We start from the raw sequence: 72,089 nt of genomic DNA, 5'->3' as shown, positions 1-72,089 counted from the left end.
AGGGACCAGGAGGGCCTGTGGCACCAGGCTACTATACCCAGCAAAACTCTCAATCAACATAGATGGAGAAAACAAAATATTCCAGAACAAAACCAAATTCAAACAGTATCTATTTTCCAACCCAGCTTACATAAGACCCTGGAAGGAAAAAAATCCAACACAAGGAAATCTACATACACAAAAGAAAGGACAAGATATTAAGCATCTCACTACAAAGTCAGAAACAGGGAGCCACAAGTACATAAAACCACCTACAAAACCAAACATGTCATGAACAACACTTATCTCTCTTTAATATCTCTCAATATTAGTTGACACAACTCACCTATAAAAAGACATATGCTAATAGACTGTATATGCAAACAAGATCCAGCATTTTAGTGCAGTCAAGAAACACACTTCAACAACAAAAACAAGCACTATCTCAGAGTAAAAGGATGGAAAAAGTCTTCCAAGCAAATGGCCCAAGGAAACAAGCAGGAGTCACCATCCTAATATCCAATAAAATAGTCTTTCAATCAAAAGTTATCAAGAATGATGAAGGACATTTTATATTCATCAAGGGGAAAATCCACCAAAAAAAAAAAAACAACAAAAAACAAAAAACATTAGATTCAACTATAAAAGCCAATACCAATTGGTATCCCCTTGTCCTCTTTTTGTTGTCTTATTGTTCTAGCTAACAATTTGAGTACTATATTGAATAGATATGGGAAGAATAGGCATCCTTGTCTTGACCCTGATTTCAGTAAGATTGCTTCCAGTATGTCTCCATTTAATTTGATATTATGTTTAGGTACGGGCCTTCAATTCCTGATCTCTCCAATACTATTAACAAGAGTGGGTGTTATATTTTGTCAAATGCTTTTTCAGCATCTAATTAGATGACCATGTGGTTTTTTTTCCCTCTGAGTTTGTTTATATAGAGGATTCTGTTGATGAATTTCCATATATTAAACCATCCCTGCTTCACTGGGATGAAGCCTACTTGATCATGATGGATAATCATTTTGATGTGTTCTTGGATAAAGTTTGCGAGAATTTCATTGAGTATTTTTGCATCGATATTCATAAGCAAGATTGGTCTGAAGTTCTCTTTTTTGGTTGGGTTCTTGTATGGTTTAGGTATCAGAGTAATTGTGGCTTCATAGAATGAGTTGGGTGGCATTCCTTCTGTTTCTATCTTTTGAAATCTTCATTAAAATCCCAACACAATTCTTCAAATACATGGAAAGAGCAGTTCCCAAATTCATCTGGAAAGGCAAAAAAAAAAAAAAAAAAAAAACCAGAATAGCTAAAACAATTTTTAACAATAAGAGAAGAGCTGGGGAAATCACCATCCCTGCCCTCAAGCTTTACTACAGAGCAATAGTGATAAAAACTGCATGGAATTGGTACAGAGACAGACATGTTGATCAATGGAATAGAACTGAAGACCCAGAAATAAAACAACACACTTACTGTCACTTGATTTTTTACAAAGGTGCCAAAAATATACAATGGAAAAAAGAAAGCATCTTCAATAAATGGTGCTGGTCTACCTATCTGTCTGTATGTAGAAGAAGGAAAATAGACCCATATTTGGCACCTTGTACAAAGCTCAAGTCCAACTGGATCAAGGACCTCAACATAAAACCAGATACACTGAATCTAATATAAGAGAAAGTGGGAAAAAGCCTTGAACTCATTGGCACAGGGGGAAATTTCCAAAACAGAACTCCAATGGCTCATGCTCTAAGATCAAGAATTGATAAATGGGACCTCATAAAACTGGAAAACTTTTGTAAGGCAAAGAACATAGTCAATAAGACAAACTGGCAACCTACAGATTGGGAAAAAGTTTCACTAACCCCACAATCAATAGAGGGCTAATATCCAAAATATATAAAGAACTCAAGAAGTTAATCACCAAAAAAATCAAACAACCCAATCAAAAAATGGGGTATAGAACTAAACAGAGAATTCACAATGGAGGAATTTCGAATGGTTGAGAAGCACCTAAAGAAATGTTCAAAGTCCTTAGTGATCAGAAAAATGCAAATCAAATTGATCCTGATAGTCCACCTTACACCAGTCAGAATGGCTAAGATCAAAACCACCCCTGACAACACATGTTGAATAGGATGTGGAAAAAAAGGAACACTGCTCCATTGCTAGTGGGATTGCAAACTGGAAATTTTGAATTCTAAAAATCAATCTGGAGTTTCTTCAGAAAATTGGAAATAGAAACCTGAAGACCCAGCCATACCACTCTTGTGAATATACCCAAAAGATGGCCCACCACACCACAGGGGTATGTGTTTCACTATTTTCATAGCAGCCTTATTTATGATAGCCTGAATTTGGAAACAACCTAAATCTGCCACGACAGAAGAATGGATACAGAAAATATGGTTCTTCACACAATGGTATACTACTCAGCTACTAAGAATGAGGATGTCCTGACTTATGCAGGCAAATGGATGGAACTAGAAAATATCATCCTAAGTGAGGTAACTCAGACACTAAAGGACATGCATGGTATGTACTCACTAAGAAGTGGATATTCACCAAAAAAACAAAAACAAAAAATAATAAAACAAAAAACATGTAGAATACACAAGATACACTCCACAAAATTCAAAAGGCTCAAAAAGCTGAAGTGCCCAAGTGAGCACACCTCAGTCATACTTGGGAGAGAGAAGAAAGCAATCATAAGTGTGGAGGGAGGGAGAGATTTTGTAGGGTAAGTGGTAGTGGGGGGGTGGGGGTAGAGTCTTAATAGCGTTCTCACGCCCGGCCAGGAAAGACGCAACAGACCAGAATCTTCTGCGGCAAAACTTTATTGCTTACATCTTTGGGAGCCAGGAGGGCAAGCGCCCAGCGCCCAGCCCCAAAAACGAAAGCCCCTTCTATCTACATCTTTAGGAGCCAGAGCTCCGGCGCGCCGGGGCGCAGAGCGCGCTCTATTGTTTACATCTTTAGGCAGCGAGCGAGCGCAGGGCGCGCAGAGCCAGAGAGATGCCAGCGAGAGAGAATGGCGGAAACCCCGTCCCCTTTTTTAGGAGAGTTATATTTCGCCTAGGACGCATCACTCCCTGATTGGCTGCAGCCCATGGCCGAGCTGACGTTTACGGGAAAGGTAGAGTACAAGTAGTCATAAAATACCCTTGGCACATGCGCAGATTATTTGTTTACCACTTAGAACACAAGATGTCAGCGCCATCTTGTGACGGCGAATGTGGGGGCGGCTCCCAACATCTCCCCCTTTCCTTTTAATAAGAGCAAATAGGCCACCCATATTAATGAGAGTGGAGATAGAGGTCAAATCCCCAGTGTGTAGGTAAAGGAGCCATGTACAGGATTAGCTCTTAGGCTCACAGGCTTTTACCCAGAGCAACCCTGACCTGCTCCCGTGTCGTTTTGCCTGGAGAGAAGGACACTTGGACACTCAACCTTCTTGAAAGATGACATGTCTCCCTAGAATAGGCTCATATATGCCGCAGAGCCTTTCTACTGCAGTGCTTAGCCGTGCAACTCTCTCGGGCTGCTGAAGCACACTCACTCTATCCCGTGCAATGAGACTAGCCTCATGGGATATAAGAGCTGAGTGGCCAGCGACCTATTGCCTAAGCATAGATATATCAGGGGAAGCTCCATGTTCTAGTCCTGCAAGCGCCTGGGCAATAACCACCTTGTCTCTCCTAGTTTGGGCCTTAAGCTTACAGACCAATCAAAGAAGCAACACTAATCTACAGCAAAGTGTATCTCCAAATAATATTAATCCCACCCATTCTTTAAAGAAAGAAAATGCTGAGGAGATCCAATTGGGTAATCCTTTGGTCAGGGACAGGTCCAAGCGCGTGGAGTTGACCTGAAGTCTCAATTCCCGAAGGATCTGTTCAAATTTAGCCGTCCAATTCTGTAACATATACTGAAAAAGACTTTTTGACAAATTAGCTGCCCTAGTAAATTTAACATACTGAATGGAAATAACACACAATCCCGGAAACTTTTGTTCACATCCCTGCTGAGTTATTTGTCATAATACATCTAGTTGTATCTGGACAAGATCTATGAGTTGATTAACCAGCATGAGACCTCTCTGTATCTTGACATTAGCTGAGGCCTGTTCATCTATGACTGTAGTCACTGAGGCTGACAAAGTGTTAATGGTGTCAGTCGTCTGGACCTGTCCAGACAGAGCCAAGGCTGTCTGAATTAAGGCCAAACCCAGTTCCCAGTTAGTGGTAAAAAAGCAGGAGAATACTTGAGCATTATACATCACCGTCATTGGGAGTGGAAATATCGACATTATCCCCCAACGCTGCTCTCTTTTTATTATTGACGCCCTGGACATCACCAAGACGAGGGACATTAGTATTCCCTTGGTCAGTCTGGATTTTTCGGGTGAGTCTTTCTGGTATCTAAAATGGGTTGTCTTCATTCTGTGGGAAAACACAGATAGCTCCCCTGGATCTTATCAAAATAGGATCCGGGCCATACCATTTATTATCAAGGACATTTTTCCATTTAACCATCTCATTGGGCCTATCTGGCTCTGTACAATGACGTTCAGCCGCAGTATGGCCATGAGCATCAATATTTAAAAAATTGAGTGTAAAGAGTGCCAAAGACACAGACACTCTTGGTGCTCGGGGTAAAATCTCTTCAAAAGTTCCCCTCTTCTGTTTTATAAGATAGGCTTTGAGGGTGCGATGCGCACGCTCAACAATACCCTGTCCTTGAGGGTTGTATGGAAGTCCAGTCAGGTGGGTTACGTCCATCTGACGGCAGAACTGCTGGAATTTTTGAGACGTATAAGCTGGTCCATTATCAGTCTTAAGGAGTTTGGGTTTCCCCCAAGCACTCCATGCCTCAAGACAATGTTGAATCACATGTGAGGCTTTTTCTCCGGTTAACGGAGAAGCAAACATGATGCCAGAACATGTGTCAATGGACACATGGAGATATTGAAGTTTTCCAAAGGAAGAAACATGTGTAACATCCATTTGCCAGACCTGTAGAGGTCGAATACCGCGTGGGTTAATTCCCACATGAGGAACTGGCAAGAACTCACAGCAGCTTTGACATTGAGTAACAATGTCACGGGTTTCTTTTCTTGTCAAGGAGAAACGACTGCGTAATGTTTCAGCCGTCACATGAAAATTGTTATGAAAATTTCTTGCAGCCTCTACCGGGGATGATAGGGCAGCAGCCACCACTTTAGTGGCCTTATCTGTCAAATCATTTCCCAGAGCCATGGGGCCAGGTAGGCCTGAATGGGCTCTAACATGAGTAATATAAACAGGAAATCTTCTAGATAACAAAACTAATTGTATTTGCTGAAAAATATTGGCAACTCTACTGGAAGGCTTAATCACTCCAGCCACTTCTAAAAGATTTACTGCATTAACCACATAACAGGAATCTGACACAATATTAAGGGGTTCTAAAAAGGTTTTTAAAACTTCTAAGACCACTAAACATTTTACCACTTGAGGTGAATTTTCATTATATTGTTTGGATACCACTTTACCATTAGCCACATAGGCACCTATGCCAGTTTTTGATCCATCAGTATATACCACAATCCCATTTTTAAGTGGGTTTCTTCTAAACATGTAAATATTGATTTCTCTCAAAGGAGGAAATATGCGTGACATCCATTTGTCAGACCTGTAATGGCCTGACGCCACGAGGGTTTACCCCTACGTGAGTAGATAAAATTTGACAACAATCTAAAGGCATTATTAAGTAATCAGAATCATTTCTAGTAGAACCAATCCCTCTGGCAGCTCTAGGAATATCAGAGGAAGAAAAAACAGCCATGTAGGCTTGGCAAAATTATTAGTTGAGCTATTTTGTCTCTTTGTGATATAGAAAAGACAACTTGAGGACAAGAACAGAGAACCTGAAGTTCCCCTTTATAATCTTGATCTACAACTCTAGGGTGGACAATAAGACCTTGTAGGCTGCAAGAGCCTGCCTCTGTCATTATTGTCCAGTGGCTTCACCTGCTCGGGAGAGCGCCTTTCAGGCCCTAATAGCCTTTTCATCTGATTCAGAACTATTAAGAACTGGCTCCTTGAGCTCACCTAGTGATGAGTATAGGCTCCTTCTCCTAGAGACCTCCGCTAATTGATCTTTTTTCTTTTCTTTTTCCTTCTCCTTCCTTCTAATCTCTCCCCAGGTATTCTTACCTGACCTAAACTTTTCCTCGGGTTCAAGACCCTTGGAAAGGCCTGTATGCTTATTTTGTGTACCATATTTTCTCTTTGCTCCTACTCTCTCTCCCCGCTTTACTTCTGATAGATTGTCCTGAACTTCATCCAGAATCCGCCCTGCCTTAACCACTTGATAACATGTGAAAAGGAACAAAAGGGCTTCTAACACTAGAGAAAGTTCAAGGCCAAACATACCTTATGTCTTAGTCGGGGTTTCTATTCCTGCACAAACATCATGACCAAGAAACAAGTTGGGGAGGAAAGGGTTTATTCGGCTTACACTTCCATACTGCTGTTCATCACCAAGGAAGCCAGGACTGGAACTCAAGCAGGTCAGGAAGCAGGAGCTGATGCAGAGGCCATGGAGGGATGTTCTTTACTGGCTTGCCTCACCTGGCTTGCTCAGCCTGCTTTCTTATAGAACCAAGACTACCAGCCCTGAGATGGTCCCACCCACAAGGGGCCTTTCCCCCTTGATCACTAATTGAGAAAATGCCTTACAGTTGGATCTCATGGAGGCATTTCCTCAACTGAAGCTCCTTTCTCTGTGATAACTCCAGCTGTGTCAAGTTGACACAAAACTAGCCAGTACAATTGACCCCTTGTCAACTTGACACACAAAAACATCACTAGTAAGCCTCAACCCTTACAATCTTATTCATCCCCATTCTAAATAACTTTAAAAGTCCCACAGTCTTTACATATGCTTAAAATTTCAATCTCTTTAAAATATCCATCTCTTTTAAAATCCAAAGTCTTTTTACAATTAAAAGTCTCTTAACTGTGGGCTCCACTAAAACAGTTTCTTTCTTCAAGAGGGAAAATATCAGGGCACAGTCACAATCAAAAGCAAAAGTCAATCTCCAACTGTCCAATGTCTGGGATCCAACTCACGATCTTCTGGGCTCCTCCAAGGGCTTGGGTCACTTCTCCAGCCAGGCCCTTTGTAGCACACGAGTCATCCTCTAGGCTCCAGATGCCTGTACTCCACTGCTGCTGCTGCTCTTGGTGGTCATCTCATGGTACTGGCATCTCCAAAACACTGCATGACCCCTTCAGTCCTGGGCCATCAATTGCAACTGAGGCTGCACTTTCACCAATGGCCTTCCATGGCCTCTCACTGTGCCAAGCCTCAGCTGCTCTGCTCAACTCCTTCATGCCTTCAAAACCAGTACCACCTGGGTGACCCTTACACATTACCAAGTCCAGCCACAGCACAAGGTACAACTTTGGCTATATCTGGAACACAGCCACTGTGCTTTCAGAAAATACTTCCCAGAAGATGTCACCTCAATGATGCTGGTCTCTTCTTAATCACCGCTAATTTCTTAGCTCCAGCTAACCAGCATCAATAGTCCCAGTAATGCAAAGTTTTTGCTTTAGTAGTTCTGGTATCTTGTTAATCACAGCTGATTCTTCAGCCCCAGCTAACCAGAACTACAGAATCTTCACAATCAAAACAGGAATGGCCCTGAAAAGAGTCTTTAATTTTCCCTCTGAAATTTCACAAGCCAGGCCCCCATCTTCTGCACTGTTCTCAACATTATCTTCCAAGCTCCTACACAACATTCGACAGAGCTCTTAACAGCGAATGGATCTTCTGGCCCAAAGTTCCAAAGTCCTTCCACAGTCCTCCCCAAAACATGGTCAGGTTGTCACAGGAATACCCCACTCTGCTGGTACCAATTTGTCTTAGTCGGGGTTTCTATTCCTGCACAAACATCATGACCAAGAAACAAGTTGGGGAGGAAAGGGTTTATTCGGCTTACACTTCCATACTGCTGTTCATCACCAAGGAAGCCAGGACTGGAACTCAAGCAGGTCAGGAAGCAGGAGCTGATGCAGAGGCCATGGAGGGATGTTCTTTACTGGCTTGCCTCACCTGGCTTGCTCAGCCTGCTTTCTTATATAACCAAGACTACCAGCCCTGAGATGGTCCCACCCACAAGGGGCCTTTCCCCCTTGATCACTAATTGAGAAAATGCCTTACAGTTGGATCTCATGGAGGCATTTCCTCAACTGAAGCTCCTTTCTCTGTGATAACTCCAGCTGTGTCAAGTTGACACAAAACTAGCCAGTACACCTTATAAAGCTATTTTCCACTTTACTTCTGATAGACTGTCTTGAATTTCCTTAGAAAGTTCAAGGCCAGGCTTACCTCGTAAAGCTATACTTACGGGTTACCGCCGTTCCCCAGCTGAAAAGTTCTGAATTCATGTAGTTGAATCCTTCTTAACAGTCTGCTTTACGGGAACCTTTATTACCGCGACCCGCAGTTCTGGTTCTGGAATGAGGGTTCTTCCTTGCGCCGGTGAAACTCCCGTCCCGAGTTTCCTCCCGGGTTTTTTCTTCCCGGATTTTTTCTCGTCCCGGAATTTCTCGTCCCGGGTTTCGGCACCAATTCTTAATAGCGTTCTCACGCCCGGCCAGGAAAGACGCAACAGACCAGAATCTTCTGCGGCAAAACTTTATTGCTTACATCTTTGGGAGCCAGGAGGGCAAGCGCCCAGCGCCCAGCCCCAAAAACGAAAGCCCCTTCTATCTACATCTTTAGGAGCCAGAGCTCCGGCGCGCCGGGGCGCAGAGCGCGCTCTATTGTTTACATCTTTAGGCAGCGAGCGAGCGCAGGGCGCGCAGAGCCAGAGAGATGCCAGCGAGAGAGAATGGCGGAAACCCCGTCCCCTTTTTTAGGAGAGTTATATTTCGCCTAGGACGCATCACTCCCTGATTGGCTGCAGCCCATGGCCGAGCTGACGTTTACGGGAAAGGTAGAGTACAAGTAGTCATAAAATACCCTTGGCACATGCGCAGATTATTTGTTTACCACTTAGAACACAGGATGTCAGCGCCATCTTGTGACGGCGAATGTGGGGGCGGCTCCCAACAGTAGAGACCTGATCTTGTATTGGATGAGGGAAAAGAACTGAAGCCCTGAGGGACTGCAGAAAGAATGTAAACAGGCAAGCTCAGGAAATAGAAGATTGGGGGGACCTCCAGAGTGCACCAGAGACCTGGAAGGTAAGAGACTTTCAGGACTCACAGGGAGGGATCTTTGATGAAATGCCCAACAGAAGGGAGAGGGAACTTATAGAGCCCTCTAGAACTTAAAGAGCTTATGGAAATGGAGAGGAGCCTAAGGAAAAGAAAGTCCAGTGACGGGCCCAAAGTGGGATCCAGCTCAAGGGAGGTCCCAAGGCCTGACACTATCACTGAGGCTATGGAGCACTCACAAAAAGGGATCTATCATGACTGCCCTCCAAAAGATCCAACAAGCAAAGCAACTGAAAGAGTCAGGTACAGACATTTGCACCAAAACAATGTACAGAAGCAGCTGATTCCTATTTTTGAATTAGGGATGGCTGAAAGAATGTGAGAAAGGCAATTCTATAGGAGGACCAGAAATTTTAATTAATCTGGACCCCCAAGATCTTTCAAAAGCTGGATCACCAAACAAACAGCATATACCAGCTGATATGAGGCCCCCCAACACACATACAGTAGAGGACTTCCAGGTCTATGTTCATTCAGAGATGATGCACCTAACCCTGGACTAGAGGCAGGAAGTTTAGAGGTCAGATGGATGGAGGGTGGGGGCATCTATGTGGAGACAGGGTGTGGTAGAAAGGAGGTGTGGGATGTAGAGCAGTTGGATGGTGGGAGGGGAGAGACAAGGAATGGAATATGGAGTATAAAAAATGAATTACAGACAAAATTAAATTTAAAAAAATGGAAAGAAAAAGCAAGAAAGTGATCTTTCAACAAACCTAAAAGAAGATACCCACACGAACAGAATCCCAACTCAAACAACAAAAATAACAGAACTCAACAACTGTTTTCCTTAATATATCTTAATATCAATGGACTCAATTCCCCAATAAACAGACATACTAACAGGCTGGCTAAGTAAGCAGGACCCAACATTTTGCTACATACAAGAAACCCACCTCAGGGACAAAGACAGACACTACCTCAGAGTAAAGGCTGGAAATCAGCCTATCAGATCACCAAAGCCTAAGGCTATTCTTCATCATCATAAAAAATAGAATGGCCACATACACATGGAAGCTAAACAACACACTACTCAAGGAAGAAATAAAGAAAGAAATCTAACACTTTTTAGTGTTTAATGAAAATGAAGCCACACATACCCAAACTTATTGGATGAAATGAAAGCAGTCCTAAGAGAAAAACTCATAGCTCTGAGTGCCTCCAAAAAGAAACTAGAGAGAGCATACACTAACAACTTGACAGCACACCTGAAAGCTCTAGAACAAAAGGAAGAAAAGTCACCCAAGAGGAGTACACAGTAGGAAATAATCAGACTCAGGGCTGAAATCAGCCAAGTGGAAACAAAAAGAACTATACAAACAGTCAACCAAACCAGGAGCTGGTTTTTTGAGAAAATAAACAAAATGGATAAATTCTTAGCCAGACAAACTAGAGGACACAGGGACATTATTCTAATCAACAAAATCAGTAATGGAAAGGGAGACCTAATAGAAAGTGAGAAAATCCAAAAAGTCATCAGATCCTACTACAGAAGCCTATACTCAAAAACAAAACAAGACAAACAAACAAACAAAAACTAGAAAACCTGGATGAAATGGAAAATTTTCTAGACAGATATCAGGTACCAAAGTCAAATCAGGATAAGATTAATGATCTAAACAGTCCCATATCCCCTAAAGAAATAGAAACAGTCATTAATAGTCTCTCAATAAAGAAAAGCCCAGGACCAGAGGGGTTTAGTGCAGAGTTCTACAAGGCCTTCAAAGAAGACCTAATACCAATACTCCTCAAACTATTCCACAAAATAGAAACAAAAGGTACTCTACACAATTCGTTTTCTGAAGCCACAATTATTCTGATACCAAAACCACTCAAACCTAAGAAAGAAAGAGAACTTCAGACTAATTTCCCTTATGAATATCAAAGTAAAAATACTCAATAAAATTCTCACAAACTGAATCCAAGAACACATAAAAACTATTATCCATCATGACCAAGTAGGCTTCATCCCAGTGAAGCATGGATGGTTCAATGTACAGAAATTCATCAACAGAATCCACTGTATAAACAAACTCAAAGAAAAAAAAAAGCACATGATCATCTAATTAGATGCTGAGAAAGCATTTGACAAAATCCAACACCCCTTCATGGTAAAAGTCTTGGGAAGATGAGAAATTCAAGGCCCATACCTAAACATAGTAAAAATAATATACAGCAAACTAGTGGCTAACATCAAACTAAATGGAGAGAAACTTGAAACAATCACACTAAAATGAGGGACTAGACAAGCTGCCCACTCTCTCCCTACCTATTCAATATAGTAGTTGAGGTACTAGCCAGATCAATTAGAAAACCAAAGAAGATCAAAGAAATATGAATTGGAAAGGAAGAAGTCAAAATATCATTATTTGCCGATGATATGATAGTATACATAATTGAGCCCAAAATTCCACCAGAGAACTCCTAATCCTGATAAACAACTTCAGCAAAGTAGCTGGATATAAAATTAATTCAAACAAATCAGTGGCCTTTCTTTACACAAAGGATAAACAGACTGAGAAAGGAATTAGGGAAACCACACCATTCAGAATAGTTACAAATAATGTAAAATGCCTTGGCGTGACCCTAACTAAGGAAGTTAAAGATCTGAATGATAAGAAATTCAAGTCTCTGAAGAAAGAAATCACAAAAAATCTCAGAAGATGTAAAGATCTCCCATGCTCATGGATTGGCAGGATTAATATAGTAAAAATGGCCATCTTGCCAAAAGCAATCTACAGATTCAATGCAATCCCCACCAAATTCCCACTCAACTCTTCACAGAGTTAGAAAGTGCAATTTGCAAATTCATCTGGAATAACAAAATCCTAGGATTACAAAAACTATTCTCAACAATAAAAGAAGTGGTGGAATCACCATCCTTGAACTCAAGCTGTACTACAGAGCAATTGTGACAAAGCCTTCATGTTACTGATGCCATGACCAACACTTAGATCAATGGAATAGAATTGAAGATCCAGAAATGAACCCACACACCTATGGTCACTTGACCTTTGACAAAGTAGCTAAAACCATCCAGTGGAAAGAAGACAGAATCTTCAACAAATTGTGCTAGCTCAACTGGCAGTTAGCATGTAGAAGAATGCTAATTGATCCATTCTTTTCTCCTTGTACAAAGCTCAAGTCTAAGTGGATCAAGGAACTCCACATAAAACCAGCGACACTGAAACTTATAGAAACTTATAGGAGAAAGTGGGGGAAAGCTTCGAAGCTGTGGGCACAGGGGAATATACCAGCTATACAACTCCTGGGCATATACCCAGAAGATGTTCCAACTGGTAATAAGGACACATGCTCCACTATGTTCACAGCAGCCTTATTTTATAATAACTAGAAGGTGGAAAGAACCCAGATGTCCCTCTACAGAGGAATGGATACAGAAAAAGTGGCACATTTACACAATGGAGTACTACACATCTATTAAAAACAATGAATTTATGAAATTCTCAGACAAATGGTTGGATCTGGAGGATATCATCCTAAGTGAGGTAAGCCAATCACAAAAGAACACACATGATATGAACTCACTGATAAGTGGATATTAGCCCAGAAGCCAATATACAATTTCCAAAATACATGAAACTCAAGAAGGAAGACCAAAGTATAGATGCTTTGATCCTTCTTAGAATTGGGAACAAAATACCCATGGAAGGAGTTACAGACACAAAGTTCAGAGTAGAGACTGAAGAAATGACCATCGAGAAACTGCCTCACCTGGGGATCCATCTCTAATACAACCACCTAACCCAGACTCTATTGTGGATGCCAACAAGATCTTGCTGACAGGAGTCTAATATAGCTGCTTCCTGAGAAGCTCTGCCAGTGCCTGACAAATACAGATGTGGATGCTCACAGCCATCCATTGGACAGAGCACAGCGTCCATAATGAAGGAGCTAGAGAAAGTACTGAACGAACTGAAGGGTTTCGCAGCCCCACAGGAGGAACAAAAATATGAACTAACCAATACCCCCAGAGCTCCCTGAGACTAAACCTCTAACCTAAGAAAACACATGGTGGTACTCATGGCTCTAGCTACATATGAAGCAGAGGATGGCCTAGTCGGTCATCAGTGGGAGGAGAGGCCCTTAGTCTTGTGAAGGGTCTATGCCCCAGTATAGAGAAATACCAGGGTCAGGAAGCAGGAGTGGTTGGGTTAGGAATCAGGGGAAAGGGAAAGGGCATAGGGGATTTTTGGAGGGGAAAAAAGGAAAAGGAATAACATTTGAAATGTAAATAAAGAAAATATCTAAAAAAAGTTTTAAAAAGCATTATTTATTATTATACTCTACTGCTTTTTATACATTTTTCATAATTTTGTATTCAATTAATGGTCCTTGATATAGTATTTTCAGAATTCATTATGAGAGAGCTCAGCTCACACCATTTTGCTTAAATCCTGCAGATAAGCTGAAGGCCAATCATTACATGGCAATGTTCTACCCTGAAAATGATGCCATATTAAAATATTATCAAACAGAAATCCAAGAACACTTAAAAAGAAAGAGTTAATATTTGAGTAAAATAAAAAAAATTCGTGTGGGGACATCCACATGGAAAGGTATTAGGCAGAGGTGTGGGTTGTGGAGCAGATGGAGGGTAGATGGGGGTGGGGGTAAGGGAATGGGATATGGAGTGAAAAAATAAATTAATTTAAAAATGCTTATTTTAAAAAAAGAATGTTCCACATTGGGGGGGGGTGAGAAAATCCCACTTAGTAGAATGATTTAATATTTTGTGGAAAAATGTGGAAACAGTGAGTAAGATGAACCTCTGGGAACAGGGAGACACACTTCCCAGGTCACTGCTTCAAGGGACCAGAGGTCCTCTTCTGAGGCATTTCTGGGCTAGATCAGGAGCATAACTTTGGCACTTGGACTGAGAGGCTGGAGGGTGAAGAGGTTAGAATTATGTTAGACTGCATCAGGTGATGTGATGGCATTCAAATCCACTGGGATAAAACAAAGAGTTAAAATCGGTTCAAATTTAGAGTAAATAAATATATTCTTACTGCTAGCAGAAAGATGGCAGCCTTAGAGCCAAACACCATGCTGTGCAGAATCAGGAGGGGAGATTAAAGGATTAAAGCAGACATCAGAAGGGAAGTATTACAACCATTCATGGAATGCACACTGGGCAAGAAAATTATTTTACTTCCCCCAGTTGTTTCCTACTTTCCTGCTCTATAGTAATAAAAGGACCATTTCGTTCTTTCCCCATAGTGACAAGTGGGCTTTACAGAAGCAAAGGCAGCTGTTAATACCTCACAGCCCATTACATTATTTTTCTCTCACCTACAGGCCACTAGTATCTCCCTGGTATTCTGGAGCAAAAGATCAACTGTCCTAAGGAATGTCTGCCTCCATATTAAGTTTCTTTAGTCTTCACAGGAGACCAGGTCTGAGCACTCTAATGACTGGGGTCGTGAAGCTCATTCTGGGCAGACAAAAGCAGAGTGCCACCAGGTTAGGGCTAGCTGTCACAGCCCCAAAGTGAGTTTGAAGCCAATGTTGGCTGTACCAACCTTGTCAATCTCCAACAAAGTACTGTTGATTTTTTGTGTATTGGACCTAAAAGCTTGAGGTCTTATAGTTCACTGAGCACATGGCTATTAGATATAAAGCTGCTTTGCTACCTTTTTTGAGGTAGCAGAAAATGATCATCATTGATTTTTTTTATTTAATGGTTTTATTTGCACTAATCTAAAATTAATGCAAATAAGATAGTATAGAAGGTTCCCATATCACATCATAGATTCACTTGATACTACCACACTGCTTTACTGGAGGGCATCTGCTGAAATTAAGAAATTATGTAGATATATTATTCTTAGCTACAAAAGAAGACTTATTTATGTTCCCCTGGAGTTCCCAGCTTGCTGCTACCCAACATGGTATAGCAATTCCATTCCTCCTTTTCCTTCCAACCCTACCCATCAGGGAAAGCTTCCTAGCAGAAAAACCAAGTCTCTAATAACTGACACATATCCCAATCTGAAGTCATCAGCCCCCACAAGTACCCTACCCACCAACCCCCCACCACAAAGTCTGGTGGGACTGCAGACTTTACAAAAACATTGAAAATCAATTTGGCAATTTCTGGGAATGTTGTGATTAGATCTCTCTCAAGACCCTTCTATATGACTATGGGAACATACCCAAAGTATGCTCCATCATACCACAAGGACACTTGCTCAGCTGTGTTCATAGCAGCCAGAAGCTGGAAACAACCTAGATTGCCTCTTAACAAAATGTGAGATGGATAAAGAAAATTTGATACATTTACACAGTAGATTATTACTCAGATATTAAAAACAATGATATGAAATTTGAAGGCACATGTGTGGAACCTGAGTAAAACAACCCAGAAAAACAAACACAGTATGTTCTCATTTATAAGTGGATGCCAAGTGTAAAGTTGATAACAATACAAAGAAGCTAGTGTCAAGGAGGGCTCAAGGGCAGATGCATTAATCTTATTGAGAAGGGGAAATAGAATAGATGTTGCATATGGATTAGGTGAGGGAACTGGATACAGGAGGTATTGGGATAGGAACAAGAGGAATCACATTGGGAAAGGAAGGAGAGGAGAGTACTGGAAAAGACAACTATAATTGGTGGGTGGTACATTTCTGGGACAAACTAGAAAACTAGGGCAATGAAAATTCCCAAGAATCTATGAGAATGACCATAGCTAACTAAGACTTCTATCAGTGGGGGATATGGAAACTGAAAGGGCCATCTCCAATAGCCAGGCAACACTTCTAATATAGGGATTGGAACACCAACCCAACAACAAAACCTTCGACTTACCATTTGTCCAGTCTACAAGATGTACAAGGATAAAGACAAGGGAAACTGAGGGAACGATCAATCAATGACTGGTTGAATTTGAGTCTCATGCCATGAGAGGGAGCCTACTGTTAACAACATTCTGCTATATTGTCAGACAGGAGCCTAACAGAGAGGCTTCACAGAACAATTGATGGATACAGTTGCATAGATCCATGCCAAAACATTAGGAGGAACTCGGGGAATCTTGTGAAAGAGGAAGGAGACAGAGTATGAAGGACACCACAAGAAAGCCTATAAATCAACTAACCTGGGCTCATAAGGACTCACAGAGATGGAACTGCCAATGAGAGAGCATGCATGGACTAGTCTAGGTTCTCTGCAATATATAACAGTTGTGAACCTTGGTTTTCCTGTGGGACTCCTAACAGTGGGAGCAGGAGCTGTCTCTAACCATTGCCTGCCTTTGAGGCTCATTTGCCCCACTAGGCTGCTTGTTCTAACCTCATTAGAAGAAAATCCACCCAGTCTTACTACAACTTGGTATGTCAAGGCTGGTTGATATACATGGGAGGAGGCCTCTTTTCTGAAGAGAAAGGGAGAAAGAGTTGATGGGGAGGGGAAAATGTATGTGTATAGGGGATGAAGGAGAGGAGGAAGGAGAGACTGTGGTCAGGATGTAAAGTAAATACATTTATTAACTAACTAAAATATCAAAACCAATAATATCAACTAATGTCAATATTTTACAAATTCTTTTAAATTTGAAGAAAACATTTCTACATTTAATTGTGTACTGAATACAATTTTGTAAAACAGTATTATCATGCTATAAATTCCAACTAAACACAATATAGTCAAATAAAAATCAATTATTTCTAATGAATATAGATGCAAAACTCAACAAAATTCTAACAAATCCAATCAAAATATATGTTAAAGGAATTAAATCCTGTGATCATCAGAAATTACTTCCTGAGTTGCAATGTGTATACCTATATAAGTAACTTAGTACAACTCATTGTACTGACAGAAAGAAAGACAACAAATTATCTTCATAAATACACAGAAAATATTAACAAATTAACTGTTTCATAATTTAAAAACCCAACACAAACCATGTACAGAAAGAATTTACATAAAAATAGTAAGCATGATTTATCAGCATATGTAGCAGGCACCATACTCAATGATAAATGAAGAATGTCTGTCTTAACCTTCTGTTCCACATAGCATTAGAGGTAAGCCATAACAATTAGGTAATGAAAACATCATTCAATGTAAAAACAGATATAATTTTTTTTGAGGAGAACTTGTGTAAAACCATAAAATTTTCTTGAGAACATTAGAACCAGAAAAAATATTAAGTAAAGTGATAGGATACAAAACATTAAACATAAGATATGTTGTTTTAAACCTATTTGAAACCAATTAGGTGACACATATGCATATGTACTCATGCATGTGCATGCACGATGTCACATAATACATACTACAAAAAATTTAGTAAAGGGAACTGGCAATCTCCCAGAGAGTACAAATATCTGGGAAAAGTACAAATGCCTGAGATTGAAAGGACCTGCCCTGCTCTTCTGCCATTGGAAGATACAATTACCAGCTACTGAGCAGATGTCAACCTGCACCAGACACTGAACTAGCTGATACTTCCATCTCAAACTTTGCAGCCTATAAGCTCTGAGAAATTGCTGTTTTTATTTATACATTACCTAATCTGAAGTATCTCTATAATAGCTGAATACACTGTAAAATTATTTTTAACACTATGCTTTATAATTGCTTTTGTGTTCTTCATTTACCCTGATTATAAAAGTGTGAGAGACAAGAGAGCCCTTTGAAACTTTTATCTATTTAGAAAAAAAAAAATGATGAGGTCATTCTTAGCTCCATGATCCCAATATAAAAAAGCCAACTAAACAAGAAAGAATATTATTCTGAAATTACGATAATGTGCTTAGAGGAAATAAAAATGCTCTTTTTGAACTAAGTTAAGCCCTGTAGCTTATTAGTTTGACTTGCTCATATTACAGCTACAGCAGGTAAAAACAGAATTAACAACTTTCCTAGAGTCATTAATAATAGCTGCCACAGAGGAAAAAAAATGTGCTGAGAAAGAATCAAGAAAGTATATGTGTAGTTGAGCGTGGTGGTACACACCTTTAATCCCAGCACTCTGGAGGATTTTTGAATTTGAGGCCAGCCTGGTCTACAAAGTGAGTTCCAGGACAGCCAGGGCTACACAGAGAAACCCTGTCTCAAATATATATATATATATATGTGTGTGTAAAAATGAAAACGCCCCTGACATGGAGGAGCAGATAGATTTGTGTTATCAAGTGAGGCAGGGAACTGTAGGGGAAAACTCCTATTTTAACACACCTTCAAGCATCCCTTCTTCTATTTTCCATTACAGCTCTAAGATGCATGATGAACATGTCAAGAGTCTCTTCTGTCTGCCATTTCAACCTTTGGACATATGCTCCATATCCATGAAATACGTAATCTCTGAAATATGCTGGTCATCTTCCTGCTTAAGCTATGGTGTTACATGTGCATTCTAAGTAACATACTCATCACGTACACAATTTTCTTAATGAATTTATGTACCACCCAAATAAAATGACTACATTTCTTTAAAAAATTAAGAGCTCTCTAACCATAATAATAAAAGTTCTTTCAACATTCAAGCAAGTATAAAAACATAAGCAGGGTGTCACAAACATGTGGCAAAAGAAATCTTAAAAATTCAGATGATTCTGTAGGTTTTCTTGTGGTATTTTAAAAGCTCTCCTTTCTCCCTGTCTTCCACAAGATTCTCCAAGCTCCCCTTCCTGTTTGACTGCATTTGTTTCCAACAGCTGCTGGGTGAGCCTCTCAGAGGACTGTTATTCTAGGTTCCTCTTTGCAAGTATAGAATAACATTAAAGTGTCAGGGGTTGGCTCTTTCTCACAGCTGGGGTCTCAGGTTGGGCCAGTCCTTGGTTGGCCATTCTCTCAATTTTTACTCCATCTTTATCCCTGCACATCTTGTAGGCAGGACACATTGTGGGTTAAATGTTTTATGGGTGGGTTAGTGTCCCAATACTTCCATTGGAAGTCTTGCCTGGTTATGTAGAATGTAGTTGTTTCAGGTTCTATATCCCCTATTGCAAGGAGTTTTAGCTCAGGTCACTCAAAGGTTTCTGGGAGTTTTCCTTGTCCTAGGTTTCTAGTTCATCCCAGAGATACCTCCCTCAATCCCAGTTCTCTCTCCTCTGTCTATCCTTTCCACAATTGATCCCTTCTGTTTCCATCCATACCCCCTAGTACACAAAGTTCCCTTCCTATATGCACCCCCATTCCTATTTCATTTTGCCTTCTCAATTAAGCTGGGGCACATAGGAGCTCACCAAGTCTGAACCACAAACCAAACAGCTTGCATGAGAGAGACATAGGCTCCCTAAATGTATGTAAAAGATGTCCAGCTTGGTCTTCATGTGTGACCCTTAACAACTAGAGCTGGGGCTGTCTCTGACTTTGTTGTGTGTCTTTGCATCCCTTTCACTTAACTAGGCTGCCTTTGCCTAGTCTCAGTAGGAAAAGATGTGCCTAGTCCTACTGCAAATTGACATGCCAAAGCAGGTTGATATCTGCAGGAGTTCTTCCCTTCTTTGAAGGGAATGGGAATAGAAAATGGGATGAGTGAGCTGAGAGGGAGGGATTTGGAGGAAGACAGTGAGGAGAAGCTTCAATTAGGATGTAAAGTCAATAAACAAATTAATAAAAAGTAAATTTAGCAAAAGAAAACACCCAGGAGAATAAGGATCAGTCTGATGACCTCTCAGAGACATCTCTATAAACTTCAGTGACAACAAAGGAGGGAGCTTTCTTTGGCTTCTTTGGTTTTCTTGCATCCTGAGACAAAGCTGATGGCTGGATCAGAGTGGCAATGCTAACATGCATCAACCTCCAGAATCACTGTTCTCTCTCTCAGATATGGACTGGAGTTGGATACAAGCAGAAGTGTGGCCACCACTGAATAAGGCTACTCCATAAAGAATAGGAGATGCCTATTTTCAGATTTTTCACAGAAGCAATTCAATGATGTATTTAAGGTACATTTCCACATTTTCAGAGGTGATTTTGAATTATAACAGAGTACTTTAAATATGGATGCTGTTTATCATGCTATTTAAGCCATGTGTGCTTAGGGCAAACATCAGTGTTTGGAGTTTTATACACTCGCTGCTCAGAGTCCACATCATTATTGTGGATACAAAAGTTATGAGTAAATCAGTAAATCAGTAAACGAGTAATAAATTAAGATGATATACTCAGAGCTCAGAGGCCAGCACATGAAAACTAATAACTGCTCACTTGTCTACTCAGAATTTTTCCTTCCTACTTTTCTTTTCCTCTCACTCATTCTTTCCTTTCTTTCTTTCACTTGAGCATCTGCTTCTTTAAGTCTAATGAAATTAAACACATTTTCAACTTGTCATCTTGAAGATGACACATAACAGAGAAATGGCACAAGTGCTAGTTTTCTATGGTCTTTCCAACAGAGGTGTATTTGTTCTTTGTAAAAACATTTTCAGTGGGTAACAATACACTTTTACTGTTTTGATATCATAGATTAGGAAGTAGTGTATTTTGAAGCTGTGTAGAAAGTGACACAGAAGCTTGATTGGTTGGGGGATTATCTATATTACATAGCTATTAATAAATAATATAAAATGTACTCCCATAAATGGACCCTAGGTATGACACAGAGGACAGTAAATCAGGAACAGCAACTTAAGGCAAAGTGAAATCTGCTCTTTTTAGTATGTCCACATAACTTTCTCTAGGTGGTAGAGACTGCCTCTGAACTGTTAAGAAAATCCAGTTAGTTAAAGATATGAACTGCTTCAGGACTCACAGTTATGAATTGGTCTCTCTTAAAATAAACAGAATCACCCAGACACTAAAAGAAAAATTTCAGAAATCCACTAGCAAGATAGGAAAAGGGGATCTAAAAAGTTGTTTTCTCTGTGCCAGAAACAGTAAAAGAAGCAAAGCCCAGGCATTTTCGGAAAGTGAGAGCGAGAAATGGATTATGAAGAGTAGTGGGGTTTTCCTCCCTTCACATTTTTTTGGTTATTTCATTGCTCATTTATTAATTCAACAAATATATTATCCCACTACTTTGTACCAATTTCTGTTCTATCATATGAAACATGACCAAAATTAAATGTGCACTTTCATAAAATTATGATCAAGTGGAAGGCAACATTATAATAAAAGCAAGATAGATATAGTCAGAAGGCAAACACTATAAATACACTATAGTTAATTCACAAAGGAATAGAGCAATACCAGGGTTCTGATTTGTGGTCTTTCTGATTTAATGAAAACTGGAAAGGACTGAGTGTAAATGAAGGAGATACCCAGGTGACAAGCTAAGGGAACTGCTTCTTAGAAAAGCAATTGTAAGCTTACTGGTCCTGTAGATGATCAAGATGTGTGAAGCCCATGTGCAGCCAGAATGACTGCAGACAAGGCAGAGAACTCAAAACAGAGCTTGAGGATCTGAGTGGAAGTTGGTTGCACACATTAAGATGAGGAACCATAAAGCATTTTGATAGAGAAGATACAGTTTCTATCTGTCTTCTGCTAATACATTTCACTGTCGCTTTGGTGTGGAAAAAATACTGCAGAGTTAGAGAGGACAACAGCAGAATGGCTGACTAGGAGACAAATGGAATATTTCAGGATTAAGTTGGAAGTAATTTGTATTAGGACAATTACTACTGAGTAGGTTAAGGATCAATGAAGATGTTGGGAATAGACAAAGGAAGAATTGACAGTCAAGTCAAGACTTGGTCCTGAGCAATAGAAGGATTTAGGAATACACTACTGAGATAGAGAAGTAAAGGAAGATAGAAGTTCAGAAATACATTAACTGAACAGAAAACTACAATTTAATTTTAACCCTTGCAAAATACCTATCCATAAATGTATATTACACACAGAGAAATGCTTAGGAACATGCACGGACACATAACTATGCATTTCTCCCTTCACATTTTTATTGGGTAAAATGCTGTTCCATTCTGACACGCATGGGCATCATGCCTGGCTGTCTTCTTACTAACTTTCTTTGTCCATTCTGCTTCGGTTCTGAATGACAACCGGTAAACTGAGTAGAGAACATCTTCATATATTGTAAATGATTACTACCTCCTGATCTAGTGACTTTATAGGGTTTTTCTCAGAACACTGTTTCCTTGGATATATAGCATGTAAGTAGCTGGAGTTCATATTATACATGCTAGTGAGGAACTGATTTTAAGAAATCATGAAAATGACTTGTAAAATAAATGAATTGTCTCATGACAGATTTAAAAACATGTGAAGTAATTTCTACTTCCTTTAGATATCCATTATTGAAACATACAATTTTCTTTTCACAGCAAACATATTATTATTATTCACACATTGATTTGTATGCATAAAAATACATACACATGAATATGTATAGACACACATATATGCATACATAAAATATTTTATAGAAAAGAGACAGGTGCCTTTTGAGTTGTGACTGCCTACAGAAAATGAATCAGAAAGCTAGAATATTTACACAAAAGGTTTGTGAAAATACATTCAGTGGGCAACAGACTTGAGTTTTCTTATGAATTAATTACATCTAGGGTTGTAAAGGAATGCTACACTGAGTAACATTTTGATATTTTTGAATTTGACAGTATAATGGAGATGAGCTGGTAAGATGTCATGGCCATGTTTTACAGAGAATTATTATAAAATTCAAAGCATGTAACTTTGCAAATAATAGTCAGAATAGTCTAATTTATATTTGAGGAGAGTTTCACTTTCTCAGTTATGTGTTGTCATTCGTAGCTGATTGGTGGTCATCTGATTCTTCATAATTGACTCTGTTGCCTTTTTCAGGATGTCTAATTTGCACAAGGACAAAGGAAGAAGATGCTTTAAGCTTTACAAAAAGAAAGAGACTATACAGAACATCCTTTTCCTACAGCTTTTACAAAGGAAACAAAATCTCTCTTTACTCTGTTGATTGTGTAGAAGCATCATGCATGTAGGAGCTTGGATTTCGAAAGTCCCAGGTTGAGTGAGTTTTGTTTGTCAAATAATATAATAATATAATATAATATCTTTGACAATAACTTTTGCAAAAATAAAATACAGAAACCCTTGTAAAATACTCCTAACTGACTAGAATTTCAAGTCTGGAGCAATCGCTTTTTAATTCTATTTGTAATATTTCACTTAGCCATTATAAAAAAAAACAGAATAGCTTTTTTTTTTTACAAAGTTTGTACTTATACTATAAAATTATTCAGTGAAATTTTCACACTTTCAACATATGCATCATATAGAGTGCTACATATTTTCCCACAGAAGTTTTTGTTTTATGAAAAGCAGACTAAGTCATTGGATATTCCAATAAATTCACAGTTTTACATACGTTTGAGTTGCATTGATGATTTCGAAGCATTATATAGAGTCTTTCACCCCTTTTTGCTGGTAGATAAGGCAGTGCTCTTGTCAGTCAATGTAGACTTAACTTCTGGTCTTCATTTACATCCTGAATAGTTTAAAATGCATTTCAAGCCGTCTCTTCAGGAAGTCCATAAAGACTGATAGAAGCTGATCATTCAAATATAATCGATTCCTCTCTTGTCACCCAAGTAGATGCTTTTATCTCCAATATTCTAGATGTGGCTTTTTATATTACCCACTACTTTATCTCAGCTAAATGTTACATATTATAAAATTATACACTTAAAAAGTTACAGTATTCTGTTTTACTGGCAAAATAAACAAAGACCATCTTCTACATGATAATTAAATGAATTTGAACAGGTATTCTTTTCTCATAATTGCAGATTTACATGAACAGATTTTACTTTAACATTTCCTTGAAAACAATGCAAAATCAAAGCTTTGTCACTGAGTTCATTCTCCTTGGACTTTCACAGAACCCAAATGTTGAGAACATACTGTGTGTTGTATTTTTGTTTATTTACCTTGCAACTATTGGGGGCAACATTATGATTGTGGTGACTATCATCTACAGCCCTGCACTGCTGAGCTCTCCCATGTACTTCTTCTTGATATTCCTGTCCTTACTGGATGCTTGCACTTCTTCCACTGTCACCCCTAAGATGATGGTAGACCTCTTCTATGAAAGGAAGACCATCTCCTTTGAATGTTGCATGACACAACTGTTTGCTATTCACTTTTTCACTGGAATAGAGGTGATTATTTTGTCAGCCATGGCCTATGACCGTTATGTGGCCATTTGCAAGCCCCTTCACTACTCCTCCATTATGACCAGGAGACTCTGTGGCATTTTGGTGATGGTATCTTGGACAGGAGGATTCTTACATTCTCTCATACAAATTATCTTCACTTTGCAGCTGCCCTTCTGTGGACCCAATGTCATTGATCATTATCTGTGTGACTTGTTCCCATTACTGAAGCTTGCCTGCACTGACACACACATATTTGTCATATTGGTGTTTTCTAACAGTGGGTCTATCAGCATCATAATCTTCTCTATTTTGCTTGTCTCCTATGGTGTCATCTTGTTTTCTCTGAGAGCTCACAGCTCTGAAGGGCGGCGTAAAGCTCTCTCCACATGTGGATCCCACATTACAGTTGTGCTTTTGTTCTTTGTCCCATGCTTTTTAATATATGCACGACCTCCTTCTGCTTTCTCTTCTGAAAAAAATGCCTTTGTATTTGCCACCATCATAACACCACTTCTGAATCCTATGGTTTACACTTTCAGGAATAAGGAAATGAAGAATGCCATTAGAAAAATGTGGAAGAAACTAATAGTGGTTTCTCATGACTTTTAACATATTATGCTTACAATGCTGGGAAGGTAGACCAGTGGGTAAGAACATTTGTTATGCAAATATAAGCTATCATTTCTGATTCACAACACCCATTAAGAAGTCATTCATTATAGCACAGTTTTAATAAAATACTGGGGAAGTAATGTATTATATAGCCAAGGTCTCTTCCCAAAACCAGTTAGGTCAAGGTTCATATGATCCAGCCAGAATGCAGACCTTCTGATACAGGGCAATCTGCTTGGGATGTAAACATACCCTTGATACACACCTTTAATCCCTAACAGTAATGGTAATCTTAGTTTATAGAAGGGAGCATCCATGTTTGAAAGTGACAACTAATTGAGGGATAGACAAAGTGATGAATCAGAGAAAGATTTAACAGAATGAATCAGAGATAGGATACCCATCTCCCAGAAAAACAGCACAGGAAAGAGAATTATAATTTGTTTTAAAATGAATATATGAACAATGTGTAAGAATCTTATCAAAACAAATCTGTAACAAAACACTAAATATGCTATGATACCTCCCCACTAAATTTATGTGTCTATCTTTTTCATAACAGATGCGTCTTCTTAATGTCCTTCTTTACCATATGGTTTCTACATATTTAGCTCATATGTCCCTATAAATTAGCTTAAGATATAATTATCTGATATTAGTATACTAATTGCTGTAGATGGAATTTAGATGCATTTTGTGGAATACAATGATTGAAATAAAACTATGAAATAAAATACTGAAAACATTATCCAAAACATATTCATTTTGTTTCATTATACAACACAAACATTATTTTATATTTTCTTGACTTCAGTTGTATAGGTCTAGATTCTAGTAATACTATTATATGAGAAAAGAAGTTATAGTTTTTAGCTGTGAAATAAAAACTAGATGCTATTTAACCTTTTTTTATTCTTACAAGGTTAAAAATTGAAACTAGTAAGTTTTTCTTATACTTTACTGATATACATGCAAACTCACAGAGACTGTGACACACCCACATACTAAAATAAGACCCTGTACTGAAAATGGAAAATTGCCACAAAGTCCTGATGCCTGCTGGGAAGAAAGGCCATTTTCTGCAATGGAGTGTCACTGTTATATAACTCATACCCCAAGACAGGACCTATGCCTATAAGTAGTATGTAAATAGAAAATGGAAATCAAGCGTTTGGTGGATTGTTTGTTTTGTTTTGGTATTTTCTTTTATAATGTTTTTGCAATTTTTGATATTATATCATTTCTTCATTCTCTTTCTACATCCAAGCACCCCAATGTTCTTTCAAAATTATGCTGGGCATGATGGCGCACGCCTTTAATCCCAGCACTTGGGAGGCAGAGACAGGCAGATTTCTGAGTTTGAGGCCAGCCTGATCTACAGAGTGAGTTCCAGGACAGCCAGGGCTACACAGAGAAACCCTGTCTCGAAAAAAAAAAAACAAAACACCAAAAACAAAAAAAAAAAAAAAAAAACAAATCAAAATTATGGGCTCTTTTTTTCATTGATTATTGTTTTACACACACACACACACACACACACACACACATGTATTCTTAAATATAACATGCTTAGTTTGTTTAATGCTGCTTAAATATATGTTTATAAGGGTCAATATTTGGTATTAGATAACCAGTTGGTCAAATATTTCCTGGGGAAGATAATTTCTTATATTCTCAATATTCCATAATTGTCCAATTCTTTGTGTAGTGTTGAGGGCCCATAGTCTTTCCCCCACCCACTTTTGCATATCTATTGTTGTGTCCTTATTTAGCGCATGTCTTAGTGGTCATGCTGGTGTGATTTTATGGGTATGTATTTTGACATTATTACAACTCATAGTCTCATAGCAAACTCCCTGTTCCTCTATCTCTTACAATTTTTTTTGTCCCCTCTTGTTCCATGAACTATAAGTCTAGGAAATTGCTTTATAAATTTATCTATTGGACTGGGCTCCACAACTGTTCATTTTGATTGTGTTTAGTTTTCTATAATTATCTCCATATGTTGTAAAAAGAGGAGCTCCTTGAGAGGAGTCAGGGATAATTTTATTTGTGAGTACATTCACAGAGTATAGTTAGAGATTATGCCAGTTTACATAAAGCTGCATTGTAGGTTATCTTTCTAGAACAATGACCTAAGTAGCTATGGTAATTTGGGTAGGTTTCTCATACCAGGCATGATTATCTCTCTCTCTTTTATTTATTTATTTTTTTATTATATTTTCTATTATTACGTATTTTCCTCAATTACTTTTAGAATGCTATCCCAAAAGTCCCCCATACCCTCCCCCCCACTTCCCTACACACCCATTCCCATATTTTGGCCCTGGCATTCCCCTGTACTGGGGCATATAAAGTTTGCATGTCCAATGGGCCTCTCTTTCCAGTGATGGCCGACTAGGCCATCTTTTGGAGCTGAGACAAAAGGATGGACCATCTAGAGACTGCCATATCCAGAGATCCATCCCATAATTAGCCTCCAAACGATGACACCATTCCATACACTAAGAGTTTGTTGAAAAGACCCTGATATAGCTGTCTCTTGTGAGACTAGGCCGGGACCTAGCAAACACATAAGTAGATGCTCACAGTCAGCTATTGGATGGAGCACAGGACCCCCAATGGAGGAGCTTGAGAAAGTATCCAAGGAGCTAAAGAGATCTGCAACCCTGTAGGTGCAACAACATTATGAACTAACCAGTACCCCGGAGCTCTTGACTCTAGCTGCATATGTATCAAAAGATGTGCAAAACACATGAAACTGAAGAAGAACGAAGACCAAAGTGTGGACACTTTGCCCCTTCTTAGAATTGGAAACAATCACGCATGATTATCTCTTATTGAGCAGGTCTTCAGTCTGGTTAGAGATTTTCAATTTACTGCAAATGTGTGCACAGCACTACTATGCCCTTACTCTTATATTGCCATGCTAGTAACTTGTTCATAAGTTTTATAGCTATGAATGTTTAGTTTTTTAGACTTTTGGTTGCATCCCTCTTTTGTATGCTTGCTCGCTGCCTTCTGGTACCAATTAACTTAGTCCTAAGTGAAGAGGCATACAGGTAAGTTCCCTTCAGCAGTCTCTGGGCCATGCATCTGAATGAAGTTCAAGGTGTTTTTAGCAATGGAGATGTAACTTTACACCGACTGGGGTAACCAAGGACAACATCAATATACTGGATGGTTGGAAGTTTCTTGGATAACTCTGACCAACATCCCAAAATAGTACTTCCCATGCCTGATGTTGGGGATTTGTTTGGTGTTCTTTGGCTCTAGAAAAAGACATTGTTAGCTCAAGTTTGAAAATTTTCTTTTTAAACTACATATATTTATATACAGATGTATGTATATTAGATTTTTAGATAAATAGTATGATGTCTTGTGATTTTTTTCAGACATCATTATTGTTATTTAACTCTCTCCATCTTCATTCTGTACTTATCCCCTTGTTAGATCCTTATATTTGATTCTTTATTCATTCCCCCATCAATTCATTTGTATCCTGCTATTCCTCTTGCTATTTTTCCATTACCACAACACAAATGTTTTTTTTGTTTTGTTTTGTTTTTTGTTTTTTGTTTTTTTTTTTCCTCCCCTCTTTCTGAAGGTATTCCAGGATATTTTTTCACATTTGAAGATTTGAAGCTAGAATTTTCCAATTATGTTTGTCTTTGTGGGACTTGGCTACTTAATTCACTTTGTTAGTTCTGCCTAATTACCTGCATATTCCATGACAATGTTTTGCTCTATAGTTGAATGTATGTACTATACAGTATATATGTACCACATTTTCATTATCTGTTTGGTCTCAGGTTATTTTTTATTTCCTAGTTATTGTTATTTTAATTTACTAGTTATTGTGAATAGAACAGTAATAAACATGACTGAGCAGGAATCTGGAATCTGTAGAGTGTTGAGACATTGTGACATGTAACAAGATGTGGTTCAGCTGGATCCTAGAATAGAATTATTTTTAGTCTTTTGAAAATTCTCCAGACAATTTCTTACTGGTAGAACGACTTTGCAATCTTACCAATGAGATTTTATTTTGTTTTATTTTTGAGACAGGATTTTTCTTTGTGTATTACTGGCTTTCCTGGTACCTACTTTGTATACCAGGCTGGTCTTGGATTCACAGAGTTCTGGGATTGAAGGGGTGTACACCACTGTTCAGCCAACTATGATATTTTTGTCTTAACCCCAGCATTTGTTTTAAGTTGTCTTGTTGATTTTGGCATTTTGACTGAAGTAAGATGAAATTAAAATATATTGTTTCACTTTGAACTTTCCAAATTACTAGAAATAATGAAACATTTCAATATAAATATGCAGAGGATTTATTGAAAGGCTTACTATAGGAAAGGTAACTAGGTTTACAAGAAAGTGGACTATATTATAATGACAGTGCTATGAATGAAATTTTGACAAAGTTAAATGTAACTGCCCATACAATATTTAGATATAAGAAAGTAATCTCCTTGTGAACATGTATTATAGTAAATGTATATCAATATAAAGCAATGTTTGTAGTAGAGATTTATTTCCTCAAAGTTGCATTGTAAAAATGATTTAAAAATACTTAATTCTCAAGACTAAATTATATTAGACCAGTTACTCCTTTTTTCTTTGTAAATATTCCATGAGATTTTCCTACTATACATATATATGTGTGTGTGTGTGTGTGTGTGTGTGTACATATATATATATGTATACATATATGTATGTATACATATATGTATATATGTATATGTATATATATATATATGTATGTATATATTTTTCCCACATTCTCATTTTTTTCTCTTCTTCATCTGTGTAGTTTTCACATATAGATGATTGGTCTCTCATGCTTTTATTCTCATCATGTAATAGTACCTTTATCAAGATCCCTCATTGACATCAGGATAAAGGAAATGATTCTTTAAAATAAACTTTTGCAGAATCATGTAAAACCAGAGCTTTGTCACTGAGTTTCTACTGTGAGGCTTATTTTAAAGAATCCAGAAGCTGTGAAAATATCATTTTTTATACTTTTAAAGGTCTACCTTGTAAGTATTAGAAGCATCACATACACATACACACACATATTGAAAGAGAAAGTGTGTGTGGGGGGGGGGAGGGGGGAGTCAGTATTGTACTGCTGGGCTTTTCCATGTAATTCTTATCCCTCCAGGATGGACATACTTCTTTTTCTTATCACACAAAGATTCGTACAGAGTTCTTGTAGGAGAGGAAGATCATCTCCTTTGAATAATGCACAGCATAATTATTTGCTGCACACTCCTTCACTGTGTTAAAGGTACGTGTCTCAACAGTCATAGCACAGGACCTCTAAGTGGCCATTTGAAATTCCTAGCACTACTGTTCTATCAGGATCCAAAGGTTCTTTGGCTCCCTGGTAGGGGTCTTGGGCAGGAATCTTCTTGTATTCTATCACATAGATTAATTTGATTCCAGTCTCTTTGGACTCAGTATCTGTGATCATTACATGTGTGACTTGTTACCATTACTGAATATATCCTGCACTGAAATACATTATTTTGGCATTGTGACTAATGCCACCAGCAGGTTTATCTGCATCTTAATCTTCTTGTTGCTTGTTTCCTATCATGTTATCTTGTTCGGAAGGCAGATAGAAGTTCTCTCCACTTGTGATCCCCACAATAATGCTGTAGTTTTGTTTTTATTTTTGTTTGTTCTGTACTAATTTATGTTATATTATATTTATAGCCCCATTATGTTTGAGATAATATGTTTATTTATGATGCTCACTCCTATGGTTTACAATTTTAGCAATAAAGACATGAAGAATGCCATCATGAGAATATGGAAGACATTGGTAATGGTTCTGATAAATATTAAAATGCTATAGAGAGCTGATGAGATGTCTCACTAGGTAAGAGAACATGCTGTACCAGTATGTAGGATTTAATTTGGATTCCTTGAATCCAAGTCGAAGACTGACATGACAGCATATCTTTAATGTAGGACTGTACTCAGGAGACCACTGATTATCTAATTTGTCAGAACCAAAACAAGCTCAAGGTTCATACAGACACCCTATCTCAAGAACATATTGTCCATGTGAACATATTTAATGTGAACAGATGAATACAGTAAATGCCCTTGTGTGGACTTTGCTGACTTGTGCTTGTGCATATAGACCAATTATCAAACACACACACACACACACACACACACACACACACACACACACACACACAATGAGTGGACTTATTGTCAAGAATAAAGAGTCAATATCTATTTATATAACCACTGTATGCTTTGCCCATTATTTAGAAGCAGTGTACATTATTTTACATGCAAAAAATCCTTATATTGGAAGTTATTAGAATCAAATTGCAAACACAAACATAAATTCTTATAGACACTTGATTTTTGCTAATAAGTCAGAAACACAAAATAGAAAGAAGACAGCATCTTCAGAAAATTGTGCTGGTCAAACTATATTGCTGCATATAGACAAATGCAAATAGATTTATGCTATCACTCTGCACAAAAATAATCAAGTTGAAATGTATAGAGAATATCTTATGTCTGCATGAATATGGTACTATCAATAATAAATCTGATGGTCTATGGCTTAGGCAGGAACTGGGAGATGAGACATCTGATAGGTAGAAAGAATTCTGAGGTAGGGTCAGGCACAGGAGATTCTCCTGGGGAAGATGTGATGAGATGAACACATGATACCTAAACATAGGTAACCAGCCATGTGACAGAACGTAAGTTAAAGTAACTGGGTTATCTTGTTATGATCTAGTCAGAGAAGATCCTAGCTATATGGCCAAAAAACTGTAAATATATTTTGAATCTGAGTCTTATTTCTGAGAGCATGGGACTAGGAGAAGGAACCAGGACCAATCTTCTACAAAATTGGACTCCATATTGGGCACCATATGTAAAAAAAATTATCTTTATTACAAATGTAAAGCAGTGAATTAACCTGGTAACTATTTACCTTATGCTAACCTCCAATAGCAACATATAAAAAACAAGATTTATTTAAAACTGCACCTCAATATCTGAGCAATTAAATGATCTACCTTAACCTCCTATGCTAATCTGGCTACCTCCCAACTCCATCCTATGATATTTGCATATTATTGTTGATGTGGTTCTTTGGGCTTGAGGTATGTTTTCAGGATCTCTGTTTAAACCACTTTCTAGTTTTTCCAATTCCTCCATCCTCATAGCTAATTTGAAACTTCCTCCCTCCCTCTGTCCCTCTTCCCAAGTCTCTTACCTCTGATTGACAGACATTCTACCATATCTTTATTTGGCCTCACGACTGGGTGATCAGCATTTATTGACAAGGCAGAGAATAAACGATAAGAATTGTTTATACAAATTTGAGATAGGATATTCTTGGTATAAGCATACAATGCCATGTACAGATTGAAATAAGATATAAGGTCAGAAAAATCAGCATTTCTATATTACAAGGGTAGATTTTCTACAGTTTACAGAAACATTATGCCAACATAAATGGGTCAAATATCTTAACATAAAAGCAGATACACTGATCCTGACAGAAGAAAAAGTTTGAGTAACCTTGAACTCATTGGCACAGGAAATGATTTTCTGAACAGAACACCATTAACACAGGCACTAAGAGCATGAATTATTGAACAGAACATCAGGGAACTGAAGGAATTCTGCATGGCAAAAGCATCGTCTTTAGGACAAAGCTGAAGCCTACAGAATAGGAAAGTTTTTTTTTTTGCAAATATAAATTCAATAGACAGATAATATCCAAAATCTACTAAGAACTCAAAAAGTAGATATTAAGAAAACAACCTAATTTTAAAAATGGATAGAAATCTAAACAGAGAATTCTCAATAGAAGGAACTCAAAGGAATGTGAAAACCTTAAAGAATCTGTAGATTGCTTTTGGCAGGATAGCCATGTTGACTATATTAATCCTGCCAATCTATGAGCATGGGAGATCTTTCCATCTTCTGAAATCTTTGTTTTCTTTCTTCAACGACTTGAAGTTCTTATCATACAGATCTTTCACTTCCTTAGTTAGAGTCACACCAAAGTATTTTATATTATTTGTGACTATTGTAAAGGGTGTTGTTTCCCTAATTTCTTTCTCAGTCTGTTTATCCTTAGTGTAGAGAAAGGCCACTGATTTGTTTGAGTTAATTTTATATCCAGCTACTACACTGAAGCTGTTTATCAGGTTTAGGAGTTTTCTAGTGGAATTTTCATGGTCACTTATATATACTATCATAACATCTGCAAATAGTGATATTTTGACTTCTTCCTTTCCAATTTGTATCCCTTTGATATCCTTTTGTTCTCTAATTGCTTTGGCTAGGACTTCAAGTACTATATTGAATAGATAGGGAGAAAGTGGGCAGCTTTATCTAGTCCCTGATCTTAGTGGGATTGCTTGAAGTTTCTCTCCATTTAGTTTGATGTTGGCTACTGGTTTGCTGTATATTGCTTTTATTATGTTTAGGTATGGGCCTTGAATTCCTGGTCTTTCCAAGACTTTTATCATAAATGGGTATTGGATTTTGTCAAATGCTTTCTCTGCATCTAATGAAATGATCATGTGGTTTTTGTCTTTGAGTTTGTTTATATAGTGGATTACATTGATGGGTTTCCTTATATTGAACTATCCTTACTTCACTGATATGAAGCCTACTTGATCATGATGGATGATCGTTTTGATGTGTTCTTGGATTCAGTTTGCAAGGATTTTATTGAGTATTTTTGCATCTTCCAACTCAATTTTTCACAGAGTTAGAAAGAGCAATTTTGCAAATTTATCTGGAATAACAAAAAACCTAGGATATCTAAAACTATTCTCAACAATAAAAGATCCTCTGGGGGAATCACCATCCCTAACCTCAAGCTGTACTACAGAGCAATTGTGATAAAAACTGCATGGTACTGGTACAATGCCAGACAGGTAGATGAATGGAATAGAATTGAAGACCCAGAAATGAACCCACACACCTATGGTCACTTATCTTTGAGAAAAGAGCTAAAACCAACCAGTGTAAAAAAGACAGCATTTTCAACAAATGGTGCTGGCTTAACTGGTAGTTATCATGTAGAAGAATGTGAATTGGTCCTTTCTTATCTCCTTGTACTAAGGTCAAGTCTAAGTGGATCAAGGAACTCTACATAAAGCCAGAGACACTAAAACTTATTGTGATGGTTTGTGTATTCCTGGACCAGGGAGTGGCATCATTTGGAGGTGTGACCTGGTCGGAGTAGGTGTGTCACTGTGGGTATGGGCAAAGGATCCTCACCCTAGTTGCCTGGAAGCTAGCCCCAATTAAATGTTGTTTTTATAAGATTTGCCTTGTTCATGGTGTCTGTTCACAGCAGTAAAACCCTAACTAAGACACTTATAGAGGAGAAAATGGGGAAAAGCCTCAAAGATATGGGCACAGGGGGAAAATTCCTGAATAGAACACCAATGGCTTGTGATGTAAGATCGAAAATCAATAAATGGAACCTCATAAAGTTGCAAAGCTTCTGCAAGTCAAAAGACACTGTCAATAAGACAAAAAGGCCAACAACAGATTGGGAAAGGAGCTTTACCTATCCTAAAACAAATAGGGGACTAATATCCAATATATACAAGGAATTCAAGAAGGTGGACTTGAACATCAAATAACCCCATTAAAAATGGGGTATAGAGTGAAACAAAGAATTCTCAACTGAGGAATACTGAATGGCTGAGAAGCACCTGAAAAAATGTTCAACATCCTTAATCATGAGGGAAATTCAAATCAAAACAACACCGAGATTCCACCTCACACCAGTCAGAATGGCTAAGATCAAAAATTCAGGTGACAGCAGATTCTGGTGAGGATGTGTAGAAAGAGGAACACTCCTCCATTGCTGCTAGGATTACAAGCTTGTACAACCCCTCTGGAAATCAGTCTGGTGGTACCTCAGAAAATTGGACATAGTACTACCAGAAGACCCAGCAATACCTCTTCTGGGCATATACCCAGAAGATGTTCCAACTGGTAATAAGGACACATGTTCCACTATGTTCATAGCAGCCTTATTTATAATAGCCAGAAGCTGGAAAGAATCCAGATGCCCTTCAACAGAGGAATGGATGCAGAAAATATGGTACATCTACACAATGGAGTACTACTCAGCTATTAAAAAGAATGAATTTATGAAATTCCTAGGCAAATGGATGGACCTGTAGGGCATCATCCTGAGTGAGGTAACACATTCACAAAGGACATCACACAATATGTACTCACTGATAAGTGGATATTAGCCCAAGACCTAGGATACCCAAGATATAAGATACAATTTGCTAAACACATGAAACTCAAGAAGAATGAAGACTGAAGTGTGGACACTATGCCCCTCCTTAGATTGGGAACAAAACACCCATGGAAGGAGTTACAGAGATGATTTTGGAGCTGCGACGAAAGGATGGACCTTGTAGAGACTGCCATATCCAGGGATCTACCCCATGGTCAGCTTCCAAATGCTGACACCATTGCATTCACTAGCAAGATTTTATCGAAAGGACCCAGATGTAGCTGTCTCTTGTGAGACTATGCCGGGGCCTAGCAAACACATAAGTGGATGCTCACAGTCAGCTATTGGATGGAGCACAGGACCCCCAATGGAGGAGCTTGAGAAAGTATCCAAGGAGCTAAAGAGATCTGCAACCCTGTAGTTGCAACAACATTATGAACTAACCAGTACCCCGGAGCTCTTGACTCTAGCTGCATATGTATCAAAAGATGTGCAAAACACATGAAACTGAAGAAGAACGAAGACCAAAGTGTGGACACTTTGCCCCTTCTTAGAATTGGAAACAATCACGCATGATTATCTCTTATTGAGCAGGTCTTCAGTCTGGTTAGAGATTTTCAATTTACTGCAAATGTGTGCACAGCACTACTATGCCCTTACTCTTATATTGCCATGCTAGTAACTTGTTCATAAGTTTTATAGCTATGAATGTTTAGTTTTTTAGACTTTTGGTTGCATCCCTCTTTTGTATGCTTGCTCGCTGCCTTCTGGTACCAATTAACTTAGTCCTAAGTGAAGAGGCATACAGGTAAGTTCCCTTCAGCAGTCTCTGGGCCATGCATCTGAATGAAGTTCAAGGTGTTTTTAGCAATGGAGATGTAACTTTACACCGACTGGGGTAACCAAGGACAACATCAATATACTGGATGGTTGGAAGTTTCTTGGATAACTCTGACCAACATCCCAAAATAGTACTTCCCATGCCTGATGTTGGGGATTTGTTTGGTGTTCTTTGGCTCTAGAAAAAGACATTGTTAGCTCAAGTTTGAAAATTTTCTTTTTAAACTACATATATTTATATACAGATGTATGTATATTAGATTTTTAGATAAATAGTATGATGTCTTGTGATTTTTTTCAGACATCATTATTGTTATTTAACTCTCTCCATCTTCATTCTGTACTTATCCCCTTGTTAGATCCTTATATTTGATTCTTTATTCATTCCCCCATCAATTCATTTGTATCCTGCTATTCCTCTTGCTATTTTTCCATTACCACAACACAAATGTTTTTTTTGTTTTGTTTTGTTTTTTGTTTTTTGTTTTTTTTTTTCCTCCCCTCTTTCTGAAGGTATTCCAGGATATTTTTTCACATTTGAAGATTTGAAGCTAGAATTTTCCAATTATGTTTGTCTTTGTGGGACTTGGCTACTTAATTCACTTTGTTAGTTCTGCCTAATTACCTGCATATTCCATGACAATGTTTTGCTCTATAGTTGAATGTATGTACTATACAGTATATATGTACCACATTTTCATTATCTGTTTGGTCTCAGGTTATTTTTTATTTCCTAGTTATTGTTATTTTAATTTACTAGTTATTGTGAATAGAACAGTAATAAACATGACTGAGCAGGAATCTGGAATCTGTAGAGTGTTGAGACATTGTGACATGTAACAAGATGTGGTTCAGCTGGATCCTAGAATAGAATTATTTTTAGTCTTTTGAAAATTCTCCAGACAATTTCTTACTGGTAGAACGACTTTGCAATCTTACCAATGAGATTTTATTTTGTTTTATTTTTGAGACAGGATTTTTCTTTGTGTATTACTGGCTTTCCTGGTACCTACTTTGTATACCAGGCTGGTCTTGGATTCACAGAGTTCTGGGATTGAAGGGGTGTACACCACTGTTCAGCCAACTATGATATTTTTGTCTTAACCCCAGCATTTGTTTTAAGTTGTCTTGTTGATTTTGGCATTTTGACTGAAGTAAGATGAAATTAAAATATATTGTTTCACTTTGAACTTTCCAAATTACTAGAAATAATGAAACATTTCAATATAAATATGCAGAGGATTTATTGAAAGGCTTACTATAGGAAAGGTAACTAGGTTTACAAGAAAGTGGACTATATTATAATGACAGTGCTATGAATGAAATTTTGACAAAGTTAAATGTAACTGCCCATACAATATTTAGATATAAGAAAGTAATCTCCTTGTGAACATGTATTATAGTAAATGTATATCAATATAAAGCAATGTTTGTAGTAGAGATTTATTTCCTCAAAGTTGCATTGTAAAAATGATTTAAAAATACTTAATTCTCAAGACTAAATTATATTAGACCAGTTACTCCTTTTTTCTTTGTAAATATTCCATGAGATTTTCCTACTATACATATATATGTGTGTGTGTGTGTGTGTGTGTACATATATATATATATGTATACATATATGTATGTATACATATATGTATATATGTATATGTATATATATATATATATATGTATGTATATATTTTTCCCACATTCTCATTTTTTTCTCTTCTTCATCTGTGTAGTTTTCACATATAGATGATTGGTCTCTCATGCTTTTATTCTCATCATGTAATAGTACCTTTATCAAGATCCCTCATTGACATCAGGATAAAGGAAATGATTCTTTAAAATAAACTTTTGCAGAATCATGTAAAACCAGAGCTTTGTCACTGAGTTTCTACTGTGAGGCTTATTTTAAAGAATCCAGAAGCTGTGAAAATATCATTTTTTATACTTTTAAAGGTCTACCTTGTAAGTATTAGAAGCATCACATACACATACACACACATATTGAAAGAGAAAGTGTGTGTGTGGGGGGGAGGGGGGAGTCAGTATTGTACTGCTGGGCTTTTCCATGTAATTCTTATCCCTCCAGGATGGACATACTTCTTTTTCTTATCACACAAAGATTCGTACAGAGTTCTTGTAGGAGAGGAAGATCATCTCCTTTGAATAATGCACAGCATAATTATTTGCTGCACACTCCTTCACTGTGTTAAAGGTACGTGTCTCAACAGTCATAGCACAGGACCTCTAAGTGGCCATTTGAAATTCCTAGCACTACTGTTCTATCAGGATCCAAAGGTTCTTTGGCTCCCTGGTAGGGGTCTTGGGCAGGAATCTTCTTGTATTCTATCACATAGATTAATTTGATTCCAGTCTCTTTGGACTCAGTATCTGTGATCATTACATGTGTGACTTGTTACCATTACTGAATATATCCTGCACTGAAATACATTATTTTGGCATTGTGACTAATGCCACCAGCAGGTTTATCTGCATCTTAATCTTCTTGTTGCTTGTTTCCTATCATGTTATCTTGTTCGGAAGGCAGATAGAAGTTCTCTCCACTTGTGATCCCCACAATAATGCTGTAGTTTTGTTTTTATTTTTGTTTGTTCTGTACTAATTTATGTTATATTATATTTATAGCCCCATTATGTTTGAGATAATATGTTTATTTATGATGCTCACTCCTATGGTTTACAATTTTAGCAATAAAGACATGAAGAATGCCATCATGAGAATATGGAAGACATTGGTAATGGTTCTGATAAATATTAAAATGCTATAGAGAGCTGATGAGATGTCTCACTAGGTAAGAGAACATGCTGTACCAGTATGTAGGATTTAATTTGGATTCCTTGAATCCAAGTCGAAGACTGACATGACAGCATATCTTTAATGTAGGACTGTACTCAGGAGACCACTGATTATCTAATTTGTCAGAACCAAAACAAGCTCAAGGTTCATACAGACACCCTATCTCAAGAACATATTGTCCATGTGAACATATTTAATGTGAACAGATGAATACAGTAAATGCCCTTGTGTGGACTTTGCTGACTTGTGCTTGTGCATATAGACCAATTATCAAACACACACACACACACACACACACACACACACACACACACACACACAATGAGTGGACTTATTGTCAAGAATAAAGAGTCAATATCTATTTAGATAACCACTGTATGCTTTGCCCATTATTTAGAAGCAGTGTACATTATTTTACATGCAAAAAATCCTTATATTGGAAGTTATTAGAATCAAATTGCAAACACAAACATAAATTCTTATAGACACTTGATTTTTGCTAATAAGTCAGAAACACAAAATAGAAAGAAGACAGCATCTTCAGAAAATTGTGCTGGTCAAACTATATTGCTGCATATAGACAAATGCAAATAGATTTATGCTATCACTCTGCACAAAAATAATCAAGTTGAAATGTATAGAGAATATCTTATGTCTGCATGAATATGGTACTATCAATAATAAATCTGATGGTCTATGGCTTAGGCAGGAACTGGGAGATGAGACATCTGATAGGTAGAAAGAATTCTGAGGTAGGGTCAGGCACAGGAGATTCTCCTGGGGAAGATGTGATGAGATGAACACATGATACCTAAACATAGGTAACCAGCCATGTGACAGAACGTAAGTTAAAGTAACTGGGTTATCTTGTTATGATCTAGTCAGAGAAGATCCTAGCTATATGGCCAAAAAACTGTAAATATATTTTGAATCTGAGTCTTATTTCTGAGAGCATGGGACTAGGAGAAGGAACCAGGACCAATCTTCTACAAAATTGGACTCCATATTGGGCACCATATGTAAAAAAAATTATCTTTATTACAAATGTAAAGCAGTGAATTAACCTGGTAACTATTTACCTTATGCTAACCTCCAATAGCAACATATAAAAAACAAGATTTATTTAAAACTGCACCTCAATATCTGAGCAATTAAATGATCTACCTTAACCTCCTATGCTAATCTGGCTACCTCCCAACTCCATCCTATGATATTTGCATATTATTGTTGATGTGGTTCTTTGGGCTTGAGGTATGTTTTCAGGATCTCTGTTTAAACCACTTTCTAGTTTTTCCAATTCCTCCATCCTCATAGCTAATTTGAAACTTCCTCCCTCCCTCTGTCCCTCTTCCCAAGTCTCTTACCTCTGATTGACAGACATTCTACCATATCTTTATTTGGCCTCACGACTGGGTGATCAGCATTTATTGACAAGGCAGAGAATAAACGATAAGAATTGTTTATACAAATTTGAGATAGGATATTCTTGGTATAAGCATACAATGCCATGTACAGATTGAAATAAGATATAAGGTCAGAAAAATCAGCATTTCTATATTACAAGGGTAGATTTTCTACAGTTTACAGAAACATTATGCCAACATAAATGGGTCAAATATCTTAACATAAAAGCAGATACACTGATCCTGACAGAAGAAAAAGTTTGAGTAACCTTGAACTCATTGGCACAGGAAATGATTTTCTGAACAGAACACCATTAACACAGGCACTAAGAGCATGAATTATTGAACAGAACATCAGGGAACTGAAGGAATTCTGCATGGCAAAAGCATCGTCTTTAGGACAAAGCTGAAGCCTACAGAATAGGAAAGTTTTTTTTTTGCAAATATAAATTCAATAGACAGATAATATCCAAAATCTACTAAGAACTCAAAAAGTAGATATTAAGAAAACAACCTAATTTTAAAAATGGATAGAAATCTAAACAGAGAATTCTCAATAGAAGGAACTCAAAGGAATGTGAAAACCTTAAAGAATCTGTAGATTGCTTTTGGCAGGATAGCCATGTTGACTATATTAATCCTGCCAATCTATGAGCATGGGAGATCTTTCCATCTTCTGAAATCTTTGTTTTCTTTCTTCAACGACTTGAAGTTCTTATCATACAGATCTTTCACTTCCTTAGTTAGAGTCACACCAAAGTATTTTATATTATTTGTGACTATTGTAAAGGGTGTTGTTTCCCTAATTTCTTTCTCAGTCTGTTTATCCTTAGTGTAGAGAAAGGCCACTGATTTGTTTGAGTTAATTTTATATCCAGCTACTACACTGAAGCTGTTTATCAGGTTTAGGAGTTTTCTAGTGGAATTTTCATGGTCACTTATATATACTATCATAACATCTGCAAATAGTGATATTTTGACTTCTTCCTTTCCAATTTGTATCCCTTTGATATCCTTTTGTTCTCTAATTGCTTTGGCTAGGACTTCAAGTACTATATTGAATAGATAGGGAGAAAGTGGGCAGCTTTATCTAGTCCCTGATCTTAGTGGGATTGCTTGAAGTTTCTCTCCATTTAGTTTGATGTTGGCTACTGGTTTGCTGTATATTGCTTTTATTATGTTTAGGTATGGGCCTTGAATTCCTGGTCTTTCCAAGACTTTTATCATAAATGGGTATTGGATTTTGTCAAATGCTTTCTCTGCATCTAATGAAATGATCATGTGGTTTTTGTCTTTGAGTTTGTTTATATAGTGGATTACATTGATGGGTTTCCTTATATTGAACTATCCTTACTTCACTGATATGAAGCCTACTTGATCATGATGGATGATCGTTTTGATGTGTTCTTGGATTCAGTTTGCAAGGATTTTATTGAGTATTTTTGCATCTTCCAACTCAATTTTTCACAGAGTTAGAAAGAGCAATTTTGCAAATTTATCTGGAATAACAAAAAACCTAGGATATCTAAAACTATTCTCAACAATAAAAGATCCTCTGGGGGAATCACCATCCCTAACCTCAAGCTGTACTACAGAGCAATTGTGATAAAAACTGCATGGTACTGGTACAATGCCAGACAGGTAGATGAATGGAATAGAATTGAAGACCCAGAAATGAACCCACACACCTATGGTCACTTATCTTTGAGAAAAGAGCTAAAACCAACCAGTGTAAAAAAGACAGCATTTTCAACAAATGGTGCTGGCTTAACTGGTAGTTATCATGTAGAAGAATGTGAATTGGTCCTTTCTTATCTCCTTGTACTAAGGTCAAGTCTAAGTGGATCAAGGAACTCTACATAAAGCCAGAGACACTAAAACTTATTGTGATGGTTTGTGTATTCCTGGACCAGGGAGTGGCATCATTTGGAGGTGTGACCTGGTCGGAGTAGGTGTGTCACTGTGGGTATGGGCAAAGGATCCTCACCCTAGTTGCCTGGAAGCTAGCCCCAATTAAATGTTGTTTTTATAAGATTTGCCTTGTTCATGGTGTCTGTTCACAGCAGTAAAACCCTAACTAAGACACTTATAGAGGAGAAAATGGGGAAAAGCCTCAAAGATATGGGCACAGGGGGAAAATTCCTGAATAGAACACCAATGGCTTGTGATGTAAGATCGAAAATCAATAAATGGAACCTCATAAAGTTGCAAAGCTTCTGCAAGTCAAAAGACACTGTCAATAAGACAAAAAGGCCAACAACAGATTGGGAAAGGAGCTTTACCTATCCTAAAACAAATAGGGGACTAATATCCAATATATACAAGGAATTCAAGAAGGTGGACTTGAACATCAAATAACCCCATTAAAAATGGGGTATAGAGTGAAACAAAGAATTCTCAACTGAGGAATACTGAATGGCTGAGAAGCACCTGAAAAAATGTTCAACATCCTTAATCATGAGGGAAATTCAAATCAAAACAACACCGAGATTCCACCTCACACCAGTCAGAATGGCTAAGATCAAAAATTCAGGTGACAGCAGATTCTGGTGAGGATGTGTAGAAAGAGGAACACTCCTCCATTGCTGCTAGGATTACAAGCTTGTACAACCCCTCTGGAAATCAGTCTGGTGGTACCTCAGAAAATTGGACATAGTACTACCAGAAGACCCAGCAATACCTCTTCTGGGCATATACCCAGAAGATGTTCCAACTGGTAATAAGGACACATGTTCCACTATGTTCATAGCAGCCTTATTTATAATAGCCAGAAGCTGGAAAGAATCCAGATGCCCTTCAACAGAGGAATGGATGCAGAAAATATGGTACATCTACACAATGGAGTACTACTCAGCTATTAAAAAGAATGAATTTATGAAATTCCTAGGCAAATGGATGGACCTGTAGGGCATCATCCTGAGTGAGGTAACACATTCACAAAGGACATCACACAATATGTACTCACTGATAAGTGGATATTAGCCCAAGACCTAGGATACCCAAGATATAAGATACAATTTGCTAAACACATGAAACTCAAGAAGAATGAAGACTGAAGTGTGGACACTATGCCCCTCCTTAGATTGGGAACAAAACACCCATGGAAGGAGTTACAGAGATGATTTTGGAGCTGCGACGAAAGGATGGACCTTGTAGAGACTGCCATATCCAGGGATCTACCCCATGGTCAGCTTCCAAATGCTGACACCATTGCATTCACTAGCAAGATTTTATCGAAAGGACCCAGATGTAGCTGTCTCTTGTGAGACTATGCCGGGGCCTAGCAAACACATAAGTGGATGCTCACAGTCAGCTATTGGATGGAGCACAGGACCCCCAATGGAGGAGCTTGAGAAAGTATCCAAGGAGCTAAAGAGATCTGCAACCCTGTAGTTGCAACAACATTATGAACTAACCAGTACCCCGGAGCTCTTGACTCTAGCTGCATATGTATCAAAAGATGTGCAAAACACATGAAACTGAAGAAGAACGAAGACCAAAGTGTGGACACTTTGCCCCTTCTTAGAATTGGAAACAATCACGCATGATTATCTCTTATTGAGCAGGTCTTCAGTCTGGTTAGAGATTTTCAATTTACTGCAAATGTGTGCACAGCACTACTATGCCCTTACTCTTATATTGCCATGCTAGTAACTTGTTCATAAGTTTTATAGCTATGAATGTTTAGTTTTTTAGACTTTTGGTTGCATCCCTCTTTTGTATGCTTGCTCGCTGCCTTCTGGTACCAATTAACTTAGTCCTAAGTGAAGAGGCATACAGGTAAGTTCCCTTCAGCAGTCTCTGGGCCATGCATCTGAATGAAGTTCAAGGTGTTTTTAGCAATGGAGATGTAACTTTACACCGACTGGGGTAACCAAGGACAACATCAATATACTGGATGGTTGGAAGTTTCTTGGATAACTCTGACCAACATCCCAAAATAGTACTTCCCATGCCTGATGTTGGGGATTTGTTTGGTGTTCTTTGGCTCTAGAAAAAGACATTGTTAGCTCAAGTTTGAAAATTTTCTTTTTAAACTACATATATTTATATACAGATGTATGTATATTAGATTTTTAGATAAATAGTATGATGTCTTGTGATTTTTTTCAGACATCATTATTGTTATTTAACTCTCTCCATCTTCATTCTGTACTTATCCCCTTGTTAGATCCTTATATTTGATTCTTTATTCATTCCCCCATCAATTCATTTGTATCCTGCTATTCCTCTTGCTATTTTTCCATTACCACAACACAAATGTTTTTTTTTTGTTTTGTTTTTTGTTTTTTGTTTTTTTTTTCCTCCCCTCTTTCTGAAGGTATTCCAGGATATTTTTTCACATTTGAAGATTTGAAGCTAGAATTTTCCAATTATGTTTGTCTTTGTGGGACTTGGCTACTTAATTCACTTTGTTAGTTCTGCCTAATTACCTGCATATTCCATGACAATGTTTTGCTCTATAGTTGAATGTATGTACTATACAGTATATATGTACCACATTTTCATTATCTGTTTGGTCTCAGGTTATTTTTTATTTCCTAGTTATTGTTATTTTAATTTACTAGTTATTGTGAATAGAACAGTAATAAACATGACTGAGCAGGAATCTGGAATCTGTAGAGTGTTGAGACATTGTGACATGTAACAAGATGTGGTTCAGCTGGATCCTAGAATAGAATTATTTTTAGTCTTTTGAAAATTCTCCAGACAATTTCTTACTGGTAGAACGACTTTGCAATCTTACCAATGAGATTTTATTTTGTTTTATTTTTGAGACAGGATTTTTCTTTGTGTATTACTGGCTTTCCTGGTACCTACTTTGTATACCAGGCTGGTCTTGGATTCACAGAGTTCTGGGATTGAAGGGGTGTACACCACTGTTCAGCCAACTATGATATTTTTGTCTTAACCCCAGCATTTGTTTTAAGTTGTCTTGTTGATTTTGGCATTTTGACTGAAGTAAGATGAAATTAAAATATATTGTTTCACTTTGAACTTTCCAAATTACTAGAAATAATGAAACATTTCAATATAAATATGCAGAGGATTTATTGAAAGGCTTACTATAGGAAAGGTAACTAGGTTTACAAGAAAGTGGACTATATTATAATGACAGTGCTATGAATGAAATTTTGACAAAGTTAAATGTAACTGCCCATACAATATTTAGATATAAGAAAGTAATCTCCTTGTGAACATGTATTATAGTAAATGTATATCAATATAAAGCAATGTTTGTAGTAGAGATTTATTTCCTCAAAGTTGCATTGTAAAAATGATTTAAAAATACTTAATTCTCAAGACTAAATTATATTAGACCAGTTACTCCTTTTTTCTTTGTAAATATTCCATGAGATTTTCCTACTATACATATATATGTGTGTGTGTGTGTGTGTGTGTGTACATATATATATATGTATACATATATGTATGTATACATATATGTATATATGTATATGTATATATATATATATGTATGTATATATTTTTCCCACATTCTCATTTTTTTCTCTTCTTCATCTGTGTAGTTTTCACATATAGATGATTGGTCTCTCATGCTTTTATTCTCATCATGTAATAGTACCTTTATCAAGATCCCTCATTGACATCAGGATAAAGGAAATGATTCTTTAAAATAAACTTTTGCAGAATCATGTAAAACCAGAGCTTTGTCACTGAGTTTCTACTGTGAGGCTTATTTTAAAGAATCCAGAAGCTGTGAAAATATCATTTTTTATACTTTTAAAGGTCTACCTTGTAAGTATTAGAAGCATCACATACACATACACACACATATTGAAAGAGAAAGTGTGTGTGGGGGGGGGGAGGGGGGAGTCAGTATTGTACTGCTGGGCTTTTCCATGTAATTCTTATCCCTCCAGGATGGACATACTTCTTTTTCTTATCACACAAAGATTCGTACAGAGTTCTTGTAGGAGAGGAAGATCATCTCCTTTGAATAATGCACAGCATAATTATTTGCTGCACACTCCTTCACTGTGTTAAAGGTACGTGTCTCAACAGTCATAGCACAGGACCTCTAAGTGGCCATTTGAAATTCCTAGCACTACTGTTCTATCAGGATCCAAAGGTTCTTTGGCTCCCTGGTAGGGGTCTTGGGCAGGAATCTTCTTGTATTCTATCACATAGATTAATTTGATTCCAGTCTCTTTGGACTCAGTATCTGTGATCATTACATGTGTGACTTGTTACCATTACTGAATATATCCTGCACTGAAATACATTATTTTGGCATTGTGACTAATGCCACCAGCAGGTTTATCTGCATCTTAATCTTCTTGTTGCTTGTTTCCTATCATGTTATCTTGTTCGGAAGGCAGATAGAAGTTCTCTCCACTTGTGATCCCCACAATAATGCTGTAGTTTTGTTTTTATTTTTGTTTGTTCTGTACTAATTTATGTTATATTATATTTATAGCCCCATTATGTTTGAGATAATATGTTTATTTATGATGCTCACTCCTATGGTTTACAATTTTAGCAATAAAGACATGAAGAATGCCATCATGAGAATATGGAAGACATTGGTAATGGTTCTGATAAATATTAAAATGCTATAGAGAGCTGATGAGATGTCTCACTAGGTAAGAGAACATGCTGTACCAGTATGTAGGATTTAATTTGGATTCCTTGAATCCAAGTCGAAGACTGACATGACAGCATATCTTTAATGTAGGACTGTACTCAGGAGACCACTGATTATCTAATTTGTCAGAACCAAAACAAGCTCAAGGTTCATACAGACACCCTATCTCAAGAACATATTGTCCATGTGAACATATTTAATGTGAACAGATGAATACAGTAAATGCCCTTGTGTGGACTTTGCTGACTTGTGCTTGTGCATATAGACCAATTATCAAACACACACACACACACACACACACACACACACACAATGAGTGGACTTATTGTCAAGAATAAAGAGTCAATATCTATTTAGATAACCACTGTATGCTTTGCCCATTATTTAGAAGCAGTGTACATTATTTTACATGCAAAAAATCCTTATATTGGAAGTTATTAGAATCAAATTGCAAACACAAACATAAATTCTTATAGACACTTGATTTTTGCTAATAAGTCAGAAACACAAAATAGAAAGAAGACAGCATCTTCAGAAAATTGTGCTGGTCAAACTATATTGCTGCATATAGACAAATGCAAATAGATTTATGCTATCACTCTGCACAAAAATAATCAAGTTGAAATGTATAGAGAATATCTTATGTCTGCATGAATATGGTACTATCAATAATAAATCTGATGGTCTATGGCTTAGGCAGGAACTGGGAGATGAGACATCTGATAGGTAGAAAGAATTCTGAGGTAGGGTCAGGCACAGGAGATTCTCCTGGGGAAGATGTGATGAGATGAACACATGATACCTAAACATAGGTAACCAGCCATGTGACAGAACGTAAGTTAAAGTAACTGGGTTATCTTGTTATGATCTAGTCAGAGAAGATCCTAGCTATATGGCCAAAAAACTGTAAATATATTTTGAATCTGAGTCTTATTTCTGAGAGCATGGGACTAGGAGAAGGAACCAGGACCAATCTTCTACAAAATTGGACTCCATATTGGGCACCATATGTAAAAAAAATTATCTTTATTACAAATGTAAAGCAGTGAATTAACCTGGTAACTATTTACCTTATGCTAACCTCCAATAGCAACATATAAAAAACAAGATTTATTTAAAACTGCACCTCAATATCTGAGCAATTAAATGATCTACCTTAACCTCCTATGCTAATCTGGCTACCTCCCAACTCCATCCTATGATATTTGCATATTATTGTTGATGTGGTTCTTTGGGCTTGAGGTATGTTTTCAGGATCTCTGTTTAAACCACTTTCTAGTTTTTCCAATTCCTCCATCCTCATAGCTAATTTGAAACTTCCTCCCTCCCTCTGTCCCTCTTCCCAAGTCTCTTACCTCTGATTGACAGACATTCTACCATATCTTTATTTGGCCTCACGACTGGGTGATCAGCATTTATTGACAAGGCAGAGAATAAACGATAAGAATTGTTTATACAAATTTGAGATAGGATATTCTTGGTATAAGCATACAATGCCATGTACAGATTGAAATAAGATATAAGGTCAGAAAAATCAGCATTTCTATATTACAAGGGTAGATTTTCTACAGTTTACAGAAACATTATGCCAACATAAATGGGTCAAATATCTTAACATAAAAGCAGATACACTGATCCTGACAGAAGAAAAAGTTTGAGTAACCTTGAACTCATTGGCACAGGAAATGATTTTCTGAACAGAACACCATTAACACAGGCACTAAGAGCATGAATTATTGAACAGAACATCAGGGAACTGAAGGAATTCTGCATGGCAAAAGCATCGTCTTTAGGACAAAGCTGAAGCCTACAGAATAGGAAAGTTTTTTTTTTGCAAATATAAATTCAATAGACAGATAATATCCAAAATCTACTAAGAACTCAAAAAGTAGATATTAAGAAAACAACCTAATTTTAAAAATGGATAGAAATCTAAACAGAGAATTCTCAATAGAAGGAACTCAAAGGAATGTGAAAACCTTAAAGAATCTGTAGATTGCTTTTGGCAGGATAGCCATGTTGACTATATTAATCCTGCCAATCTATGAGCATGGGAGATCTTTCCATCTTCTGAAATCTTTGTTTTCTTTCTTCAACGACTTGAAGTTCTTATCATACAGATCTTTCACTTCCTTAGTTAGAGTCACACCAAAGTATTTTATATTATTTGTGACTATTGTAAAGGGTGTTGTTTCCCTAATTTCTTTCTCAGTCTGTTTATCCTTAGTGTAGAGAAAGGCCACTGATTTGTTTGAGTTAATTTTATATCCAGCTACTACACTGAAGCTGTTTATCAGGTTTAGGAGTTTTCTAGTGGAATTTTCATGGTCACTTATATATACTATCATAACATCTGCAAATAGTGATATTTTGACTTCTTCCTTTCCAATTTGTATCCCTTTGATATCCTTTTGTTCTCTAATTGCTTTGGCTAGGACTTCAAGTACTATATTGAATAGATAGGGAGAAAGTGGGCAGCTTTATCTAGTCCCTGATCTTAGTGGGATTGCTTGAAGTTTCTCTCCATTTAGTTTGATGTTGGCTACTGGTTTGCTGTATATTGCTTTTATTATGTTTAGGTATGGGCCTTGAATTCCTGGTCTTTCCAAGACTTTTATCATAAATGGGTATTGGATTTTGTCAAATGCTTTCTCTGCATCTAATGAAATGATCATGTGGTTTTTGTCTTTGAGTTTGTTTATATAGTGGATTACATTGATGGGTTTCCTTATATTGAACTATCCTTACTTCACTGATATGAAGCCTACTTGATCATGATGGATGATCGTTTTGATGTGTTCTTGGATTCAGTTTGCAAGGATTTTATTGAGTATTTTTGCATCTTCCAACTCAATTTTTCACAGAGTTAGAAAGAGCAATTTTGCAAATTTATCTGGAATAACAAAAAACCTAGGATATCTAAAACTATTCTCAACAATAAAAGATCCTCTGGGGGAATCACCATCCCTAACCTCAAGCTGTACTACAGAGCAATTGTGATAAAAACTGCATGGTACTGGTACAATGCCAGACAGGTAGATGAATGGAATAGAATTGAAGACCCAGAAATGAACCCACACACCTATGGTCACTTATCTTTGAGAAAAGAGCTAAAACCAACCAGTGTAAAAAAGACAGCATTTTCAACAAATGGTGCTGGCTTAACTGGTAGTTATCATGTAGAAGAATGTGAATTGGTCCTTTCTTATCTCCTTGTACTAAGGTCAAGTCTAAGTGAATCAAGGAACTCTACATAAAGCCAGAGACACTAAAACTTATTGTGATGGTTTGTGTATTCCTGGACCAGGGAGTGGCATCATTTGGAGGTGTGACCTGGTCGGAGTAGGTGTGTCACTGTGGGTATGGGCAAAGGATCCTCACCCTAGTTGCCTGGAAGCTAGCCCCAATTAAATGTTGTTTTTATAAGATTTGCCTTGTTCATGGTGTCTGTTCACAGCAGTAAAACCCTAACTAAGACACTTATAGAGGAGAAAATGGGGAAAAGCCTCAAAGATATGGGCACAGGGGGAAAATTCCTGAATAGAACACCAATGGCTTGTGATGTAAGATCGAAAATCAATAAATGGAACCTCATAAAGTTGCAAAGCTTCTGCAAGTCAAAAGACACTGTCAATAAGACAAAAAGGCCAACAACAGATTGGGAAAGGAGCTTTACCTATCCTAAAACAAATAGGGGACTAATATCCAATATATACAAGGAATTCAAGAAGGTGGACTTGAACATCAAATAACCCCATTAAAAATGGGGTATAGAGTGAAACAAAGAATTCTCAACTGAGGAATACTGAATGGCTGAGAAGCACCTGAAAAAATGTTCAACATCCTTAATCATGAGGGAAATTCAAATCAAAACAACACCGAGATTCCACCTCACACCAGTCAGAATGGCTAAGATCAAAAATTCAGGTGACAGCAGATTCTGGTGAGGATGTGTAGAAAGAGGAACACTCCTCCATTGCTGCTAGGATTACAAGCTTGTACAACCCCTCTGGAAATCAGTCTGGTGGTACCTCAGAAAATTGGACATAGTACTACCAGAAGACCCAGCAATACCTCTTCTGGGCATATACCCAGAAGATGTTCCAACTGGTAATAAGGACACATGTTCCACTATGTTCATAGCAGCCTTATTTATAATAGCCAGAAGCTGGAAAGAATCCAGATGCCCTTCAACAGAGGAATGGATGCAGAAAATATGGTACATCTACACAATGGAGTACTACTCAGCTATTAAAAAGAATGAATTTATGAAATTCCTAGGCAAATGGATGGACCTGTAGGGCATCATCCTGAGTGAGGTAACACATTCACAAAGGACATCACACAATATGTACTCACTGATAAGTGGATATTAGCCCAAGACCTAGGATACCCAAGATATAAGATACAATTTGCTAAACACATGAAACTCAAGAAGAATGAAGACTGAAGTGTGGACACTATGCCCCTCCTTAGATTGGGAACAAAACACCCATGGAAGGAGTTACAGAGATGATTTTGGAGCTGCGACGAAAGGATGGACCTTGTAGAGACTGCCATATCCAGGGATCTACCCCATGGTCAGCTTCCAAATGCTGACACCATTGCATTCACTAGCAAGATTTTATCGAAAGGACCCAGATGTAGCTGTCTCTTGTGAGACTATGCCGGGGCCTAGCAAACACATAAGTGGATGCTCACAGTCAGCTATTGGATGGAGCACAGGACCCCCAATGGAGGAGCTTGAGAAAGTATCCAAGGAGCTAAAGAGATCTGCAACCCTGTAGTTGCAACAACATTATGAACTAACCAGTACCCCGGAGCTCTTGACTCTAGCTGCATATGTATCAAAAGATGTGCAAAACACATGAAACTGAAGAAGAACGAAGACCAAAGTGTGGACACTTTGCCCCTTCTTAGAATTGGAAACAATCACGCATGATTATCTCTTATTGAGCAGGTCTTCAGTCTGGTTAGAGATTTTCAATTTACTGCAAATGTGTGCACAGCACTACTATGCCCTTACTCTTATATTGCCATGCTAGTAACTTGTTCATAAGTTTTATAGCTATGAATGTTTAGTTTTTTAGACTTTTGGTTGCATCCCTCTTTTGTATGCTTGCTCGCTGCCTTCTGGTACCAATTAACTTAGTCCTAAGTGAAGAGGCATACAGGTAAGTTCCCTTCAGCAGTCTCTGGGCCATGCATCTGAATGAAGTTCAAGGTGTTTTTAGCAATGGAGATGTAACTTTACACCGACTGGGGTAACCAAGGACAACATCAATATACTGGATGGTTGGAAGTTTCTTGGATAACTCTGACCAACATCCCAAAATAGTACTTCCCATGCCTGATGTTGGGGATTTGTTTGGTGTTCTTTGGCTCTAGAAAAAGACATTGTTAGCTCAAGTTTGAAAATTTTCTTTTTAAACTACATATATTTATATACAGATGTATGTATATTAGATTTTTAGATAAATAGTATGATGTCTTGTGATTTTTTTCAGACATCATTATTGTTATTTAACTCTCTCCATCTTCATTCTGTACTTATCCCCTTGTTAGATCCTTATATTTGATTCTTTATTCATTCCCCCATCAATTCATTTGTATCCTGCTATTCCTCTTGCTATTTTTCCATTACCACAACACAAATGTTTTTTTTTTGTTTTGTTTTTTGTTTTTTGTTTTTTTTTTCCTCCCCTCTTTCTGAAGGTATTCCAGGATATTTTTTCACATTTGAAGATTTGAAGCTAGAATTTTCCAATTATGTTTGTCTTTGTGGGACTTGGCTACTTAATTCACTTTGTTAGTTCTGCCTAATTACCTGCATATTCCATGACAATGTTTTGCTCTATAGTTGAATGTATGTACTATACAGTATATATGTACCACATTTTCATTATCTGTTTGGTCTCAGGTTATTTTTTATTTCCTAGTTATTGTTATTTTAATTTACTAGTTATTGTGAATAGAACAGTAATAAACATGACTGAGCAGGAATCTGGAATCTGTAGAGTGTTGAGACATTGTGACATGTAACAAGATGTGGTTCAGCTGGATCCTAGAATAGAATTATTTTTAGTCTTTTGAAAATTCTCCAGACAATTTCTTACTGGTAGAACGACTTTGCAATCTTACCAATGAGATTTTATTTTGTTTTATTTTTGAGACAGGATTTTTCTTTGTGTATTACTGGCTTTCCTGGTACCTACTTTGTATACCAGGCTGGTCTTGGATTCACAGAGTTCTGGGATTGAAGGGGTGTACACCACTGTTCAGCCAACTATGATATTTTTGTCTTAACCCCAGCATTTGTTTTAAGTTGTCTTGTTGATTTTGGCATTTTGACTGAAGTAAGATGAAATTAAAATATATTGTTTCACTTTGAACTTTCCAAATTACTAGAAATAATGAAACATTTCAATATAAATATGCAGAGGATTTATTGAAAGGCTTACTATAGGAAAGGTAACTAGGTTTACAAGAAAGTGGACTATATTATAATGACAGTGCTATGAATGAAATTTTGACAAAGTTAAATGTAACTGCCCATACAATATTTAGATATAAGAAAGTAATCTCCTTGTGAACATGTATTATAGTAAATGTATATCAATATAAAGCAATGTTTGTAGTAGAGATTTATTTCCTCAAAGTTGCATTGTAAAAATGATTTAAAAATACTTAATTCTCAAGACTAAATTATATTAGACCAGTTACTCCTTTTTTCTTTGTAAATATTCCATGAGATTTTCCTACTATACATATATATGTGTGTGTGTGTGTGTGTGTGTGTGTACATATATATATATGTATACATATATGTATGTATACATATATGTATATATGTATATGTATATATATATATATGTATGTATATATTTTTCCCACATTCTCATTTTTTTCTCTTCTTCATCTGTGTAGTTTTCACATATAGATGATTGGTCTCTCATGCTTTTATTCTCATCATGTAATAGTACCTTTATCAAGATCCCTCATTGACATCAGGATAAAGGAAATGATTCTTTAAAATAAACTTTTGCAGAATCATGTAAAACCAGAGCTTTGTCACTGAGTTTCTACTGTGAGGCTTATTTTAAAGAATCCAGAAGCTGTGAAAATATCATTTTTTATACTTTTAAAGGTCTACCTTGTAAGTATTAGAAGCATCACATACACATACACACACATATTGAAAGAGAAAGTGTGTGTGTGGGGGGGAGGGGGGAGTCAGTATTGTACTGCTGGGCTTTTCCATGTAATTCTTATCCCTCCAGGATGGACATACTTCTTTTTCTTATCACACAAAGATTCGTACAGAGTTCTTGTAGGAGAGGAAGATCATCTCCTTTGAATAATGCACAGCATAATTATTTGCTGCACACTCCTTCACTGTGTTAAAGGTACGTGTCTCAACAGTCATAGCACAGGACCTCTAAGTGGCCATTTGAAATTCCTAGCACTACTGTTCTATCAGGATCCAAAGGTTCTTTGGCTCCCTGGTAGGGGTCTTGGGCAGGAATCTTCTTGTATTCTATCACATAGATTAATTTGATTCCAGTCTCTTTGGACTCAGTATCTGTGATCATTACATGTGTGACTTGTTACCATTACTGAATATATCCTGCACTGAAATACATTATTTTGGCATTGTGACTAATGCCACCAGCAGGTTTATCTGCATCTTAATCTTCTTGTTGCTTGTTTCCTATCATGTTATCTTGTTCGGAAGGCAGATAGAAGTTCTCTCCACTTGTGATCCCCACAATAATGCTGTAGTTTTGTTTTTATTTTTGTTTGTTCTGTACTAATTTATGTTATATTATATTTATAGCCCCATTATGTTTGAGATAATATGTTTATTTATGATGCTCACTCCTATGGTTTACAATTTTAGCAATAAAGACATGAAGAATGCCATCATGAGAATATGGAAGACATTGGTAATGGTTCTGATAAATATTAAAATGCTATAGAGAGCTGATGAGATGTCTCACTAGGTAAGAGAACATGCTGTACCAGTATGTAGGATTTAATTTGGATTCCTTGAATCCAAGTCGAAGACTGACATGACAGCATATCTTTAATGTAGGACTGTACTCAGGAGACCACTGATTATCTAATTTGTCAGAACCAAAACAAGCTCAAGGTTCATACAGACACCCTATCTCAAGAACATATTGTCCATGTGAACATATTTAATGTGAACAGATGAATACAGTAAATGCCCTTGTGTGGACTTTGCTGACTTGTGCTTGTGCATATAGACCAATTATCAAACACACACACACACACACACACACACACACACACAATGAGTGGACTTATTGTCAAGAATAAAGAGTCAATATCTATTTAGATAACCACTGTATGCTTTGCCCATTATTTAGAAGCAGTGTACATTATTTTACATGCAAAAAATCCTTATATTGGAAGTTATTAGAATCAAATTGCAAACACAAACATAAATTCTTATAGACACTTGATTTTTGCTAATAAGTCAGAAACACAAAATAGAAAGAAGACAGCATCTTCAGAAAATTGTGCTGGTCAAACTATATTGCTGCATATAGACAAATGCAAATAGATTTATGCTATCACTCTGCACAAAAATAATCAAGTTGAAATGTATAGAGAATATCTTATGTCTGCATGAATATGGTACTATCAATAATAAATCTGATGGTCTATGGCTTAGGCAGGAACTGGGAGATGAGACATCTGATAGGTAGAAAGAATTCTGAGGTAGGGTCAGGCACAGGAGATTCTCCTGGGGAAGATGTGATGAGATGAACACATGATACCTAAACATAGGTAACCAGCCATGTGACAGAACGTAAGTTAAAGTAACTGGGTTATCTTGTTATGATCTAGTCAGAGAAGATCCTAGCTATATGGCCAAAAAACTGTAAATATATTTTGAATCTGAGTCTTATTTCTGAGAGCATGGGACTAGGAGAAGGAACCAGGACCAATCTTCTACAAAATTGGACTCCATATTGGGCACCATATGTAAAAAAAATTATCTTTATTACAAATGTAAAGCAGTGAATTAACCTGGTAACTATTTACCTTATGCTAACCTCCAATAGCAACATATAAAAAACAAGATTTATTTAAAACTGCACCTCAATATCTGAGCAATTAAATGATCTACCTTAACCTCCTATGCTAATCTGGCTACCTCCCAACTCCATCCTATGATATTTGCATATTATTGTTGATGTGGTTCTTTGGGCTTGAGGTATGTTTTCAGGATCTCTGTTTAAACCACTTTCTAGTTTTTCCAATTCCTCCATCCTCATAGCTAATTTGAAACTTCCTCCCTCCCTCTGTCCCTCTTCCCAAGTCTCTTACCTCTGATTGACAGACATTCTACCATATCTTTATTTGGCCTCACGACTGGGTGATCAGCATTTATTGACAAGGCAGAGAATAAACGATAAGAATTGTTTATACAAATTTGAGATAGGATATTCTTGGTATAAGCATACAATGCCATGTACAGATTGAAATAAGATATAAGGTCAGAAAAATCAGCATTTCTATATTACAAGGGTAGATTTTCTACAGTTTACAGAAACATTATGCCAACATAAATGGGTCAAATATCTTAACATAAAAGCAGATACACTGATCCTGACAGAAGAAAAAGTTTGAGTAACCTTGAACTCATTGGCACAGGAAATGATTTTCTGAACAGAACACCATTAACACAGGCACTAAGAGCATGAATTATTGAACAGAACATCAGGGAACTGAAGGAATTCTGCATGGCAAAAGCATCGTCTTTAGGACAAAGCTGAAGCCTACAGAATAGGAAAGTTTTTTTTTTTGCAAATATAAATTCAATAGACAGATAATATCCAAAATCTACTAAGAACTCAAAAAGTAGATATTAAGAAAACAACCTAATTTTAAAAATGGATAGAAATCTAAACAGAGAATTCTCAATAGAAGGAACTCAAAGGAATGTGAAAACCTTAAAGAATCTGTAGATTGCTTTTGGCAGGATAGCCATGTTGACTATATTAATCCTGCCAATCTATGAGCATGGGAGATCTTTCCATCTTCTGAAATCTTTGTTTTCTTTCTTCAACGACTTGAAGTTCTTATCATACAGATCTTTCACTTCCTTAGTTAGAGTCACACCAAAGTATTTTATATTATTTGTGACTATTGTAAAGGGTGTTGTTTCCCTAATTTCTTTCTCAGTCTGTTTATCCTTAGTGTAGAGAAAGGCCACTGATTTGTTTGAGTTAATTTTATATCCAGCTACTACACTGAAGCTGTTTATCAGGTTTAGGAGTTTTCTAGTGGAATTTTCATGGTCACTTATATATACTATCATAACATCTGCAAATAGTGATATTTTGACTTCTTCCTTTCCAATTTGTATCCCTTTGATATCCTTTTGTTCTCTAATTGCTTTGGCTAGGACTTCAAGTACTATATTGAATAGATAGGGAGAAAGTGGGCAGCTTTATCTAGTCCCTGATCTTAGTGGGATTGCTTGAAGTTTCTCTCCATTTAGTTTGATGTTGGCTACTGGTTTGCTGTATATTGCTTTTATTATGTTTAGGTATGGGCCTTGAATTCCTGGTCTTTCCAAGACTTTTATCATAAATGGGTATTGGATTTTGTCAAATGCTTTCTCTGCATCTAATGAAATGATCATGTGGTTTTTGTCTTTGAGTTTGTTTATATAGTGGATTACATTGATGGGTTTCCTTATATTGAACTATCCTTACTTCACTGATATGAAGCCTACTTGATCATGATGGATGATCGTTTTGATGTGTTCTTGGATTCAGTTTGCAAGGATTTTATTGAGTATTTTTGTATCTTCCAACTCAATTTTTCACAGAGTTAGAAAGAGCAATTTTGCAAATTTATCTGGAATAACAAAAAACCTAGGATATCTAAAACTATTCTCAACAATAAAAGATCCTCTGGGGGAATCACCATCCCTAACCTCAAGCTGTACTACAGAGCAATTGTGATAAAAACTGCATGGTACTGGTACAATGCCAGACAGGTAGATGAATGGAATAGAATTGAAGACCCAGAAATGAACCCACACACCTATGGTCACTTATCTTTGAGAAAAGAGCTAAAACCAACCAGTGTAAAAAAGACAGCATTTTCAACAAATGGTGCTGGCTTAACTGGTAGTTATCATGTAGAAGAATGTGAATTGGTCCTTTCTTATCTCCTTGTACTAAGGTCAAGTCTAAGTGGATCAAGGAACTCTACATAAAGCCAGAGACACTAAAACTTATTGTGATGGTTTGTGTATTCCTGGACCAGGGAGTGGCATCATTTGGAGGTGTGACCTGGTCGGAGTAGGTGTGTCACTGTGGGTATGGGCAAAGGATCCTCACCCTAGTTGCCTGGAAGCTAGCCCCAATTAAATGTTGTTTTTATAAGATTTGCCTTGTTCATGGTGTCTGTTCACAGCAGTAAAACCCTAACTAAGACACTTATAGAGGAGAAAATGGGGAAAAGCCTCAAAGATATGGGCACAGGGGGAAAATTCCTGAATAGAACACCAATGGCTTGTGATGTAAGATCGAAAATCAATAAATGGAACCTCATAAAGTTGCAAAGCTTCTGCAAGTCAAAAGACACTGTCAATAAGACAAAAAGGCCAACAACAGATTGGGAAAGGAGCTTTACCTATCCTAAAACAAATAGGGGACTAATATCCAATATATACAAGGAATTCAAGAAGGTGGACTTGAACATCAAATAACCCCATTAAAAATGGGGTATAGAGTGAAACAAAGAATTCTCAACTGAGGAATACTGAATGGCTGAGAAGCACCTGAAAAAATGTTCAACATCCTTAATCATGAGGGAAATTCAAATCAAAACAACACCGAGATTCCACCTCACACCAGTCAGAATGGCTAAGATCAAAAATTCAGGTGACAGCAGATTCTGGTGAGGATGTGTAGAAAGAGGAACACTCCTCCATTGCTGCTAGGATTACAAGCTTGTACAACCCCTCTGGAAATCAGTCTGGTGGTACCTCAGAAAATTGGACATAGTACTACCAGAAGACCCAGCAATACCTCTTCTGGGCATATACCCAGAAGATGTTCCAACTGGTAATAAGGACACATGTTCCACTATGTTCATAGCAGCCTTATTTATAATAGCCAGAAGCTGGAAAGAATCCAGATGCCCTTCAACAGAGGAATGGATGCAGAAAATATGGTACATCTACACAATGGAGTACTACTCAGCTATTAAAAAGAATGAATTTATGAAATTCCTAGGCAAATGGATGGACCTGTAGGGCATCATCCTGAGTGAGGTAACACATTCACAAAGGACATCACACAATATGTACTCACTGATAAGTGGATATTAGCCCAAGACCTAGGATACCCAAGATATAAGATACAATTTGCTAAACACATGAAACTCAAGAAGAATGAAGACTGAAGTGTGGACACTATGCCCCTCCTTAGATTGGGAACAAAACACCCATGGAAGGAGTTACAGAGATGATTTTGGAGCTGCGACGAAAGGATGGACCTTGTAGAGACTGCCATATCCAGGGATCTACCCCATGGTCAGCTTCCAAATGCTGACACCATTGCATTCACTAGCAAGATTTTATCGAAAGGACCCAGATGTAGCTGTCTCTTGTGAGACTATGCCGGGGCCTAGCAAACACATAAGTGGATGCTCACAGTCAGCTATTGGATGGAGCACAGGACCCCCAATGGAGGAGCTTGAGAAAGTATCCAAGGAGCTAAAGAGATCTGCAACCCTGTAGTTGCAACAACATTATGAACTAACCAGTACCCTGGAGCTCTTGACTCTAGCTGCATATGTATCAAAAGATGTGCAAAACACATGAAACTGAAGAAGAACGAAGACCAAAGTGTGGACACTTTGCCCCTTCTTAGAATTGGAAACAATCACGCATGATTATCTCTTATTGAGCAGGTCTTCAGTCTGGTTAGAGATTTTCAATTTACTGCAAATGTGTGCACAGCACTACTATGCCCTTACTCTTATATTGCCATGCTAGTAACTTGTTCATAAGTTTTATAGCTATGAATGTTTAGTTTTTTAGACTTTTGGTTGCATCCCTCTTTTGTATGCTTGCTCGCTGCCTTCTGGTACCAATTAACTTAGTCCTAAGTGAAGAGGCATACAGGTAAGTTCCCTTCAGCAGTCTCTGGGCCATGCATCTGAATGAAGTTCAAGGTGTTTTTAGCAATGGAGATGTAACTTTACACCGACTGGGGTAACCAAGGACAACATCAATATACTGGATGGTTGGAAGTTTCTTGGATAACTCTGACCAACATCCCAAAATAGTACTTCCCATGCCTGATGTTGGGGATTTGTTTGGTGTTCTTTGGCTCTAGAAAAAGACATTGTTAGCTCAAGTTTGAAAATTTTCTTTTTAAACTACATATATTTATATACAGATGTATGTATATTAGATTTTTAGATAAATAGTATGATGTCTTGTGATTTTTTTCAGACATCATTATTGTTATTTAACTCTCTCCATCTTCATTCTGTACTTATCCCCTTGTTAGATCCTTATATTTGATTCTTTATTCATTCCCCCATCAATTCATTTGTATCCTGCTATTCCTCTTGCTATTTTTCCATTACCACAACACAAATGTTTTTTTTTTGTTTTGTTTTTTGTTTTTTGTTTTTTTTTTCCTCCCCTCTTTCTGAAGGTATTCCAGGATATTTTTTCACATTTGAAGATTTGAAGCTAGAATTTTCCAATTATGTTTGTCTTTGTGGGACTTGGCTACTTAATTCACTTTGTTAGTTCTGCCTAATTACCTGCATATTCCATGACAATGTTTTGCTCTATAGTTGAATGTATGTACTATACAGTATATATGTACCACATTTTCATTATCTGTTTGGTCTCAGGTTATTTTTTATTTCCTAGTTATTGTTATTTTAATTTACTAGTTATTGTGAATAGAACAGTAATAAACATGACTGAGCAGGAATCTGGAATCTGTAGAGTGTTGAGACATTGTGACATGTAACAAGATGTGGTTCAGCTGGATCCTAGAATAGAATTATTTTTAGTCTTTTGAAAATTCTCCAGACAATTTCTTACTGGTAGAACGACTTTGCAATCTTACCAATGAGATTTTATTTTGTTTTATTTTTGAGACAGGATTTTTCTTTGTGTATTACTGGCTTTCCTGGTACCTACTTTGTATACCAGGCTGGTCTTGGATTCACAGAGTTCTGGGATTGAAGGGGTGTACACCACTGTTCAGCCAACTATGATATTTTTGTCTTAACCCCAGCATTTGTTTTAAGTTGTCTTGTTGATTTTGGCATTTTGACTGAAGTAAGATGAAATTAAAATATATTGTTTCACTTTGAACTTTCCAAATTACTAGAAATAATGAAACATTTCAATATAAATATGCAGAGGATTTATTGAAAGGCTTACTATAGGAAAGGTAACTAGGTTTACAAGAAAGTGGACTATATTATAATGACAGTGCTATGAATGAAATTTTGACAAAGTTAAATGTAACTGCCCATACAATATTTAGATATAAGAAAGTAATCTCCTTGTGAACATGTATTATAGTAAATGTATATCAATATAAAGCAATGTTTGTAGTAGAGATTTATTTCCTCAAAGTTGCATTGTAAAAATGATTTAAAAATACTTAATTCTCAAGACTAAATTATATTAGACCAGTTACTCCTTTTTTCTTTGTAAATATTCCATGAGATTTTCCTACTATACATATATATGTGTGTGTGTGTGTGTGTGTGTGTGTACATATATATATATGTATACATATATGTATGTATACATATATGTATATATGTATATGTATATATATATATATGTATGTATATATTTTTCCCACATTCTCATTTTTTTCTCTTCTTCATCTGTGTAGTTTTCACATATAGATGATTGGTCTCTCATGCTTTTATTCTCATCATGTAATAGTACCTTTATCAAGATCCCTCATTGACATCAGGATAAAGGAAATGATTCTTTAAAATAAACTTTTGCAGAATCATGTAAAACCAGAGCTTTGTCACTGAGTTTCTACTGTGAGGCTTATTTTAAAGAATCCAGAAGCTGTGAAAATATCATTTTTTATACTTTTAAAGGTCTACCTTGTAAGTATTAGAAGCATCACATACACATACACACACATATTGAAAGAGAAAGTGTGTGTGGGGGGGGGAGGGGGGAGTCAGTATTGTACTGCTGGGCTTTTCCATGTAATTCTTATCCCTCCAGGATGGACATACTTCTTTTTCTTATCACACAAAGATTCGTACAGAGTTCTTGTAGGAGAGGAAGATCATCTCCTTTGAATAATGCACAGCATAATTATTTGCTGCACACTCCTTCACTGTGTTAAAGGTACGTGTCTCAACAGTCATAGCACAGGACCTCTAAGTGGCCATTTGAAATTCCTAGCACTACTGTTCTATCAGGATCCAAAGGTTCTTTGGCTCCCTGGTAGGGGTCTTGGGCAGGAATCTTCTTGTATTCTATCACATAGATTAATTTGATTCCAGTCTCTTTGGACTCAGTATCTGTGATCATTACATGTGTGACTTGTTACCATTACTGAATATATCCTGCACTGAAATACATTATTTTGGCATTGTGACTAATGCCACCAGCAGGTTTATCTGCATCTTAATCTTCTTGTTGCTTGTTTCCTATCATGTTATCTTGTTCGGAAGGCAGATAGAAGTTCTCTCCACTTGTGATCCCCACAATAATGCTGTAGTTTTGTTTTTATTTTTGTTTGTTCTGTACTAATTTATGTTATATTATATTTATAGCCCCATTATGTTTGAGATAATATGTTTATTTATGATGCTCACTCCTATGGTTTACAATTTTAGCAATAAAGACATGAAGAATGCCATCATGAGAATATGGAAGACATTGGTAATGGTTCTGATAAATATTAAAATGCTATAGAGAGCTGATGAGATGTCTCACTAGGTAAGAGAACATGCTGTACCAGTATGTAGGATTTAATTTGGATTCCTTGAATCCAAGTCGAAGACTGACATGACAGCATATCTTTAATGTAGGACTGTACTCAGGAGACCACTGATTATCTAATTTGTCAGAACCAAAACAAGCTCAAGGTTCATACAGACACCCTATCTCAAGAACATATTGTCCATGTGAACATATTTAATGTGAACAGATGAATACAGTAAATGCCCTTGTGTGGACTTTGCTGACTTGTGCTTGTGCATATAGACCAATTATCAAACACACACACACACACACACACACACACACACACACACACACACACAATGAGTGGACTTATTGTCAAGAATAAAGAGTCAATATCTATTTATATAACCACTGTATGCTTTGCCCATTATTTAGAAGCAGTGTACATTATTTTACATGCAAAAAATCCTTATATTGGAAGTTATTAGAATCAAATTGCAAACACAAACATAAATTCTTATAGACACTTGATTTTTGCTAATAAGTCAGAAACACAAAATAGAAAGAAGACAGCATCTTCAGAAAATTGTGCTGGTCAAACTATATTGCTGCATATAGACAAATGCAAATAGATTTATGCTATCACTCTGCACAAAAATAATCAAGTTGAAATGTATAGAGAATATCTTATGTCTGCATGAATATGGTACTATCAATAATAAATCTGATGGTCTATGGCTTAGGCAGGAACTGGGAGATGAGACATCTGATAGGTAGAAAGAATTCTGAGGTAGGGTCAGGCACAGGAGATTCTCCTGGGGAAGATGTGATGAGATGAACACATGATACCTAAACATAGGTAACCAGCCATGTGACAGAACGTAAGTTAAAGTAACTGGGTTATCTTGTTATGATCTAGTCAGAGAAGATCCTAGCTATATGGCCAAAAAACTGTAAATATATTTTGAATCTGAGTCTTATTTCTGAGAGCATGGGACTAGGAGAAGGAACCAGGACCAATCTTCTACAAAATTGGACTCCATATTGGGCACCATATGTAAAAAAAATTATCTTTATTACAAATGTAAAGCAGTGAATTAACCTGGTAACTATTTACCTTATGCTAACCTCCAATAGCAACATATAAAAAACAAGATTTATTTAAAACTGCACCTCAATATCTGAGCAATTAAATGATCTACCTTAACCTCCTATGCTAATCTGGCTACCTCCCAACTCCATCCTATGATATTTGCATATTATTGTTGATGTGGTTCTTTGGGCTTGAGGTATGTTTTCAGGATCTCTGTTTAAACCACTTTCTAGTTTTTCCAATTCCTCCATCCTCATAGCTAATTTGAAACTTCCTCCCTCCCTCTGTCCCTCTTCCCAAGTCTCTTACCTCTGATTGACAGACATTCTACCATATCTTTATTTGGCCTCACGACTGGGTGATCAGCATTTATTGACAAGGCAGAGAATAAACGATAAGAATTGTTTATACAAATTTGAGATAGGATATTCTTGGTATAAGCATACAATGCCATGTACAGATTGAAATAAGATATAAGGTCAGAAAAATCAGCATTTCTATATTACAAGGGTAGATTTTCTACAGTTTACAGAAACATTATGCCAACATAAATGGGTCAAATATCTTAACATAAAAGCAGATACACTGATCCTGACAGAAGAAAAAGTTTGAGTAACCTTGAACTCATTGGCACAGGAAATGATTTTCTGAACAGAACACCATTAACACAGGCACTAAGAGCATGAATTATTGAACAGAACATCAGGGAACTGAAGGAATTCTGCATGGCAAAAGCATCGTCTTTAGGACAAAGCTGAAGCCTACAGAATAGGAAAGTTTTTTTTTTTGCAAATATAAATTCAATAGACAGATAATATCCAAAATCTACTAAGAACTCAAAAAGTAGATATTAAGAAAACAACCTAATTTTAAAAATGGATAGAAATCTAAACAGAGAATTCTCAATAGAAGGAACTCAAAGGAATGTGAAAACCTTAAAGAATCTGTAGATTGCTTTTGGCAGGATAGCCATGTTGACTATATTAATCCTGCCAATCTATGAGCATGGGAGATCTTTCCATCTTCTGAAATCTTTGTTTTCTTTCTTCAACGACTTGAAGTTCTTATCATACAGATCTTTCACTTCCTTAGTTAGAGTCACACCAAAGTATTTTATATTATTTGTGACTATTGTAAAGGGTGTTGTTTCCCTAATTTCTTTCTCAGTCTGTTTATCCTTAGTGTAGAGAAAGGCCACTGATTTGTTTGAGTTAATTTTATATCCAGCTACTACACTGAAGCTGTTTATCAGGTTTAGGAGTTTTCTAGTGGAATTTTCATGGTCACTTATATATACTATCATAACATCTGCAAATAGTGATATTTTGACTTCTTCCTTTCCAATTTGTATCCCTTTGATATCCTTTTGTTCTCTAATTGCTTTGGCTAGGACTTCAAGTACTATATTGAATAGGTAGGGAGAAAGTGGGCAGCTTTATCTAGTCCCTGATCTTAGTGGGATTGCTTGAAGTTTCTCTCCATTTAGTTTGATGTTGGCTACTGGTTTGCTGTATATTGCTTTTATTATGTTTAGGTATGGGCCTTGAATTCCTGGTCTTTCCAAGACTTTTATCATAAATGGGTATTGGATTTTGTCAAATGCTTTCTCTGCATCTAATGAAATGATCATGTGGTTTTTGTCTTTGAGTTTGTTTATATAGTGGATTACATTGATGGGTTTCCTTATATTGAACTATCCTTACTTCACTGATATGAAGCCTACTTGATCATGATGGATGATCGTTTTGATGTGTTCTTGGATTCAGTTTGCAAGGATTTTATTGAGTATTTTTGCATCTTCCAACTCAATTTTTCACAGAGTTAGAAAGAGCAATTTTGCAAATTTATCTGGAATAACAAAAAACCTAGGATATCTAAAACTATTCTCAACAATAAAAGATCCTCTGGGGGAATCACCATCCCTAACCTCAAGCTGTACTACAGAGCAATTGTGATAAAAACTGCATGGTACTGGTACAATGCCAGACAGGTAGATGAATGGAATAGAATTGAAGACCCAGAAATGAACCCACGCACCTATGGTCACTTATCTTTGAGAAAAGAGCTAAAACCAACCAGTGTAAAAAAGACAGCATTTTCAACAAATGGTGCTGGCTTAACTGGTAGTTATCATGTAGAAGAATGTGAATTGGTCCTTTCTTATCTCCTTGTACTAAGGTCAAGTCTAAGTGGATCAAGGAACTCTACATAAAGCCAGAGACACTAAAACTTATTGTGATGGTTTGTGTATTCCTGGACCAGGGAGTGGCATCATTTGGAGGTGTGACCTGGTCGGAGTAGGTGTGTCACTGTGGGTATGGGCAAAGGATCCTCACCCTAGTTGCCTGGAAGCTAGCCCCAATTAAATGTTGTTTTTATAAGATTTGCCTTGTTCATGGTGTCTGTTCACAGCAGTAAAACCCTAACTAAGACACTTATAGAGGAGAAAATGGGGAAAAGCCTCAAAGATATGGGCACAGGGGGAAAATTCCTGAATAGAACACCAATGGCTTGTGATGTAAGATCGAAAATCAATAAATGGAACCTCATAAAGTTGCAAAGCTTCTGCAAGTCAAAAGACACTGTCAATAAGACAAAAAGGCCAACAACAGATTGGGAAAGGAGCTTTACCTATCCTAAAACAAATAGGGGACTAATATCCAATATATACAAGGAATTCAAGAAGGTGGACTTGAACATCAAATAACCCCATTAAAAATGGGGTATAGAGTGAAACAAAGAATTCTCAACTGAGGAATACTGAATGGCTGAGAAGCACCTGAAAAAATGTTCAACATCCTTAATCATGAGGGAAATTCAAATCAAAACAACACCGAGATTCCACCTCACACCAGTCAGAATGGCTAAGATCAAAAATTCAGGTGACAGCAGATTCTGGTGAGGATGTGTAGAAAGAGGAACACTCCTCCATTGCTGCTAGGATTACAAGCTTGTACAACCCCTCTGGAAATCAGTCTGGTGGTACCTCAGAAAATTGGACATAGTACTACCAGAAGACCCAGCAATACCTCTTCTGGGCATATACCCAGAAGATGTTCCAACTGGTAATAAGGACACATGTTCCACTATGTTCATAGCAGCCTTATTTATAATAGCCAGAAGCTGGAAAGAATCCAGATGCCCTTCAACAGAGAAATGGATACAGAGAATGTGGTACATTTACACAATGGAGTACTAATTAGCTATTAAAAACAATGAATTCATGAAATTCTTAGGCAAATTGATGCATCTGGAGGGTATCATCCTGAGTGAGGTAACCCAATCACAAAAGAACTCACATGATATGCACTCACTGTCAAGTGGATATTAGTCCAGAAACTTAGAATACCCAAGATACAATTTGTAAAACACATGAAACTCAAGAAGAAGGAATACCAAAGTGTGGACACTTTGTTCTTTCTTAGAATGGGGAACAAAATACCCATGGAAGGAGTTACAGAGACAAAGTTTGTTGATGAGATGGAAGGAATGACTATGCAGAGACTGCCCCATCCAGGGACCCGTACCATAATCAACCACCAAATGCAGACATAATTGCATATGCCAGCAAGATTTTGCCGACAGGACCCTAATATAGCTGACTCTTGTGAGGTTATGCCAATGCCTGGCAAATACAGAAGTGGATGTGCAGAGTCATCTCTTGGATGGATCACATGGCCCCCAATGGAGGAGCTAGAGAAAGTACCCAAGGAGCTGAAGGGGTCTGTAACCCTATAGGAAGAACAGCAGTACCCCCTGAGCTCTTGTCTCTAGCTGCATATGTAGCAAAAGATGGCCTAGTTGGCCATCATTGGGAGGAGAGGCCCTTGGTCTTGCAAAGATTATATGTTCCAATACAGGGGGATACCAGAGTCAGGAAGTGGGAGTCGGTGGGTTGAAGATCAAGGCTGGGAGAGGGTATACGGGACTTTTGGGATAGCATATGAATCGTAAATGAAGAAAATAATTAAAAAAAAACTTAAAGAAATGTTTAACATCTTTAGCCATCAGGGAAATGAAAATCAAAACTACTTTCAGCTCTCTCTGGCCCCCTCTCTAGATTTGCTCTATCTCTCTGTATCTGTCTTGTCTCTTTCTCTGTGTCTCTGTCTTTCTGTTTCTCTCTCTGTTTTTCTCTGTTTCTCTCTCTCACTCTCTACTCTCTGTCTCTCAACCTCCCTCCCTCTCCTTTTTCCCCCCTCTTTCTTCTCCCTCCCTGTTTCCTGCTCTGTATATTGACTTTTCTGGGTTTGCCCACTGAGACTGGTAACTCACCTAGAATGTCTTCCCAAATAAACTTACTTAAAACAAATGAAACAAAAACACTTTGAGAGATCATCTTTCATAAGATCAATAAAATGATACCTCATGTTTATGAAGATATGAAATAACACACATACATTGTTGGTGGAAGTGCAAACTTGTATAGCTACTTTGAAAAATCAGTGTGGTAGTTTCACAGGAAGATGGAAATCCATCTACTTCAATATCCAGAAATGTCACCCTTGTTCATATACCAATAAACCTTTTTCATTCCACAAGGATACTTGCTCAATCATTTTTATTGCTCTGTATTCATAATAGCCAGAAATCTGTAATCATTTAGATGTCCATCACTTGATGAATGCATAACAAAAGTTTGGTACATTTAATCAATTAAATATTGCTCAGCCTTTAAAAAATTATCAAGAAGTTTGCATTCAAATGGATGGTACAAAAATACAATATAAAACAAAAGAAAACTGAAAAACATACTGAGTGAGGTATCCCAGATCTAGAAAAACAAATATAGTGTGTATTTGCCTATATTATATATTAGCTGTTAAATCAATGATAACCAAGCTACAGTCTGTAGAAAATCAGAGGGTAGGCATAGAACAAAGAACTAGAGATGGCTCAGCATTTAAGAGCATTGACTGATTGCTCTTCCAGAGGTCCTGTGTTCAATTCCCAGCAACCACATGGTGGCTCACAACCATCTGTAATGAGATTTGATGCCCTTTTCTGGTGTGTCTGAAGACAGTATATTCACATTCATAAAATAAATATATCTTTAAAAAAAAAAAGAACTACAGTGAACAGATGAAGACCTAGTAAGGAAAGGGAAATAGATTTGGTAATTGTAGATGAATGGAAGGAACTGGAATAGGAGGATAAGTGGGAAAGGTGAGGGAATATGGAGAGACAGCTAAAATTAAAGGTCATCTGAGGGACAGTCTGGAAACCTGATACAGTAAAAGCTTCCTAAAGTGGAAATACATATGATGGTGTTCTAAATGTAATTACCAAATAATGGGAAAGTCTCAACTACATTTCTCTTGTCATCAAAGTAAACTTATATTACTTAGATTGGGTTAAATCTAAAAGAGTTGGACAAATGGGTCCCATGAGAATTCTTAAACAAGCCAAGCTGTTGCCAGGACAATAAGTTGCTATCTATAAATGGATAGCAAGGCCTATTGCTGCATACAACATTGTGTAACTCATTATACATAAAGAAGTTGAGCTGCTACCTACATAGAGCCTTCAGTCTTAAGTTCTGGAGCTTTGATACTTGAAGGTACTCTACCTACTACCAAAAAAGAAAAAAAAGAAAAAAAGAAAAAAAGAAAAAAAAAGAAAAAAGAAAAAAAGAAAGAAAGAAAGAAAGAAAGAAAGAAAGAAAGAAAGAAAAAGAAAAAAGAAAAAAAGAAGCACCAAATGAGCCACAAACCATTTGATTAACAGTAGAGTCTTACCTGCAAGATATGCTCGGGGACAATGGTGGTTCAAAGCTTGTGGGAATAACTAACTAGTGAGTGATTTGACTCTATTAGATGGAACCCATACTCAAAATTGCTTGGGTTACCAAGAACCTTAGACTAGATAGTCTAGGGATATAGGGTCAAGCCAAATGATGCTAGTCTAAATACTTTTTAAAAAGTAGTAATAAAATGACCCACCATGATATTCTACTATATTCATAAGTTAGTGCCTTGTTCAGCCATCACCAGAGAAGCTTTCTCCTACAGCAGATGGGAACAAATACAGAGACCTATAGCCAGATATGCAGAGAGTGAGAGATCTTGGAATATTCATGTCCAAAAATGATGTCTTTCTATCAAATCCCTTCACTCTGAGCTCAGAGAACCCCCATGGTGGAAGAGAAGGCAGAAAGAACATAAAACCCAGAATGGGAAGATACATCAAGAAAACAAGATCCTCTAAATGAACATGAACAAAGTTCATCTCTCCAAGATGGAAGCAGCATGCAGCGGAAGATCTGGGAAGAGTAGACAGAGGGAAAATTGTAATCAAGGCACATTATATTAGTAACAATTATTCATTAGAATTAAAACAAGAAAATTATTTTCCAAATCACACTTCCACTATGAACTGACTAGTTTTGTAATATGTGGAGGTGGGATCAGTATGGAGGTAGAGAAGGTCTGGTAGCAAATGAAGTATGGTCAGAATTCATATATTTTATGAAAAAATTTTGAGTATTTACTGAATCATGTTTCATTTGAGTATTTCCTTCTCTAATTTCCTATTTCTACATTTTTAACATATATAATTTTACAAAATCATTTCAGAAGTTGTCAATAATTAAACCTCATTGTTTGAAAATATTACTATTTTTTAACAAATTAATACAGGAAGATGGTATTACAAATCAATAGAAAATTGTGTAAGATAAGATAACTTCTACAGATCTGATTGATATCTCAAGGTAATGTTGTCTGTATTTTCTTGCTTGCAACTCCATCTTTTGTTTTACATTTATTGATTAGATTTTTAAAATTCTCTATGTATGAATATTTTGACTATATTTGTGTATTTACATCATGTGTGTGCCTGCCACAGGCTGAGATAAAAATATATTGATTTTCCTAAAACCGTAATTGCAGGTGGTTATGAACTACCATGTTTGTGTTGAAAATCATATATACCTTCTTCAAAAAAAGCCTCAGTGCTCTTAAGTGCTGAGACATTTCTCCAGTCTTCTCTCTTCTTTTTAGTTTTATGTTTTGAACTTAAGAACATATCAATTCTGCAATATGTACAAATGTTACGAATATATGTAAAATCATTTTTATTATCTTCTATAATGCACTTTTGAAGAATTATTTTCAGATTACACTCTGCTTTTATTACAAAAATAGAAAACAAAGAAATGTGGGCCCTGGGGAAGGGAATGGGAGTTTAGGATCAGGTGTAGGAAAAGACAGGAGAGATGGCTAGATGACTATGAAAATGAATGGAAATTTACAACTAACAGGAGTGAGGAGATCAGGGACAACTCCAGGACTAGAGGTCTAGAATAAGGGAGATACCCAAGAATCAATGGGGGTGACCTTAGCTGTGACTCACAGACAATGGGGATGTGGAACCTGTAAAGGCCACCTACTGTAGCCAGGCAGAAACCCCAGTGGAGTAATAAAGACACCAACCCACCCACAGAACTTTCAAGCCAAAATTTGTCCTGGCTATAAAAACACAGGCACAGGAGCAGACTGAGGAAATGGCTAACTTGCGACCCATCTCATGGGCGAGCACCAGTCCCTAACACTAATAATGATACTCTATTATGCTTGCAGTCAGGAGCATATTGTTTTCTAAGAGGCTCCATCCAGCTTCTAATGTAAACAGATACAGACACCCACAGCCAAACAGTGCGTGGAGATTGTGGACTCTTTTGGAAGAATAAGAGGAAAGATTGGGGACTCTGAAAGGGTTATGAACTCCACAGGTAGACCAACAGAATCAACTAACCTGGACCTTTGGGGCTCTTAGAAACTGAAACACCAACCAAAGAACAAACATGAGTTAGACCTAGGTCTCCCTTCACATCTGTAGCAGATGTGGAGCTTGGTGTTCATGAGGGTCCTGACAACTGCAATGGGAGCTATCCCAAAAGTTTACCTTTAGGTGGGATATATTCTACCCGGGCTGTCTTGTCTGGCCTCAGTGGAAGAGGAAGCACCTAGCCATAAGGCAACTTGAAGTGACTGGGTGGTGGTTTACCCAGGGGTTCTCCACCTGCTCAGAGGAGAGGGAGAGACAGGATGTGAGACAGATCAGGGGAAGGGGTAACCAGGAGGTGGGCAATGAGCGGGATGTAAAGTGAATAAGAAAAAAATTA

General features: G+C 37.2%; 1 protein-coding gene and 5 pseudogenes across 1 annotated transcript; all 6 read left to right on the top strand.

Annotated features, from left to right (window-relative positions):
• The first annotated feature begins 23,980 nt into the window (after positions 1 to 23,980).
• Positions 23,981 to 24,952, top strand: Olfr1228 (olfactory receptor 1228). The gene has a single exon (NM_146971.1). The coding sequence runs from the start codon at positions 23,981 to 23,983 to the stop codon at positions 24,950 to 24,952; it is 972 nt and encodes a 323-aa protein (NP_667182.1).
• On the top strand, positions 30,108 to 30,827 carry Olfr1227-ps1 (olfactory receptor 1227, pseudogene 1; annotated as a pseudogene).
• Positions 37,927 to 38,840, top strand: Gm18166 (predicted gene, 18166; annotated as a pseudogene).
• Positions 45,942 to 46,830, top strand: Gm18165 (predicted gene, 18165; annotated as a pseudogene).
• Gm18164 (predicted gene, 18164) lies at positions 53,948 to 54,861 on the top strand (annotated as a pseudogene).
• Positions 61,981 to 62,880, top strand: Gm5035 (predicted gene 5035; annotated as a pseudogene).

Source organism: Mus musculus, chromosome 2 (genome assembly GCF_000001635.26).
Source record: "Mus musculus strain C57BL/6J chromosome 2, GRCm38.p6 C57BL/6J".
Classification (NCBI taxonomy): domain Eukaryota; kingdom Metazoa; phylum Chordata; class Mammalia; order Rodentia; family Muridae; genus Mus; species Mus musculus.
Note: the sequence above shows the minus strand (reverse complement) of the source record. Positions and strands in the feature narration are given on the sequence as shown.

Coding starts and splice junctions, on each gene's coding strand:
- Olfr1228 (NM_146971.1), top strand. CDS start 23,981: ATGAACAGATTTTACTTTAACATTTCCTTGAAAACAATGCAAAATCAA.